Here is a 69,549-nt window from a genome sequence, read left to right on the forward strand (position 1 = left end):
GGTCGGGAGGCGCAGGAAATTAGGATGAAAGCTGTCACATTACTTGTGTCCAAATCTTAAAAGATGTAAAAGCTAGAAGCCTTCTCCTCCTTTGTCTTTTGCATTCCCAAAATAGCTTCATCAAGTGCTGTTTGGCCTTTTCCTGGGCATTGCTCTGTGCTGGAGGTTGTTATGGTCCTGCAGACAGACTCATGGCTTTCTAATGCAAAAAAAAAAAACCCCAGGCTACCTGTATGTGTAAGAAGATGATTTATTGTTCTTGATCATCAATTTGTTACCGTGGTTGTTTCAGGTTAATCACTCTATTCACGTCCTGAAACCTACTGAACTGCAGTTTCATTACACGGAGCCCAAACCCAGCTCCCATGCCTCTGCCCATAACGCAGTCGGGCCGATGACTGCAGCCTCTGCACTAGCAGCTCTGTAACACAGCAAACCAAATGGCCTTGGGCTTGTTCGGTGGCGGCCAGCTGCTGGAGAACTCATCTTGGCAACAGAAGGCTTGATGTTGGGCGAAGCATGAAGCTGATGGATGAGGTGGTGGAAAAATAGATTGATTTTATTTTTCCCTGCAGCTAAGAGCTGTCTGGCAAATCACAATGGAAAAAAAGTGGGATGGAGCAGGGTTTTGATCTGGGGAGAGAAGAGCAGTAAGAGAACAAGGGGGTAATTCAGGTAAACGGGGTAGACTTGATTCTGCAATGAACTGTGCCTTCGATAATTAAGAGTCAAAAATGGGTATACAGTACTGCCAAAGCAGACCACAGCCTTTGGGTCTTGTTTGGCAGAAACATCAGGGCCACGGGAAGGTTGTGATGGCTGTCAGTTTATTTCTGGCCTTTTCCCATAGCCCCGCACGAGTGGATGGGTCCAGTAAGCACAGGGGTATAGAGCTGAGATTTTCAAAGGCATTTAGACTAAATATAGAAATTGGTTATTAAGATTTTTCCATGAATGTTGTAAACAAATTAGTTCCACTAGGTAGCTATCTGCATGCATAGGTGCTTATACCTCTGAAAAAACTTACTTGAGGAGCTATTTGTTGTCTGTCTTCAGGCTCCAAACTCTGCTGAGCTGGGAGTGAGGACAGTTCCCCGCCCTGGGGCAATTTGGAGCATTTGGTTGAACTTCTGCAGCGAAGGGTCTATCGCTCCACTGACTCTTTATGGAGAAAATCTGCTTCATTTAGCAGGCAGGAGTCCTGTAGCTGACTGATGTGAGCAGTCCCGTGAGGAACCTGCACATCAGCAACTCTTGTTATACAGCTCATTGAGCCCCAGAGGCAAGCAGGGTATTTGCTAGAGCCCCGGACGCTGCAACTTGGATGCTTTCCAGCATCACTTTTGTTTGAACGAGTGTTTGGGAAGGGTCCCCCAACACCCACATCATCTTCCCTCACGGCCTAGCAATACACCAGCTCTCCACCACTGCTTGAAGCTGGTTGGCATCACTGCTGCAGTGTTTTGTTATTGTCACGTTTTTCCATTTCTCTAGAGCCTATGATAAGCATGAAAATTAAACTGAGTCCTCAGACTTTTTTGATATTTCCAAGCAATATTGATAATGAGTCTTATACGGCGGTGTATCATTTATTCAAACATCTCTCAAAGCACTAAACAATCTACATAGGCAGGGAGTATTTCATTCATCACTGAAATTCAGCCACCTGAAAGCAGTGACTGTACCATGGTACACGATGACATCACTCAGCGGTTTGGGGCAGAGAAAGCTGAACTGAAAAGCCAAGAGATCTCTTATGGTAGGGAAAACAATACTGAACTGTGTGTTTCCTCCCAGTGGAGCAGGAATAATGCTCTTGTTCTTGCAGAAGCTGATGAAGTACTGTTAGTTGCCTTCAGCAGTCAAAGCTTTGGTGCCACCCATTACAGGAGAAACTACTTATTAGTGTAGAACAGGACCCGCTTTGTTTTGCTGTCATATCTAAGAATCCTGCTCCAGACAGCCCGTACGCTGTTGGATGTGGCTGAGTCGATGACAGCCAGCACAGCTATGCTCCCTGATGCGGGGAGCCCCTGTGAACCCACAGACACTGGACACACCAGCAGCTGGTCACTCGGAGGCAACAGCCCCACGGGGAGCATTCAGTCAGTCATCAAACAATGGATTAAACTTTCCAGACACATCCCTTGCAAAGGACACTTGACCTCTGATTAACAATGGACACCAGTAAATGTCAAGGAAATACGAATGAAGATTTCTTTTGGCACACAAGGAATTAATAAAGTGTACTGACATTTCATCACAACAGAAGAATACTTAAACAGAGTTGCCAGCTGCCCTGACTCTTATGAAAAGATCCTGATTTATGTGAAACGCAGACCTCGGTTTGTTGCTATAGCTGGTGAGGGAAGGGTGGGTTTGTGACAGAGCCCTCCAGGAGAAGGTGCCCTGCAGCAGGGCTGTGCCACAGCCCAGGGGCACTGCTGGGACCTGCTCCTTGGTACCACACTCCAAAAGCAGCTGGTTAGTGCTGGGGGAACATGTCCACCAGTGGGATCTGTCCGTGGGAGCCCCGCAGAAGGGGCTGCAGCACAGCTTGGTGCTATGATGATGTGGCTGTGGGAGAGAGTAACCTGGGGGAGTATTCTGCTCGTGGGGTGCAGCTCAGGGAGCCTCCAGGCTGCCTGGCAAACCATTGAAACAAGCCTAGCGGCACCCCAAAGCAGCATGTTTTTACCAGAGAAAGATAATAAGAGTTGACACTAGAAGTATGGCTTCTTGAACTGCTTTTGAAAAGATCAATTCTTACAATATTAACATAAGTCCATTCTTGTCATGTAATTCCATCACCGCAATCAGGTTACGCCAGGTTCTAAATTGCCAAGGATCATAAAGAAACTCCACAAGAAAAATGAAAGATTCTTTCTTATTTTGAGATATTTGGGCCAAATTCTTGGTGTAAGTCAGGTACAGTCAAGCAGTACTGATGTGTGCAGTTAAAAGTTTTGTTGATTTTTTTCTATGTAAATTTTACTGGTGCGTTGTGCTTAGATTTCCAACACTCAGTTTATAAATTTAAAGTATCCCTTCAAACTATGAATTCTAATTAATTATTATTCATTGGTAGTCTTTTAATGATCAACCAATGATCATTTATCAACAACCAACAGCTGCATCATCTCAATGCCTCAAAGTGATTTGTGTTAATGAATTAAACCTCAGAAGAGAGAAACCAGTTCAGTTCCCAGGCGTTCAACACAAAACCTTTTCAGAAGAATAGACAATTGCACAGCATAACAGTTTAAGTAGGGGAATGGAGAATAATAACGTATCCAATTGAAAGTGCAGGGGAATTTAGAGAGGAAAAATGTAATTACCTGATCTGGAAAGAAGCCAGACACAATGTTTAAAATCTCATTCTTAGGAAATGTGTCACAGAATCCTTAATGACTGCAGGATCATAAGACATGGCACGTGTCTTCTGTGCTTGGAAACTAAAAGAAAAACAAAGGAAATCTGTATTTATTTATTTTTTCTTCCTGATTCCAGAAACATCCTTTGATATTTCAGAAACCAGTGTAACACATGCATGGAGTTATGACCCAGTGTAGAACAAGAGCAGAAAAATAAGACACAACTCCAAAATGAAAATCAGTTTTCAACACTTGCAAGAAAATAAAAAAGCTTTTGGAAAAAGAAAATTAATTAAGAAATGTGTTTAATTTCACTTCCATTAACGTGATCTGTGGAAACAGCCAAAGAAAACTATCAAGCTCTGCAGGATGGTCCTCCCTTTCTAGCAAGGGCCGGCACGTGAGCTGTGAGCCCCTTGGCTCAGTGTGCCTCCCGTACTCCTCGGGCATCCGGACAGTTCAGATCCCGACAGACTCCACATACGGAGATGATATTTCTAAAATACTAAACTCTTCATGTTGCTTAAATATCTTAGTGTGTTTATCTAGCCAAAGAGGTTGGAGCCTCTGCACGGCAGGGTGAGGGGGAAGGCAGAGAGCGGGCAGGGTTCACGTGCTTTGAGTTATCTGCCAGCCCAGCCCAGGCAGAGCAGCACAAGGGGAAGTAGCTTTGTGCCAGAAAGATTTTAGCAATTTATTTTCCCATGCTAGAGTGCAGGACTAGCCCAAGATGTTATTTCTGCAGTCTTCACTGAATGTGAGGTACATGAAATTTAGGATTAGTCAAGTTTACAGTATTAAGAAATTGGCACGGGACAAATAATGGGATGCTAGAATCAGTTTCAGTAATAGCTGCTTACTCTGTAGTAGTGAGTGACAAGCTCATGTACAATGATCTGAGGGAATAAAAGCCAGATTCAGAAGTACTTGTGAAGCTAATTAATTATAAAACCATTGCTGATAGAATCTAAGCTGTACAAGCAGCTCTCTTATGCAAATGCAGGTTCGAGGATGGGAAACATTTTTTGCATCGAGAAGCGATTTTTCAAAATTTTAAGTGAAAAGTTGATCAAAAAGCTTTTAGATTCACATGTGTTTCATGTGACACACCATGAGGTTTTAATTAGCTTTTGAGCAATCAAACTAAAAAGCAACACAACCAAACAAAAGGTTATTTTAAATACAAACTATCATTGCCTCATTTGTTAACCATCAAAATGAAATCGCTGAAAACTCATCAAATGTTTTTGGTCAGCTGTACTTTGGAAGGGATTTTTGTCTGAAAATTTCGTGCAATCATAGCCAGGATATTTCTGGGGGCAGAAAAGGGCACTGTTATCATCATCTTAGAAACAGAAGCAGCGACTCTAAAAACTACAATCACCCTGGAGGAAAATAACACCCTGGTGACCGCTGTGACTTCAGGAGAGATACAGGCCTGTTTTGGCCCCTTCACTGAAAACCTGGCTTGATGTGTTAACATCACCTTCAGAGCATCCTGCTGCGGGCGTAATTTGTGGGTTCAGCTCAAGTGCTTTAATTAGCAGCAGATGAGCATCCCTGAAAAAATGGCAGCAGCTAATGAGGATGGCGAGTTTCTAGATGGGAACGGGATGAAGACATCATCTGAGGGCTGCAGGAATCAGTGGGACAGTTTAATTAATTTGGTGGCATTTGCAGAGATCTGAGGTGGGCGGAGGGCAGGGGGCTCCTCAGATTCAGCGCCAGATTTTTGGGCCATTTCTCATGTAAAACGGCTTGGATGTGGCCCAGCTGAACCCCACCACCTCTCAAGTTGCTGTGGCATGTTTTGAATCGGACCCGCATTTTCTCTCCTTTCCTTTCTGCACTCACCGATAATCAGCACAGCACCCGAGCTGCATCCCCTTGGCCAAACCCGCCCCGTTTGTGACAGATGATTTAGGACCAGATTTGCTGGGTTCTCCTTCTGCCAGCACGGCTCCGTGCTGAGATGGGAGCAGCAGACGCCTGCTCACCCCTTTGCACCCAGCGGCCAGGTCCCAGGCTCCCTTCAAAACCCAGATTTACGATCAAAGCTCTTGTCCCCATCTTTCCTTTTATCTTTCCTTTACTGAAGCAAATACAACACTTGGTGCACAGGCCAGCTAAGCCCGTTTAGTTAATCGCTGGGCCCAGATGAAGGTCACCCTGCCAAACACTCATAATTACTATTCAGCTCTATAAATATGCATTTGATTCATTGTCTTCTGTCCCTTCCATCATGGGGGACGGAAGAGGCATACCAGCAGCCCCCCGTTCCTCCCTGCAGTGATGTGAGTCACTGTCATGGCTCTGATGCTTCGTCAGAGCAGTGTTATTCAGCAATAATTGTAATTTACGCTCTGAAAGTGTCCGGGGAGCTGCGTTCTGGGCTTTAAATCGTCCCTGGGACATGACGGCCGAGGGTTGGGGTGAAGTTGGTGTGTCTGGAGGGGCCCAGCTCCCTGGGAGCCCCTCGAGAAGCTGTTCCCAGATGATTGTAAATCTCTCCGCGCTCAGGGGTGAGACCCCACGTCCCGCTCCCCCCAAAGCCTCCCGCGGGGGAGCCTGGTGCTGCGCCAAGGGGCATTCTGCCTTCAAAATAATTCTGATTAAAAAAACCCTATGAAATAAATAAAAATAAATACCATCCGTTGCCTTCCTGAAGGGTTTTAAGGGGGGGCTCCCTTCGGATTTTCACCCTGTTTTCTGGCCCGGGGGCGCCGAATCCCCCCCCAGAGCCGCGCGCGGGAAGCGGGCCTCGCCCCGCGCCCTGCCGCCGGCCGGGGAAACCCCGTGGGAGGCGGGCGCCAACGCCCGGGGGGCGGGGTCAGGGGCGAAGGGGGCGTGGCCGTGGCGGCGGGGGCGTGGCCGTGGCGCGGAGGCGGGGCCTGGGTGACGCAGTGACGTCGGCGGCGCCAGGGCAGGGAGGGAAGGGAAGGGGAAGGGGCCGCCGCCATGGCCAGCCAGTCGCAGGGCATCCAGCAGCTGCTGCAGGCCGAGAAACGCGCCGCCGAGAAGGTGGCCGAGGCCCGCAAGCGTGAGTACGGCCCGGCAGGCCCAGCCCCGCCGCGGGGGCCTGAGGCGGCGGTGGAAGGGCCCGGTCCGGCCCAGCCTGGCCTGGTGCGGCCGCCTCAGGCCTCTCAAGCCCGGCCGCCGCGGGGGAGGGCGGGAGCGCGGTCGGTGGGAGAAAGGCCGGAGGCCGTGGGGCCGCCGAGGCCGCTGGGCAGCGCAGGGGGCGGGGGAGCGGTGTCTGCGGGCCGCTGTGCCGGCGGGGGTGCCCCGGGGAGCAGGGGGGTGCAGGGTCCCCCTTGCTCGGGGAGCGCGGGGAAGAGTGAGGCCAAAGGCTGCTCGGGGCCTTGCTCTGCCCCTCCGGAAGCCTCTCTCCGGTGCGAGGGTCTCGGAAGCGAAGCCGGGCGCACCCCGGCAGCAGCGGGGAGCCTGCGTGTCAGTGCTGGGAGAGGCCAGCGCGGGTCTGGGAGGGGCTCGGGGGCTCCTGGCCTAGGGGGGCTGCGGCCTGGGAGGAGACCACCGTCAAAAGCCTGTCCTTTGTGGCAGCGGGCTCTTCATTTGGGGGATGCTTGAGCTTAGCTGCATCTTTCCTACTTTTAATTTTTTTTTTTTCTGAATGAAAACAGTGTATTTTCACGTTGGTGATTAGACGTTTTGTAGAGCTGGGGCAGCTACTCTTGGGGAGCCTAGTTTAGCTTTACCTGTTAAGTGAGAGAAATTCTGGTTGCAAGGATTCCCACTTTACAATTTTTTTTTATTTTATTTTAATGAAGCTGCACTGTGTTGCAATTCTACCCCCTGACAGTTTTTTGAGAAGTAGATTGTTGAGGCTCACTCTGACAATGGTAACCTTGGAGGGGAGGGTGTAGTGGAAAGTCCAAGAGGGGAAGCTGATGCAGTAGCCAGTTTTTTGATCAGTTGCACAACTGGCCTGAGACAAAACTAGAACTTAAGTGTTTTTTTTGCTGTGCTCTTTGGGATCACTCTGAGAGGTTGCATGCTCACATGAGCAAGGCCAGACCTGCAGGTTGTCTGATGCATCCACTGGCTCAGAGGACTTCTCCAGCTCTTGCTGGTGGGGGCTCATGGCATGGTGAGCTTGGTGATGGTTTGGTGGCCCACGCGGTGACCTCGTGCTCCCGAGGTTGGCTAACACCGCAGAGCTGGAGGGGCTGTGAGGGTGTGTGGTGCCCTGCTGTTGCCTCCTACAGAAGGAGCTGCTGCGACGCTGTAGTGATTGTTGTGCATCAGGTGGAGAGGTGTGGGGAAATGCACTTCAATGCTTTCTCTCTTTCATTTCATTTGGTATGTTCTTTGGAAACAGGAAAGAATCGGAGGCTGAAGCAGGCAAAAGAAGAGGCCCAGGCAGAGATTGAGCAGTACCGCCTGCAGAGGGAGAAGGAGTTCAAAGCCAAGGAAGCAGCGGTTTGTTTTCTAGATCATTCACTGTTCCCTGCCTTCCCTTAACCTTGTGTTTGGGGTTGCGTGCCCAGAGAGCAGCCCTCGGGGTGGAACGCATTGCTGGAGCAGCACTTCCCTAACTGCCTTCCTCTGATGCACAGCCACGTGTCACGGAAAAACCAGTGGAAGTGAATCAGAACACGGTGTGTTGCATCTCACCAGCCAGAACTATTGACTGGCAGCGAATTAGCGTAATGAGCTGGTGGCCTGACGAGTGGCAGCCTCCCCAGCCCTGCTGTATGCAGCAGTGACAAAAAAAGACCCAAGCTCGTTCCTCCTGTGAGAAGCTGGTTTCTACAATGCTAACGTGGTAGAGACCGCTTGCCTCATAGATGCTGCTCTCTTGCTGGAGCAGTTGTAAGGCTTGTATTCATTCTGCTTAACAGTGGTGCCTGCTGTGTCCCAAACGGTGTGTTTTCCTTTCCTTCTGAGCAAGAGGAGGAATTCCCAAAAGGCACAGAACTGAGGCCCTTCACCAGTCGGGGTTGTTTCCATTGCCCGTGTGCCCCTGTCAGTCCTGAAATCTTCAGAAAATGACCTGGCAACCCTCCCCTCTGTCCATCTTCTGGTTAGCACAACACTGCCTCCACTGTTCTCCTGCATAATAGCCTTCATGTCAGTAGGTCAAGATTAATTTTTTACAGTTGCTTGTTAGCTTGGTTCACTAGGCATATGATACCAGGCAGTTCCACACTAGTAAAGTGGACCTCACTGCCTGTCAGCTGGTTTTGTTTTATTTATCCTTCTCCAGAGCGGGAAGCTCTTCGAGTGCCAGGGTGCTGGTCTCTTTGAGCATTTCTTTTTCTGTGTCTTTTTCCCCCCCCCGCCCCACTCATAATGGGAATTTGCTCTCTGCCCTTGCTTATGGGGCAAGAAGGGCACTGTAAGCTGTGCGAGACTCCTTACTGTGCATATCACGTGGCCCACAGTTCTGTTAGGAAGGCAGAAATTTTTATGAAGATTCTCTAAGGGTAGAAGCAATGGGATGATATGAAGACCGTGCTTGAACTAAATCATGGGTGTTACTTTTCTTACACTACCTACGCTTCTCACACTTACAGTACTGGCCAGGGGTTCCCGGTTCCAGTTGCCAGTACAGCAGGATCTTTGCTTCAGGCATTCTTTAGAAGCTCGTGCTCTATCATCTTTTATTCACTATCTATCAGTTTAGAAGTCATGGGTTGTGGATGAAATACAGACTTAAGCAACCTTAGTGGGAAATCAGAGCAGAGAATCCAACAGTATTTTTTTTTAAGCACAGTTATTCCCTGAGCAAAGATTAATGGTTGAGACGCACTGAGACAGTCCAGAATGACAAAATGCTGAGCTAGGTGTAGCGTTTTCTTTGTCCGACTGCTCACATGTGAGCTTTCTCTTTCCTTTGCTGTTTGTAGGCGCTTGGATCTCACGGCAGCTGCACCACTGAAGTTGAGAAAGAGACCCAGGAAAAGATGAGCGTAATCCAGCAGAACTTCCAGAAGAACCGCGAGGTGGTCCTCTCCCAGCTGTTGTCACTAGTGTGCGACATCAAACCTGAAATCCATGTGAATTACCGCATCAATGGGTAGTAGTGGAGGAAGGAATAAGCATACTGGAAATGCTGGTAGTAATGTCTGAGCTTCAGGTGGAACATACAGCTCTTAGCCATACCTTAACTGTTCTTGTAAATGTGTTAAATTATTTCAGTGAGTTGTAGGTCATCAGTATCTTGTTGGAGTTCTGTTAGTGTCTCTCTTGACACGGATTCAGAGCTTATTCAAACATGAAATGGCCATGTCTCAAATCTATGCTAAGTTATTAAATATATACTCAAGTTGGCACGTTAATGCTCCCTTTTTATCTGGATAGCATTCAGTGAGAGGCTTTCCTCTGCGAAGCAGATAGGGGAGAGAGATGCTGGCCAGGTTTAAATGGAGAGCATATGTAACTGTATTCTTGTTCACCAAAATGCATTTTTCAGTGTGTTGTTAACCTTTGTACAGGGGTTAAACCTCTAAGAAGAATTCTCTGGCTGTACAGTGCTGACTGATAATTTTCAGGTGCTTGAGTTTTCTGTATTGAATATCTGTATATTCTGTTAGCTTGAGTTACGAGTCTGGCACTATGACACTTGAAAGTAAAAACAGTTATTTAATTCCAAAGTCTCTGGTCAGTCCTGTTGTTCCTGCTAACTTGTTCTGAGAGTGCTGGCAGGTCTCACTGTGTTGCATGGGAGTCGACTCTGAAGAATGAGTATCAAGTATTGATAAAAGAAAGGGATACAGCAAATGTCTGAAGGTCGCAGCAGGTAAGTTAAAAGCCCATTACAGAGCTACTCTTGGCTCCAGTCTGATGCCTTACCTGACAGATCATTCCAAAAACCTTCAGGAACTAATGTTCTTGTGGCCATTAGGGGAAATAAAATGTTGCCAGTTCACTAGAATAGTTTGATAGCCAAGTCCTGTGCAGTAATTATCCTTCCTTTAGTCAAGTACTGGTCACTTGTTTATACTAAGGTCGTCCTGTATCCTGCAGCATCCCTCTGTATGCAGGAACAGCGTGAAATAAGTGTGTTGGGGTTGTCTGTGCATCGCTTTCTGGCTCTTTACGCACAAATACATCAAGAGGTTTCATGTGTCAGTGGTTTCTTCCTTTCCCTCTCTCACCAGCAGAATATTAAATGTAGCTTTGCTTTTTTGTTGAGTTCCATTTAAAGCTTTTTTTTGCAGAAAAGAGACCTTGATGAACACGTACCTGATCAGACCCTAGAGTCACACAGTCAGGATCTAGGCAAGAAACCTCACCGATGCTGTTCCTCAGACTGAACATCCTGTATTTCCGCAGACCCTCAGCCTGGCGTTGAACAGCCTCCCAGGCCTGTAGGGTTTAGTTGTGGCTGGGAGGGAGGAAGGCAGGATGGATGAAACTTGTAACAAAGGCACGAATATCTGCCTGTGGTCACGCAGGGCAATTGAAATTCGAGTAGACTACTATGGTGTCGCCTGTTGTAATATTTTATGATACTGTACTGTAGTTCTGAAAGGATCTCATTTAGGAATTCAAGCTATTAAATGGGTTGTAAAATTGAAACAAAAGCCTCCTGCAAAGTCAAAAGTGCCAGGCTGGGGAGAAAGCCAGGTCAGTGCAAAAGAACAGGATCAAAGCAGTTTTAATCAGTCTGGTCTAATGACTGGAGAGGTGCTATGGCCTCATAAAAGGTTGCAGCCATGCTAATTTGAGTCTGTCCTTTGGAGATGAAACATGTCTTCCTGTTGAGAACAGGTGCTCAGACTCTAGCGTGATACTCCTCATAAAAGTCCTCATAGCTCCAGGCTGTAATTAGCAATTTCATCCTGTTTGTTTATCAGTAAAACATTGCTACTCTGTCCAGAAAAAAATACAGCGCGTGCCCCACTTTCTCATGTTGGTTCATAAGTTTCCCTTTGTTAATGAGACTTTCCATCCTTGTTCTACAGAATAGTAAGACGCAGGAGAAAAGGAAAAACCCTTCCCTGATTATTTCCTCTTGGCAAAAGGTGGTGTGAAGATGCTCCCTTTAGAACAATGTGTCGCAAGAATATAAATTTTCTGTAATATTTCCCTGAAACTTAACAGCTCAGAATTACCAGACTCTGTTTGCACAGAAACAAGTATTTCCAATTGCTGCTCTCCAGGAAGGCTGGCTTTGTTTGCGGTGTAGATATTTTGTTTTAAAATGAGATTCTCTCATCTTACACTGATGCTCTGGGAAGGGGAGACCTACTGCTATCTTTGTGCCTCAGCCAGGATGTGCCAGAAAAATGCTCTGCAGGGAACAGTTTTCTACTGGCAGAGTAGGATTTGGACATGCAACTTCTTGCCTCTGAAATCTGATTTTTCTAGACTTTCTGCAGTAAGTTTGATTAGTAAAACCTACCCCAGCTGCTAGTACAAATCTGTCTCTGAATCCTCCCTGCTGCTGCTCTGCCTCCGTGATCCCTCACAGATGTGGCCCCGTGTATATGAGCTGTAGCTTGCTCTTGTACCACAGAAAGGACCAGAAGGTGCTTTGGGCACGTATTTTGCTGTCTGATTCCCTTAATTTGAGTTCTTATCCCTGGAAATACCAGCCGACTGCTGGGTAGTCAGAGTCCTGGCGCTGTATGGAGGCAGGAAGTGCTCAGCACTTGTGTCTTGTTCGTGCGATGTCAAGTGAGCGGCTTCTCCCAGTGAAAGCCGTTTGCAGATAAGCACTTTCTTGGGATCAGCACAGGCACATTAGGATTTACACAGTGCAGTTTGGCTCCCGTCACATCCGTGTTCAGCAACAACAGTTTAGAGTTGATTTTTGTGGAATTTCTTTTCAGACATATTTATAGAGTTAACGCTTGTCACTTTTGAAATACCGTTGAGAAGGCATGTTTGCACAAGCACCAGATGGACAAATGGCTTATTAGCACCAGACTGAGTGTCATCTGGGTGGCTTAACGGGCAGTAGGAGGTACAATCAGGACACGTGTTTGTGCTGATTGAAGCCAGAGTTCAATTTTTAAGGTGCATCTGTGTTGACAGAGCTTGCTCCCTGCTCGGCTCGTGCTGTTTGGCTGAAGGTCGGCGTCTCCTCCTCGCTGCTGCCTGTTTAAGCAAGGAGTTAGAGAGCTCAGCATCCCTCTGGGAGGGGAGGCAGAGGGGAAATCAAAGCCCCCAGTCCTGCTCAGGTCCACCACCTCTGCCCTGTCTAATGATGCTTGGTATTTTTCAGTCAGTTCAGAGCCAGTATGCGTTTGATCCCCTGTGTATTTGTTACAGTTAAATCCAAAAACATGAGAGGAAGGTCTAGTAATGAACAGGAGGGAAGAAATGTGGGTGAGGTGGTGGCAGGGAGGTCCCTTCCCAGCCACTCGCAGCCTGGGTGATCACAGCAGGGGCTGCCGAAAGCAGGCAAAGGGCTGGACGATTCATTCGGGCAGTGAGGAATGGCAGGGGACGTTCATGACCCCTCCTGTGACATAGGAACAATCATCATTTAATTATTTTTATAGGAGCATTTTGGGTGATATTTAACTTGTAATTTTGTTTGTTTGTTTCAGAGAAAGTAATTTTCCCCTCTAAAGATCCCCCTACGCTTTTCCCTTCCTTTCCCAGGTCCAAACAGAAATAAAGGAGGGAAATCGCCCACAACCCCGTATCTGGAGTCCGGGAGTTTGAGAGAGCATTCATTAAGAGGGGAGCAATTTTAGCTGCCAGGGCTTTATCAGATTGATTTGGGCAGATTTCAGAACTATGAGAGAGGACCCTAAATTTCCCCAGTGTTGTGGCTACTGCTGAAGGCCAACGAGCCATTCCTTGCTCTGCCTTTCAGTGACAGGCTGCTGCTAGATGGTAACAAAAATTAATCGTTCAAAGTATTCCAGTAAGTCCAAATTCAACAGCCTCAAATTTCTCATTCTTCTTTGTGAGGTCCCTACACGATTCCTGATGATCTTTAATAAAGTTGGAGGTTTTTTTAATGCTAGATATGAGCCCACCAAGCTGCTGGCACTCCCTCTTCCCCTCCACCTCCCATCCACATCTTTCGGCCCCTGCCTTTTTCTCCTGCACTGGTGCCCATCTGATCCTGGAGCAAGCAGAATTAGCTGGCAGTAAGTGGCCCTACAGAGAAGTTTGCAGTTTCTGGCCTGTGAGGGAGCTCGTGGGAGATGTAGACAGCAAGATGGTGTGTCCCAGCAATAGCTGCACATAAAGTAGCTGGGCTTAGTCTTATAAAAGCACACCCTAATTCTGACTGACCTAAATAACTCCTGTGCTCTCTTGCTGTTCTGGTGAGCCATCACGCAGTGCCTTCTGTAGGTTCCAGATAACTATATAAAAAGAATGCCATTCGTCTTCCTTCTCTCTGCCTGTATGAAATCTCCTCATTTTTCCTCTCTGTCTCTATTTTCCTCATGTGGATTCTCTTTCCCTTTTGTCTGACACCGCTAGTTCTTGCATTAACACATAGTGAGAAGGATGAGCCTAGAACCCACTGAGCCCACCTGAGGTTTTGGCTTCGAAGTATTAAAAGACTATCAAGAAATCTCAAGATCAATGCTTTGTTGAAAAAGTTCCCTAAACTAATCCAAGAAAGTAGGACAGTGTAATCTTTCTTTGAGGTTGAAAGGAGAAAGTACTAATTTCATGCAGAAAAGATTGTATCTTGGACTGGCATAGGAATAGAAAATAAATAGGTATTAAATTACATTCGGCTGTCTCAAAATAATCTAATAAAGCATCTGCTGGATCAATAGCTGAATCATTATCCAAGGCACATAGCTAACTTTCCCTTTTTTAATTTGAGATGCAAGAAAGAGGTTTTTGCATTACCATAATAAAAAGAATAATACTTTAAGTCTTCACAGGAAAAAGGCAGAAGTAGGGAAAAAAACCAAGAACCACACTTTATGCCTTAAGCAAGTGTCATTTTTCATTTGAAACATGTAATTTAGGGATATTGTGAAATAAAGTTTTTGTATTTAATGACTGTCAATCTGTCAGCTTTGCTGAGCTGTTTGACAAAAAAAAACCCAACCCAGAGTCTGTGAAAGAAGACTTTGTGTGCAGGAAGAGAAGAAGGGCAAGACAAGGCTTTCAACAACTTTGTTCTCCTAATTAAGACTTACTGGGGAGAGGAAAAAAAAAAAGATGGAACAGTTATCCACTGAAAATGCAGTTTCATCAAAAGAAGATGAGATCTGCCCGTGTTGGCTGCAGCGTGCACAGCCACAAACAAGACTACCAGGGAGAAACTGCAGTCAGGTGCAGACCATGGCAAATAAGGCAGGAGTAACAGTGAGGTGTTACCAGCCTTTCAAATACTGCAAAAACGTTTATTAAACCATGTAGTAAATATAGAGAGAATGTGGTTTTAGGAGTCAGAATAGGAAAAAACAGACTAAAGACATCTCAGTATTTAAAGCAGTGGGGTTTGAAATAGTGAAGAGTGATCTCAGAAATTATATTAAGAATGTGATAGAGGATGAGGTTATCCCTGAGGACAGGAGCTATCGGTGGTTACTCTCAGTCTGGAAAGCACTTTAAATGGCAGATTGTTTTGTTTTTCCTGGAATCAGGTTCCCTGTAATATATTCATTAATGCAGCATGATGGAATAGGTAGTACAGTTATAATATGTCCAGGGCACCAAGCTGGGAAGAGATACAAACAGTACAGAGGACTGAATTACAATTCAAAATGATCTTGATAAATGGGAGAAATGATCTGAAACCACTAGCATGAGACTCCCCGAAGAGAAGTGTAGTGCTGAACTAAGAAAGGTGAAATCAAATACAGAAAACCCAAGTAATCAATAACCAGCTGTACAGCACTGCAGAAACTGTGAAAATGAGGGTGAACTCCCCCAGATTCAGGAAATGTTTTGGTTTTGAGATGAAGTCACCACAGTACGGCATATTGATACAAGTGTCCTATGTAAGATGGAGGTGAGAAAGAGAGAGTTTTTATGCTCATGGATGTGGTGAGGTCTCTGTGTCCTGTTTGGACACTAAGCTTTGAAAGAGATGAAAATAAATTGCTCTTTGAATAGAGCATCGAATGGCCCGGGGAGGTTTGGGAAATGCGGCTCAGAGCGATGATGGTGGGGAGGTAAGGGATTATTTAGTCTAGAGACTCTACGACAGTGGAGAGTAGAGGTCTTGAAATAAATTAGAGGTTGTTTCAAAGCAGACAGACGTTTAATCTTTCACCAGATTCGCTGAGGCTAGAAGAAGTAATTAGCTTCATTTGAAATGGGAAGGATTTCATCTAGAAGCGCTTTTTAGCAGGTATGTTGAGGGGCTGCGGGGTGGGTGGCTGCGGAGGCTGCTGTCCCTGTGTCCTGGCGTTTTGTCCCCTAATAACTGCTGGCCCTGGCAGCTGGTTTCAGTCACGCTGGAGAGAAGGGTAAGGTCTCATTTGATAGTAGGGTGAAAGCATCCCTTCGTGTCCCATCACTTAATTAGCAGAGTTAAGACCGGGAAGCAGAAAACAAGCAAAGAGCAAGTGAAGTGAGAGAGGGAGACTGCGCCCAGCTCTGCGGTGGGTTAACGTAAGTCAGGACGTGCTGCCTCGCAGCTACCAGCGGGCTTATAGACACAGATACCCCAAGCTGCCTTAACTCTGGTTTGTATAAAACAAATCCCCGAATCCCCTGCCAGCCAGCACAGGCTGAACGTACAGCTGACAGAATGCTTGCTGGAGCGGAGAAGTCTGCATTTTCATTCATTCTTATTTCATTCATTCTCATTTCAGTTTTTGGAAGACTTTTATTTGCAGACCTTCATTTTTAAACAGGGCCAGTTTCAGCTGGACTCTGCGAAACAGAAGCACCTCCAGTTTGTGTTGGGATCCTGCCAGCATCCTCTCTCAGGTTTACAGTCAAATAGTTCCCTGCTTCTTGTGAGCCTTTGCCTGACTCTCTCCAAATTCCTTTCTAGAAAACTGATTGACTTTGTATTTGCTGTTAATTACAGTTCTCCCTCTTGGCTTTGAGAGGTAGATTTCTAATGCTAAAGTTTTGGTAGGGCCATTAATAGGTGGGATAGGAATGTTACATCTTTGCATTTCAAAAGCCCAGATTAAAAGACATATATGCAAATACAATAGCAGCTAGAATCTAAAATGTGTTGTTTATTGGAATATATTAATCTTAGAATATTTTATAGACTATTCTGGGGGACCTGTGGCTACAGGATACCCGCTCGGATTGAGAAGATACCTGGTAGGATCTCATTTGCCTAAGAAAAGCATCAAAATTATGCCCCAAATGAGATCAAAAAACTAACACCTGACAAAGATTTCTGAGCACGCAGCTTGATGACTGCTGAAGTCAGAGTCGGGCCAGGACGCCTTGACTCCTTCTAACCGTCCTGCAGACTCATTATCTCCTTTGAGCCAGAGCTGCAAGCTCAGGGAGGTGGTTGGGTGGAAAACTATCTAGAAAAACAGCTGGAAAACCTTGTCTTCCTTTTAGGTTGGTTTAAGCTGCTGTGGAACTTCCTCCTTGGTTCCTCAGATAGGCATGAAACAAATGCTTTGAAAACCTTCAGAGAGAAAGCCTGTCAGTCTAAAATTTTGTAAAGTTTGAATTGTGTATGGCCTTTTTTGCTGCTTCAGAGCAGCAAAACTGGGATTGCTTTAAACTTGGAATTAGCTTTTTTCTTTTTTTTTTCCTTTGTTTTTTTCTTTTTTGAGTTTTTTCTTTTTTTTTTTTTCTTTTTTTTTTTTTTTCTTTTCTCCAACACCCCTCCCAAATGAGCAGGATTTTTCTGCTTGTGCTGATGGGGTGAGGTGTTGATGCCAAGAACAGCCCATGCACGCACGTCTTGCTAAACAAGAGGTGTACGGTCTGTGCGCTGCAGGTAATTATGAATGTTGCTTTCAAGTTTATTGCCCCCACAGAGTTTTGCCTAGGGCATTTTTTTTGCAGTGAGCTGACAGGGTTCTTTCTAAGCACTTTGGTCGTTATATTCTCCCTGTCAGGATCTTTGCGTGGGCAAGAAGAGGAAGAAATGAAGCCAAAGCTTTTGATGAGGAACATTTGCAAAAGAACCTAAAGCTTTGCATGGCCCTATCTTGGGTGGGGACTTGAGCTGGGCCTTGAGCTAGTGACAACAGCAAGGAGATTTATCTGATTTTTCTCAATACCTGGATGATGTTACTATGCAAGTTGCCAGTTTCCAGTGTAACAAGATCCCATGTGGGTAAGCAGCTTTGAAGTCGGTTCTGTTGCCCATGTAGCCACGTGATGTAATGAACGCATTGCTCAGCAATGTTTGGAGAAAGCAGAGCTGCAGAAATTCACCCCTCTCAGAGTAGAACGGCATTTTCTTCAGGAAGTGTACACAGGCACTGCAATGAAGCTGCTGCTTCTTCTTTTTTTTTTTTTTTTTTAAACCATTCTCTAAGACTAACAGTCACTAAAATACTTGATTTACTCTGTTCCTAACCTCCATGGATCCTCTAGCTTTTGGTGAGCTGTGAAACCAGGATTCCCAGGCTAATGAGTCTTCCTTCCCTGTGTGGTGTCTCTCAGCGTTGCCTCTGCATGAATGCAAGTGACTGCTCCAGCACGTGAAGCTGTTCTGGGGAGTCTCTCTGACCGTGTGTTTGGACCTACTGCTTTTCATCTGAGTCCAGCAGCTGCAGAGGAAATTTGCACCCGCCCTCCGTATCAGCGCAGCCTCCTGTTTTGAGGAGGGCTACAGTTCCCACCCTGCGTGTTATCCCTGTTTCTCTGTGCTTTAACATGACCTTTTGCTAAAGATACAGTGACCCGTTCTCAGCCTTGAGATCTTCATTCACCTCTTCTGATTTCTCCAGCCCTGTCACTGATGCTTGGCTTTGACTAATATATTCACAGCAACTAATCTGATGCAACCTTGACGTTTGTACTTCGTGAGTCCTACCCAGGTGATTGAGGAGGAGGAGGAGGAGGACAGCCTTCTGTCTTTACCATTCTTCAGCTCTTCACAGTCTTTAGGGTTCGGGTCTAGCTCCGGACCCCCACCCTGTAAAAGGTGAGGATAACTCCTGCGGTGGGATCTCCTCCCATGGCTGTGCCTTCGGTGGGGAAGCACTTTTGAGGAACTATAGAGGGTTAAAACCATGTTTCTGAAACCAGCCTAGAGGTGAAGTCACATGCACAAGGGAGATTTTGCAAGTTGGTGCTTGCAGCTTTGGGTAATGAGAGGGAGCGCGGGGGCGAAGGCTTCTTGTCTTGGGTGAGCTGTGTCTGGTTAGTCTGTGGTCCCCGGGAGATGCAGGGAAGAGAGTGACTTTCCCCAATACAGGTTGGGGCTGTGGGACCAGAGACCTCCCCGCTTGGTGGTGGGACTGTGTGGCGCCTGGGCAGTGCAGAGTGGGACAATAGCAGATAAAGGACACCGAGGAGGAGGAGGAGGGAGCTGCACTGTCTCCCCAGGACCAGGAAGTGAGCTGGACCAGGTAAGCCTCTGCCAGCCACTCTGGAAATGAAGCAGGACTTGCTGAATGTTTCTCTGCTCTTTAGCTGGGGCTTGGAGGTGTCTTAAAAAGAAGGTCCATAGCCTGAAGGAGGCAAAGTCACCAGAGAGACGCTGGTGTTGCATAAAGAATAAGAAGAGATGTAGCGAGACGCAGAGCTTGGGGAGTGCAGGAGATGAGAGGATGCCCCTCGTGTTAGCACAGGAGGCAGCAGGGGAAGATCTGGGGGGGGGGACACATTTCCAAAAATAGGCAGTTGTTCTGCAGTAAAAGGCAATGGAGCCAAACGAGGACTGTGCTACACAAAGAGGTAAAAGCAAAGCTGCTTTTGCTGATGGGCTCGTCCTGGCTGGGGAAGGCTGTTTCCCTCCTGCAGCTCCCCGACAGGCTGGGGAAGGCTGAGCTGCCCTCACCCTGCTGCACCATTCGCTGTCGTCTCCTGGGGACTGTCCTCCAGAGACTCAAAATTCTTGACATCTAATCTAGAGAGCCTTGATTCATCTCTATTTTAACGCGACAGCAGCAACAACAGGGTGGTAGGTTTTAATTAGGTTTTCCTTTTGTTTCCTCTGGTTTTTCACTCTTTGCTTTGCTGCTGTTTTGTGTGGGCTTTTCTGTCTCATTTTTCATTTTCCCTTCTGTTTGATGCTAATCTGAAGGGATTGAAGGCAAAAGGGGAAAAGCAGTGAGAAAATTCACTGTCTGAATCCACTTTTTGGTGCTGGGAGATGTGCTCTGTAACACATGGCTACCCACGCTCTGCAAGGAAATCTCACTGGGGAGCTGCACTCAACGTATGGCAGAATTGCTCCTCACCTGTGCTGGTGAAGAGTGGGTGCTGTGCCCACCCCGTATACACACACAGACACTGCACACCTCTTGTGCGACATCTACCATGGCTTGATTCCTTTAAGTGTGGATTTCCAGCCCTCTGCAGGTTTTTTCTGGAATCAGAAGAACCTTTTGTGTTGTTTCTCCTGCTTTAATTTCCTTTCTGACAGCCCTTCAACCAGTGACTACCCTGGCTTTGTGCAAGGGGGTAGTTGCAGCAACAACCATCAGTCAAAAATAAAGCAATCCTCTTTGGAAGGAGAGCGGATGAGCTCTGTGAGGGACCCCTCGTGTTCCTGGTGCAAAAGTAGGACCAAGCAGAGGTTAAAAAGTAAATGATAGTTTTGGAGAGCCAGAGTGAAAGGAGCTGAGTCACTTGAGTGGAAGATAATTGAAAAGTAATCTTCAGTCTTCCAAGCATTTGCTTTAATAACCACCCACAGGTCCTGGCAGTAGGTTAGAGACCTACGTCAGCAGCATTTGCCTGGAAAATCTGTGGGCATGGTGCCTGCTGTGGAGAAGTGCCCTATCGGCTTCTGGCACTGCCCATGGCAGAGAGGAGAGGGGAAAGGAAAGCAGAGACCGTCAAAGGCTTCGCTGCTGCTGGGTGAGAGCTCCTGCTTGCCTCTGCCTTCAGTGGATGCTTTTTATCTTCCTTATCTGCACTGCTTCCTTCGTGTGGTGAGGGGTTATCCACCACGTCAGTGAGCGGGGTGCATTGCTTCCAGAGAGGGACATTCACACTGGCTCCACTTTCTTCTGAAAGTGCCAACTGAAAGCAATACCAAAAAGCCTCTTGGCTTCACAAGGAGAAATCCTGCCTATTCCTTGACTAATTGTTCACAAAATACGAATGTTTAAGGATGTCAGGATAATTTAAGGAATATTTAAGGATATTTTTTCCACCTATTAACAAGAAAAAAGGTAATTGCAGCAAAAGGTGAGGCTGGGTGTACTGCACTCATGGCTGGCTAATGCCTACCTGGTGATAACATCCACAGGGAGCGGGGTCCAAAGAGCAGAGTACACCCAAGTGATCTGTGCTGTTACCCTTTATTTGCCATCTCTGCAAGATCTGGGATTCTCTTTTCCTCTTTTCAGGGCTAGAAAATGCCTCCTTGCTCATGGAAAGCAGGATCTTGAGGAAGTCATCAGTGGGAATGTGAATGGGGATTTCACAATCTGCTCCCTAACGAGGAGAACAAGCCAGCTGCCTTGGGGCTGAGTTGGTGTTTCTTAGCAGTGAAAGATAAGGCAGATCTACAAAGGGCTGAATTTCTGACAATACGACATAGAGTCCCTCAAGGAGAGGCACCTTCAGCATGGCCCATAAAAGCCAAGCTGGTGGAATTGAGAAAAATGGGTCGCTCTCCCCTGTCCTCTACTCTAAGAGTGACTTAAAGGAAGGATCCCTGCAGTGGGTGAAAGGTAAGTGAGCAACTTGCTATTGATAAGGAGAGAGGCAGTATTGAGTACAGTGCCCTTAAAATAACAGAAGACAGATTTCTCAAAGATGCTCATTAACAGCATCTCATTTGTAACTAAACATTATGGATGCTTCAGCATTTTGGGGAGGGGATAGAGACACTTTGACTTTTTTGGAAATCCTGGTATATAGGGATGAATGGACATCCACCTACTGAAAACCAGGACCCTGGAAGTCTTCTCTTGGCCTTCAAAAGTCAAGAAATCTTTGTGAAATTTGATCTGTGCTTTCCAAGTGACTCCCTTCCCTGGTAACAATTTGCTCCCTCTCTGCAGCACTACTTCCAAAACCACCTGAGGTGCTGTGCAGAGACGGAAGGCAGTGCCATGGATGGCTGTTCTCCCGGAGACCTCCATGAACCATTCAGCAGGGCACCCTTTTTGCTTGCTTAGTTCATGGCACCTCCTCAGTGCTCAGTTTTTGCAGGGGCAAAGCAGCTCTTGTCACTCCAGCAGGCTCCCACAGAGGTCAAGGAGCTGAGCCCCTCTGCAGACCTCAGGTATCTCAGCTTGGCACCCAGACTGTGCTGAGCAACTTGACCAAAGTCATGGAGAACAGGAGAGCTGAGCCCAAGGCTGAGGCCATTTTATTTTTTTTATTGCTTTATACTCACCATCTCCACTGCTCTGTGTCAGGAGGAGGTAAACCTCATCAAACCAACAGGACGTTGTTATCCTGAAGGTTTCAGACGCATCCACTCTTCCCTTTTTGACTTGATGCAGTCGTGCCCTATTGTAATGTAATTGCCTTGTTTCACTTGGCATCTCCTGTTCCTGAGCAGTGAAGAGGTGATGAGGATGGAGGATGTAAGTGGGAGAGAAGGGAAAGGTGAGTGCGCGCTGCATGTCAGCGGGCACAGCAGTCTGGGAGAGCACTAAGTGGCAGAGTCAGCAGGAGCAGCCCCAGGGGACACCTGGCTGACCCCGGATCTGCAAAGGGGAAGGAAAGCTGGGTGAAACAGTTCAGCGAAACAGGATCTCCTCCGAACAAGTCACTTCCTTAGACCCAATCTCTTCCTCTTGACGTAGCACAGCTTGTGTAAACTCTAGATAAATGCCAGATGGGATGCCTGGAGATCACAGCTCTCCTGTGTCACTCCAAGGCTGCTCTGTCTCAGCTCTGAGCAGCCTGCTCCTCAAATCTAGGACAGACTGTCCTCACACTTCCCAGGCTCCTGACTGCAACCTGGGTCTCTAGATTACATCTCTGATCCTAGCCCTAGCTGAAACTGGGAAGCTGAGAGCCTTGAGCAGAGCCGTGCTGCCCAGCAGCACTGCTGAAGCAGGGACCTGGGTGCTGGAGGACGTATGGGCCTCATGCTCCAGGGCAGCCCTGCCACATCTCAAACAATGTGATTATTGGAAAGCACTTTAATTTGATTGATCAAGTTTTTTCTTGTGGTGGGTGGGGTGGGCAGACAATGGGGGATCTCTCTAAGAGGTAGATAGCCTTAGCAACACCAAGCAGCTTGAGTCCATCGTCCTTTCAGTTTGGGATCAGTGAGGCAAGACATAATCCTGCTGAAGATCAGAGCATCATGTTATCTCTGACTGCTCACTCCTGGAATGTGTTTGGGTTTTCCTCCCTTTTTGTAGGTTTTTTTCTTACAGGGGATATCAGGCTGCTTCCAAAGCGCCTTGTGATGCTCTTAGAAATGTCCAAGGGGGGATTCTGGATCCATTTAAAACACGTCAGGGTGATCTGTGTTCCTCGGCCTTTGTCACATGCTCCTTAGCTGCTGGGAGAAAAACCCGTGCTCATGACTCCCTTGGGCTCTTGCAGAACCCCTCAATGGCCAGGTGCTCATGGTGCTCAGCATGGACAACAACTGCTCGGCCACCTCCTTTGACATGGAGCTTTGTGCAGAGAAACTGAAGTCCTTTGGGGTTCAGGTAAGCTCCTCATGTGTTATCTCCCCTGGGGGCCCTGTAGGAGTGAATGCTAGCTGGATTAGCATAATTTGCATTTTCATCCACTTAACAGACAGCTTTTTTTTTTTTTTTTTGCTTTGAGAGTTGCCTATTTTAGTTCAACTTCAGTCTATTCCCTATGGACTACAAGTCAACTTTAATGATCTTGACTTAAACCTCCATGAAGAAAACCATTCAACATTGGTTCTAGTGAGTTGCTTGAAAATCACTCTGATGGGATGGAGCATCCCTGGGACAATCTGTTTTGTCTTGCCCTTCATCATAAAAAGGTGGTTGTGACTTTCCCTGCACTTTTCAGAGGGATATTACTCACTGCAAAGGAGGCAAAGACACAAGTTTTTGGTCTGTGACAGTGGTATGGGTGAGACTGGAGGTGTGCTCTGTGGCACAGTGCTCTGGAACACAGCTTTCAGTTGCAGCGCCAGCCTGGCCCCATGATGGCTGCCCAAGCTGGTTCTGATGGGACTAGGAGCCTGAAACAGGAGCATGGCTCTAGTTTTTTGTTTGCTCCCTGAGCAGGTGGCAGCGGATCAGTGGAGAAGGTTAATCCAGGATGCTGTCCTGAAGCCTGAAGTGAGGCGGTACATGTTCTACAACTCCAGGGCATTCCAAATAGCCATTGCCGTGGTAAGGACAGTGGGGTCTCTCGCAGGCTTGCCATAGGCATGCTGAGATGCATCAAGACCTACACCCGGGGTTCGTGTGCCCAGGGAGGGACAGGTTTGGTTGGGGAGGAGATACTGGTTTTCACACATTCTAGTGGGCTCCTTTGGAGATCCCAGTTCACAGAATTTCTGTAGATGGAAGGCTAGGCACCTTCTCCAACCCCTTGCTGGTACTGCCACTGAAGCAAGCTGTCCATGGCTGGATAACCAGCATATGCTGAGGTAGTAGTACTTATATCAGGCTTATTTTTAAACTTGATTTCAAAAATCTGTAGATATTCTGGTCCTGATGTTAATTTAGATCAATGGACCAGTCAACTTTGGTTACTGAGGTGATTGTCTAGTCTTTCGTGTTGTCTTCTGGTGAGAGAAGCTCCTCCAGAGACCCCAACCATTAACTTCTACTGTCAAGCTGATACTTTGCAATGTGCTGACGATGTGATAAAATCTGACTCCTTCATTTTAGTTGCATTTATTTTTTTGGATATCCATTATACATGTCTTCTCCTCCTTACAATATTGTAGGAATTTTTGTTCAGTGTTTTGAGGGTTTTGGTGCCTGTTTAGCGTGAATGAGTTGTATTATTGTGAGATGATGCTGTGACACACTGTGCTGTACGTGTCATATTTGCTTCTAGGTAACCTCCTGCCTAAATGCATGCTATCTGAAGTAAAGGCCAAACAAATTCAGTTTTGCCTGTCTATACAAAAGCCAAGTTTGTCAGTCCTTAACATAGTCCTTGAGCCCAGTGTCAGTGTCTACTATTTGAGCATTATTGTAATTGAGTAGTCTCTGCATCACCTTGAGTGCTTTGACATAGGAGCTTTCTAAATACAGGGACTTTTAGAAGTATTATCAATATGCCTCAGTGAGTGCATTTCTTATCTAAATGGAAGAACTCAGTTGAAATCCTTCCTAGGTATGAATCATCATTAATAATTCACTCTCTGTCTTTGATGACTGGTCATTTTTTATAATAAACTAGGGCTCACGCAGTCCTTCTAGTCCTTTCTTTCCCCTGTTTATTATTGGAAAGAACTTTTGTCCTTTCTCACCCTCTGAAAATTTTGTGTGACTTGATTTATGGTAAGGTATTACCCTGGGAGAAGGGATCAGTAGTTTTCTTCCTCCCTTGACTTTTCTCACTTTCATAGTTTTGTGAGTATCATCAGCCTCTCTGGGTTTTTATAGGTTTTCTACATGTCTCTCTGGACAAACATTTACTCCACAGTCCAGCTGTGTTCGTTTGGACGCTACTGGGAGGCCAGCGTGCTGGTGACCCTGGCTGCCGTAGTAGTCACTGTCATTGTGATACTGGTTATGGATCGCCGCCAGAGGAAGGTAAGAGGAGGCTGCTTGTGTGGAGGCTGGAGATAAAGCCACCGCTGCAGAGCGTGGTTCACACTCCCACGGCTGGTGGGAAGCCGCGGGGACTCACCGGTAGAGCCGGCTCCTGCCCTGCGTCTGACGACGGTCCTTGCAGTCTCGGCTGTGTGCAGCCATGTAATGATATTGTTTACTTGTGTCACTGTGGTGCTCTGGAACTTGCAAGAGGTACAGAACAAAAAGGCAGCTCCTAACCCATAGAATTTACAATAAAATTATAAAACTGAGGTAGACTGGGCAGTAGAAGGAAACAGGAGGATGATGTTACCATGAGAGGCAAGCAGCTAGCAGCATCCACTGCTTGGTTGTTGTCAACTTTTGTTTGCAGGAATCACAGAAGTATGGAAATTTCTAAGGAGTGATCTGAAAAATAATATTGCAGAGGCTTGATTGAAAATCCAGAGGGGTCTTTGCACTGATTTTAATGGATTTTGGAGCAAGCCTCTAATGACACCCGTGCAATGATTCTTCCAAAGGGAAACCTGGCAAATGTGTGGGTACACAGAGGTTCAGGAAAGGAGTCCTTCACCCAGGGACTGCTGGGGATGGAAGAGAGAACATGATACTGGAGGTGAATGCCACTTCAGACATCTTGTCTGAAAAATAAATAATCCTCAGTGGGATTTCTGGCTGCACAGACATCTGCTAGTGGTGGTTAGGCCAATACTGATGGCTGGTGACAGTCCTGTCTGACTGAGGACTGCTCTTGTCACTGTTTTCCTTTCAGGGACGCAGGGTTTGGGATTATCCAGCTGCAGTTTGTAGCTGGAAGATGGCCCAACTTTTGTTGTAGAGTGTGTTAACTTTTCCTGCATTCCTTAATAGATAAATATGAATACAGATGTGAGGCTGGCAGCTGTCAATGAAATCTTTATCAAGCATGGTTTAATACTGGGGATTACAGATGCCCTGGATGGGCCACACAACATCCTACAAGTATCCTTTCTGTAGGGAGTCATTTGTACCCCTCCTGGGTGGTTAATGATGTGGAGGTATTTACTGATATCATGATCCATGAGGATTTCCAGTGGGTGGAATTCCTAGGATTTGTTTTTTCTCCTATTGGATGGCATGAGGGATTGGGTATTTCTATTTCTCCTGTAAGTGGGGATTGCGATATGCCCAAAGGCAATTGGAAATAATGAGTCTAAAAGATTGAAGTGGGATTAGTCCTTTGGGCAGACAATTATTCCTGAAAGTGTATTATACTTACATGACTGTGATGATTCTAATTATGAGCTGAGTGACAGCAATGTGCCTATGGCAATAAAAGCACCAACACAGAGAAAAACAGAGTCCCTGTCCCTGGGAGCTCATGTTCTGCCTTGCAGAGACAAACTAAGCCAACAATTTCCAAGTGCCTCTGCTCTCAGGGTGATGTGTAGCCCTGGGTTCCCTCCTCCAGGCACATTAGAGAACCTGATTTCATGGGGCGTGTGCCTGGCAGCCAGGTCTGTAGCTGCCAAGTGCTTCTGACCTTCATGGCCTTTTAAAAATGCAGGTTGAAGAAGCCAGGTAGGGGGACGCTCATTTGCTGCTTTTTAGAGATATCTTTTCTGGACTAGACAAAGATTTAGGGGGAAGAAGAGAGTTTTAAGACAACATGAAAGTCTTAAAGGAAGGTGAGAGAGATGGATTTGCTGGTGGATGTGTGTATCCCCGCACCCCCACCCCATATATGCAGAGAGGTATGAAATAGAAATGGAGAGGGAACGAAGGCTGAAACCCAGGGTCAGAGAAGGGGCCAGGGGTGAAGTCATGCAGAATGAGGGGAAAACACTTAAGAACCTTAATTACACATTGGTCAGACCAGCATAGTTTTGCACCTTAGTAAGTGAGGACTAATCCAAGGAACCTTCACCTCTACCTGCATGTCCCAGAACTGCCTGAGAGCAGAAAACAACCCAAGGATTTACAATTTCTCAGTGTGCTCTAGTGTCAGATCTGGTTCGACCCTCTAGCTTTTACACCACTCCTGAATCCCCTTGATGATGGCAGCTTGAGCAGATATACAAAGGCAGACCTTTGGCTGCCTTCTGGGGACTGCTGCTCTCGAAGCTAACAGGACTCACATCGCCAACACGCTGCTCTTGGTAGTCTCTTTGCAAACAGTGCCTCTGTCCTGCACACAAGCACCAAGTACAGTAAATATTGTAAAAAATATATGGAAAAAATCCTTAGAAACAAAGGAAAGAAAGCAGGAAGAGGTTTAGGGAAGCTAAGTCAATGTGACCCACCAGTTTATTTAGATGTAAGGCCACTAAGATGAATGATGGTCAATGGCCCTGGGTTATCCCGGTTGTCACCCTCCCAGGGTGCAGGAGGTGTGCAAGGAGAACTGGCTGCCCTCTGGGGCAATGTCCTCCTTCCCTGCCACTCCTCTTCTCTTGCCCTTTACCTTGAGGTTTTGCCTTAGCCCAGACCCTCTTGGCTTAAAATTAGCCATGCAATGTGTTATTCGAGTCCTGTGTTCTGAAGACCCTGTGGGCATCCCCTGCCTGTGCTCTGCTTCCTGTGGGGTCCATACCACGATCTGCACAGAGGCAGAGGGCTGAGGAGGGGGAAACCTGGAAAGACCCCTTCCTTAACCCTGCCCGTCCCAGCTGTGGTTTGTGCGCTTCAGCCCAGAGCGCTGCCTCCAGTCCTTGTCAGCCCACATCACGGACATGCAGAGGACACGAGAGGTAAGTGCCTGTGGGCACAGCCCATGTTCAGGTCCACCCCTGCACCCTGGCTTTGGTGGGATGGAGGTGGGCAAGGAGAACCGAGTGTTTGAGTGTCCTCCTGGGCATCCCCTGCTGTGAACTGAGAGTGGGACAGACTGGGAGGTGGATAAACTGCATCTGTTAGTGCCCAATTCAGCAGGAATTTGTTTAGGCCCTCTGGTATGTGCATGTCTAGATAATTAACTGTACAGCTTTAATAAAGGAAAGACATCAAGAATCAAGGGCAAATTTTGAAAGCACGTGTCACAACTTGAAATAGCTGACACCTTGAGCTGTCCTCCTGTAATAAATGGGATAGCCTGAGGAATAAGTAAACACTGCACTGGGTTAACTGTATAAAAATTGTGTCCTCTTGGCCTTCAGAAAATGTTTTCCTCCACACTGGTGTATAAATACACAAACACCGTGCTCTCCTGCGCTGAATTGCCCTGTGGGATGAGAGGTGGGGGGGTACAACCCTCTGAAAATCTCAAGGCTGTTCATCTCCCTGGATGAACTGACAGATGCAGGTCGGGGCATGGACAGTAACACAGCAGTTCACGTATTAGCTGATATACAGTTTTTAAAGACAAGATTCTCTGTGCTAGGCTGTGACCATCGTGCGGGGAGCGGTTATGGGCACAAGAGGCAGCTGATGGCAGCAGGGCTGTGGGATGAAGACACTCAGCTCCAAGTGCTGGGCGTGGCTCTGGGCCAGTGCTGGTTTTCACTCTTGGGGTGATAACTCCCAGCAGTGAAAAGTGTGCAGGAGGAAATTGTGCCCTTCAAAGACTGTCCTCAGGACACTGCTGCTGCCTGCCTTTGGAGACCCCCAAAATCTCTTTCTCTTCCAGTCGGGCTTGCGGCACAGCCTGGACCAGCTCTGTGTGGTTATGGAGGCGGTGGTTCAGCCCGACCCGGGGAGGGAGGAGGAGGCGTTGTGTGAAGAGTCCCCTCTTTTATCCAGTGGAGTGAACCTAAATAAAGAGCCTGTGACATGCAACGAGCTGCTCCACCTTGTTCCTGAGGGCCCACCGGAGGTAATGAGAAATATCCCTCCTGATGGACAGAGGTGCTGAATGACCTCCCCAGGCACCTCAACTCCAAAACTCGTCCCAGCCATGGGGACACCTCCTTTTTCACCAGTAGGAGCACCTGAAAGCCTGGAGGTCCACACACCTTCTCCAGCCCTGACGCTGCTGAGCAGTCAATGCTTACTGAGCAGCTAGTGCTTAATCATTGAGGAATTCATGGATTTGGCTTTTCCTTGCTGGTGGTCAGGGGTCCCAGTTTGGAAAACAACCTCTCCCAGGGTCCATGCAGGGACCCAGTGCCTGTGTCCAGGCTGCGGATGAGGCAAGGCCGTGCTCAGCCTTTGTCTCCTCCTTGGAGCATACCTTCAAAGACTTGTGCCGTGCTGAGCAACAAATGTGTCCTCATTCCTGCTCAGCAAGAAGCTTCAAAAGGGATGATTTTGATTTATTTTACAGTTTTCCACTTGCTGTTACTAAGCAAATTTGGTGCAGGTGACATCCCTGCAGATTGAAGCTCTCTGGCTGTCTACAGGCGAAAACAAGAACCCGGAGGCAGTGACAGAGCAGGCAGGTCCCTGAGCAACCTGGCTCCTCGGACACCCACCACTGAGTGGTCATTTCATGTCACTCCCCCATGGGGACAGTGTGCCAGCACTGCTGACCAGAAGGGGATCTGGGACAGTTATATATGCCATTGGCTCCTGTCCTGTTTCTTTCAGACAAGGACAGTCCTTGAACGAGGGAGAAAATGGTATTTAATGCGTCATCCACTCTTCCTGCAGGTAGTTGCTCTGCTCTGACACCTCTTGTGCTCTTTCCAGGTGATGGCCCAGCAGCTCCTGGTGATCTTCAGTGGGTGCTACGTCCGGCTCCTGGTCACCGGCCAGCTCCCTCGGGCCCCGGCAGGGGGGCATCTGGAGCACAGCAGTGTGCCCTGTCTCTGCCAGTTCATCGAGATCACCGCACTCAACACACATCAGAGCTGGTTCGTGGGCAGGTGACCCCAGGGGGCTGGAAAACACTGAACTAAAAGTTGTCCATGCACAACAGTGTGAAGAAGCCGTGGGGCAGAGGAGAGGGCTGTAATCGCTCATCCTGGACTTATCTGGATGAACGAGTGGAAATATGACTCTAATAAAACATGCAAGACACTCACCAGAAAGATGCTTACCTTTGAGACTTTCTGCCTGCCCACTGGCTTGGTGTGAAGGAGCTGCTCTGGGGGTCAGAAACAATCCAGGGACAACCCAGAGTTCCCTTGGAAAATTTCCCACTGCTCTTACTTGGGGGCCTTGGAAAGTGATGGGGAATACTTGCAGGCACCAGCCCCATGTCTTCAAAATTAAGTACGTGGGTTTTATTTAGTACAAGGTAGGGAAAATCTGTGCGTAGCAGCCTTGCAAATGTGATGTTTGCTCTGGATTATGTTTGTGTCACGTAGTTGTCAGTGATAGTGAGCTTTATCTTGTGACAGACATGGACATGTTTCAGCTGATGACTGGGCAAACTTTCCACTTAAGAGCTACCTTGGGATGGTGCTTGGTACCTGCTGCTTCTGCTGCTCCCTTGGGGGGACGTGATGGACAGCTTCATGATCCATGGGATTAAGCCTTAAAGAAGGCACTAGGTAGGGCATCCTGGAGCACAGCTCGTTTCAGACTCCGCTTTCTGCTCCATTTTGGGACAGGCTAATTTCCTTTGTTTTTCCTTTCCTCCTTTCTCCCCACTGTGGTTGCACACAGCATGTAAGAGGAGCCAGTGATGAGCAGGAGACTTCAGCATTTGCATGGAGTCCATGAGGGAATGGGACACAAAGCACTGTAAGCCTACAAGAGGTTGTGTGCTCAGGTGGTGCCCATAAATGGAGAAGTGCTGTATGGCCCAGGAGATGTTGGTGTCCTCCTCTGTCCCTAGAGCCAGGCATTTCCATGAAATTCAAGTGATTGCATGCACTGATGTCTACCTGACCACCTAGCCACATGCTTTGGTGGTGATAGCTGTCCTAGGAAGTGGCAACGGTCAGAATAAAGAGTCCTAAGGTCTGTGTTTTCTAGCCTTGATGTGACTGAGTGTGCATGGGAGGTTTGGGTCTGTTCTGTAGCTTTTAGGAAGTATTTCTTTGCAGAAGGGGTTGTTGGGCGTTGGAATGGGCTGCCCAGGGCAGGGGGGGAGTCCCCATCCCTGGAGGGGTTGAAGAGTCGGATTGACCCAGCGCTGAGGGATCTGGTGGAGTTGGGAACGGTCAGTGTGAGGTTCATGGTTGGACTGGAGGATCTTCAAGGGCTTTTCCATCCTAGATGATTCTGTGATTCTGTGATTCCAGCCTGCCTGTCCTCCCTCCCTCCCTATCTTCTGCAGAGCCCTGCAGCTCCCTGGGGAGGCTTGTGCCTCTCCTGCCTTAACAAAGTTCAGCATGGGACTCCTGCCCCACACAAAGCCAGGAGGGTTTTTAAATTAAGGCCACTAGTTTGTGCACAGCCCTTCACTGTGTACATCCCATCCTGCCACTGAGCATCTCCCCCTTGTGCCATATTGTACCAGAAAATTTTTGGTGCTGAAGGCCAAACCCATCACTCGGTAGCAGCAAGAAGCTGAGCCCTGGTGACCCAGGAGCTTCCAGCCAGCTGTCCCCAGGGGTGCAGGATGACTCTGCTCCCTCCCCTGTTGTTTCTATCACAAGCAACAGTTAGATAAGATCCATCTCTTCCTACACGAGCAGCAAGGCTAGCCTCAGCAGCGAGCCCCAGTGCTGCCAATGTATGAACCAAACCATCAGTCTCTTCAAACACCATAATGACAGCAAACCCCTTCCAGGAGAAAAACCACCACGCTCCCAACCAGCCTCTTTTCATCCATCTTTATTTCTGGTTCAGCTTGGGCTGTCACAGGAAGGGGTCGGGCAGATTCCTCCCCGCACGCGCGGAGTTTGCGATTCTGCTGTCATTGCTCTCTGTGACGGTCGGGGTTTGCTGGAGGGGGGACCCAACTGCGGGCCCTGCAGCCCTCTGCTCTGTGGGTGCTGCACATCACACCGGCGTGCTGTCTGCCCGGTAAGGACAGCTTCACCAGTTAGTGGGCGCAGGGAGGAGGGTTGTACAAAACATGATGGGATTTCCACAGACCTAAGCTCTAAGAATCCTTACTCCAGCTCAGGAACTAATTTTACTCATGGAAATTGTCTGAATGTATTCCAAAATCTTTGGGAGCACAGTTTGGTTTCACAGTACAAAAATCCGATTTGCTGCTAGGATGCAATGGCTCATGCTCTTCCCCTGACTCTCCATGGCCCAAAAATGCCAGGAGCATCTGATACACATTGACAGTCTTTTTTTTTTTTTCTGCCAGCTAGAAAATTCTAGTAACAAGAGACTGACCGGCACATTTTCTATCCTTCTTCTGTGTTGAGAGCAGATACAGGAGGGATTTGCTGATATTTTCCAGTCCTTGGGCTGCAGGATTCCCAGCAAATGGATTCCCTGGGGAAACTGCTGTGAAGAAAGCTCGTGGCCTTCAGGGGAGGACCACGAGGGCTTTTACTCTCAGGACCGGCAGGGCTGGTCTTGGATGGCATTTTTGTTCCTGGGAAGGGAGGCTCTGGCTTGGGGGGCTGCCGGTACCTCTGCCTTTACATCTGCAAATACATGTTGGAGAAAAAAGGGGATTAGCCAAGGGGAAGGATTATTGCTGAAGGGACAAGGCTGGGATGTGAACTGGCAAGGTGCTCAGAAAACCTCCTGAGGGGAACCATAAGCAGCCTTAGGTAAGCCGAGGGAGTTGGGGCATGTTTACAACACAGAGTGCTCTCCAGCAGAGCCCACCTTGCCGCAAGGAGGGCACAAAGCTCTGCAGTTTCTAAGCTGTGAGCTGGACATCACCGGTGCCTCCAGATCATCCACATTTCCCAGACGGATCTGTCCTCCGGTGAGCTGCACAGTCCTTGCGCCCTGCCCTGGGCCAGCTTTCCCTGGGAAAGCAGAGCTCACAGCTGCGGGCTGCTCCGTGCTAGAGAGGTGCAGCCCACCCCTGCATCCTCAGCAGCCGAGGGGCTGGTGTGCCCAACCTGCCAGAAAGGCACAGGGCTCTGCTAGTGCCAACTGCGCAGCTCCCCTGATTGCAATCAAACACACAGCAATTAGCTGCTGAGAAGGAGCTTAACTTCTTTGCTCAAAGGAGGAGTTTGATTCCTCTCACTAAGACACCCAGGTGCCTGCCCTGATCTTCCCGTTCAGGGCCCCTGCAAAGCCCTGGCTCCTATTGCAGGCCAGATGACTAATGCTCTGCTTTTCCTTCATACACACTTAATGAAGGCATTAGTGAAAGAAGATGTCCCCTTTCCCTCACCTCGTGCCCCTATTAAGGATCCAGCTGTTATTTAGGGGAAAGGTGATATTCTGGAGATTTTATAGGACCCCCTAGGCACGCAGTTCCATTTCCTCCCCCTGCACACAGCATGTGGGAGCAGCAGAAAGGCTCAGCCCTGCATCTTCGCTTCGAGTCTCCTGTGCCAACCCTAAGCTCCTGGCAGAGATAGGAGACCACGGGGCAGGACCTGACCGCCGTGGCAGCTGCCTGGGAACGTGCTGGTGCCAGGGTGCAGCTCTGGGCATGTTTGCACAACAGCAACCAGGAGTGACTCAGCTGAACCAGTGAAACTGGTATTGGTGGGGGCAGATCTTTCCCATGCTGAGATTCCTCTGTCTGCTGTTCTTTTGACAGTGAGCTTTAATGCCTGAGCAGCATGGCTGGGTGATGCAGGAGCAGCTCCCTGGTGAGCCCTCCTCCCCAGGAGCAGCCCTCGTGGCTGGGGCAGGGACAGGGAGCCAGGAAGGTCCTCACCATACCTGCTGTGCTGAATCGGGGGTGGCCAGGAGGAGCAGCTGCTCTCGGGGGCATCGCATGAGTGATCTGCAAAGTCATAGTGATTTGTGTGTTTCAAATGGGCCAGGAAGGGGCTGGGGAAGGTTGGCCGCAAGGACAGAAATCTCTCACTGCCAGCTGGGGTGTGTGGTGATGCATTTTGGTATTTAGCAGGGTGCCTGAAATAACAAAGATTGCCCCAGGGAGACGTAGCTCTGGGGAGCGGTGCTTCAGCAGGTTACGTCCACTCACCTCTCTGATTGCCCCCCAAGTAAGTCTGTCCTCCCTTCCAAAGGCTGCTATTTGCTCATCCTCTCTGTCAGGGGCTGGGTTGCAGCCATGACATTTAAAGGCAAAACTCAACGAGGGAAGATAAAGCAGGAAAAATAATAAACTTTTGCAACTTCTACCTGTTATGGTTCTTCCTCAGACGACCCAGCGCATCTCCCCTGCGGGCAGGGCAGCAGCTGGCCCAAGACTGCTGGCAACCAGCCTGTAAGCCCAGGCAAGCCCTGGCCCCTCCATCCCGGGTGTGGTTGGGGATGAGTGTGTGGATGTCCCCATCCCCAGCGAGCTGCAGACTTACTTTGGTGGTGGCTGCGGGGGGCTGCCTGCGCCAGGCGGGGTGGTGGCTCCTGGTGCTCCCGGCTGCACAGGGTCCCCATCTTCCTGGCCACATAGCGGCAGGCTGGCAGGAAAAGGGGAGATCTGTCTGCTCTCTGCAGCAATGAAAAACACCAGCCACCCTGAAACCGCCCCCCCCCCCCCCCCCCCCGAGAGCCCAGAGCAGGACCTGTTTATGAGCTGGGGATCCTCGCAGAGGAGGATCGGCTGGGGGCTGCGCTGGACCGTGTTGGGTTATGGCCAAAAGTAACAGAGGAAACGGAGGGGACTGGATTTAATGGGCTAAAAGGGAGTTACTGTGTCTGGTGTCCTGGCTGTGTTTCAAACCACTCCAGCACCAGCCTTTCTCCCCCCACAAGCCAAGGCCATAAAATACGCAGAGTATTTACCGTGCAGAAATCCCTCCAAGCTCTCTCGCCTCAAACGAGAGGTTTCCTTACCGTTGATAATTACTCAAACCATTTTCTCCTGGGCTCAGCAAAGCTGTCCTTTCCAGCCAGCCTGTCTCCTCCTCTCGCAGTCAGCTCTGCAGTGGTTTTATTTCTTTACAGCCTGGCTTCCTCCTGCCTTCCCTCCCGCAGGGACGTTGCTCCAGTAGCACCGGGTCAGGGCGGTAGGCAGGCTCAGCCTGGCGCTGCCTCCAGGCAGGGCTCTACGTGCCGGGCGTGGGATCCCTGCACCTCCCGGAAAAGGGGAAAGCACTCGAGCAGCGGCACTGAGGTTTGAGCCAACCCTGTTGGAAAGGTGGCTTGGCCTTGGCTGCACGAGCTGCTGCTGGTGCTTTGTGGCTGATGGAGGACGCGGGTTTGAGCTGTGGGGAGGTGAACCTTGTGCTGGGATCTCTGAGCGGAGCTGGAGAGGATTGCTGCAGCGTGCACTTCGCTTGTGTGGAGCAGGGGTGAAGAAGGGGACATTTCTTCTCCTTTCCTGCTGCTGTCTGAACACTGCAGGGATGAGAATGTCCTTCCCTCCCCCAGCCAGACCTTCAAACCCTCTTATACCACGTCCTGTTGTATGCAGGGGAAGGTAAGGGTGACATGCCTTGCAGACAAGATGTAGACAGCATTGGCCTTGGTTTCTCCAGGGTCTTTCCCTCATACCACCTCCAGAGCACTGCTTGATTTTTGTCCTTGGGGTCACTGCAGTCAGTTACTAAAGAAATGCAGGTTCTGTGTATCCTTTGCAAAACCTTGCTGTTGTTTTTGTTTGGTATGTATTCCATAATCTCTAAGCCAGGTGAACTCTGAAAGCTTCTGCTTTGCCCATTGACCAGGGCAATGTGCTTCCTGTCTCCAAACCAAGCGCTCACGGGCTCAGGCAGATCGGACTTTGGTTTCAGTGGCCTTGCCTTAGGATTATATAAGGTTGGCCAGAGACGTGGTTGATGGAGTGCAGGAATTGCACCTCACTGCAAGTCAGCAGCTTGGGCTGCTGTAGAAGAAAGTGCAAGATCAGTGTGTGAGAGAGAGGAGCTAATGTCGCTCCACCCTGCCCTTGGTCTTGTTCTGGTGTTCCAAGCTGGGAGATTTGAGTAAGCTCTGATGCCCTGGGCTGAAAACTGTAAAATGCAGCATAGGAACCTTTAGTTCAGCTGGTTCCTGTCGTGCTGCTGTGTGACGTTAGTGAAAGGCAAAGGCTTGAACAGACGTGAAGAATGACCTCTGCTCTAAACCATAGAGGACTCCCTATCACATCATCATATGTCGTTGAAGCCTGCAGGAGTATGTGATGCAAGATTTGTAGCTGTTTCAAAAAAAAAAAAAAAATCAAGATAACCCAAACCCTGAGCATTTCCCTCTAGTCCTCTCTCCCCAGTCCTCTCTGGAGGACCCATCTTTCCATTTCAGAGAAAACCTCACCAGGACAAGGGGAATGATTGCACCACCGCCTTGTGCTTTAACCAGTAGTGAAGGCGGCTGGAGGAGGAAACTGCTCTTTTGAGGCTTTGCTTTCAATTGTTTGGTTTCCCCCGTGTTTCAGGTGGGTGTTACCCTTTGCCAAACGTGCACCGCAGAGCTGCCGCCTCGGGTTTGCAGATGCATCCCTCTAGATGGTGCTAAGCTAAAGAGAAAAGGCGGGTGGCGAGAGGCCTTGGAGGAGAGGTTGTCCTGCAGTGAACTGCCTCGGAACATCTGGCGCTGGCCGAGGTCTCCTGGGCCAGGAGAACATCTCCCTGCTCCCAGCCAGGCACCCATGCCTTCGTACAGGCGCTCGTTGTGTCTACTTGGCAGCAAACACTTCTCAGGCCCTTCTTCCACTTCATAGTTCCCCTGCTGATGTGTGAGACTCCACAAATGCATCATGATTTTAATCAGCACATCTGCTCCTACCCATGCACTAAATCAGACAAGTTGATTTTTAATGGCAAAAATCCATCTTAGCTATTTTTTTCACTTCAACCAGTTTTACTGAGCAGCACAACTAAGACTGAGTCCTCTGCTATCCCATGCATCATTAGCCACAATCTTAACCAAATTCAAGCATAGATAATGTATGATTTACTGATGTGGGCGATCCAGAGAGAATTCAGCCTGACTGCCAGAGAACAGAAAGGATCATTGAGGATTAGCAGTGAAGGGGAAGTCTTTTAGATCAACAGCTGAACAGATTTTACCTTGGAGTCACAGATGGGCAGTAAATAAGCTATTGAAAGAGAGCTATTGTTAGAAGAGACTTTTAAAAAAGAATATCCACATTGAGGTCTGCTTTTCTTCCCACTAAGTACAAACGGGGGGAGAGCAACTCTATTAACCCCAGCAGCAGAACAGCACCGTACTGATGCAGTGCTGCTGGGGGAGGAGAACTGAGCTTCTCTCCCCATGCCTTGCTCTGCAGAGGAAAAAGATGTTTGTATGCACTGATGGTATCAAGGCACAAGCTGCTGGTTTTGGTAGGGCTGCACAAGGCAGCTCTTTGGCACAGACAGGCTTAGCTTGACTGGAGCCGAGGAGCGTTCAGCTCCCACCCAGGTGCGTGATCTGGAGAGCAACACGAGAAGTGAGTCTTGGTGTCGGCGCTGTTCCTGTGCAATTAGCTCTGGCTGCGGCCCCAATATCCCCGCTTCTCTCAGTCATGGAGAGAGGCTGTTACAGGTTTTATTTACTCCCCAATCTAGATTTGTTGGCCTGAGCTTTGAATGTGTTTCTACTGATACAGCGGAGAAAGACTGCTTTTGCCAAGTTTTTCTTCCAAGAATGGCTCAGCTCCATTCGTGATGAGCCCATAAACTGGATTAAGAGCTCAGGGACAGATTTTCTAGTATTTGAAACCCATAATCTGAGCTGGGCTTTCAGAACAGCTCATTCCCCTTGTAAACAGCAAATTACGATCATAAGTGCTCAGCACTTTGCAGTTTATATCAGGCTACTTGAGGCCATGTTTTCTGTAAAGCACAGCACCCAGTGCTCCAGGATCTTGGTGAAAGCAGAGCAGTTATCTGAGTGCTGAGGTGAGACCTGAGCTTTTCTGAAGATGAGACTGCTCAGCCTTGTGATTCTCCTCAAGAAGTGCAAGCACCTCTAAAAAATTAGTCGTCAAATTAATCCATGGGCTGCAGACAACCTATCATCCATTAAAACCATGACCACAGAGCATTAACTTGTGAAGTTAATAAGGGACCTCATCTCCAGCCATCAGTCTGACTCAGTTTCAGAGCATCTCTGCTGTAGCCACCTCCATGACCTAGTTCTGTAGATAGACCTGAAGACACCTCTAGTGAGAATGAAACTAGAGCTGTCACAAGGAGTGATGTGGCCATAGGCAAATGCCCACTATTTTCCCAGTTTTGTTGGTGGATTTTGCCCTCAGCCCTGCTACAGTTGTCCTTCTCCCAGTACTTCAGCTTAGCTCCACAGTTGCACCTTTCTTTGAACACCTTGTTTAGGAGGAAACAAGCTGGGCAAGATGGGCTTAGGGGTCTGGTCCAATTCAGAAGAAAGGAAGGGTGACATTTGGTACCCAGGGGGCTGGGTCACTGCAAACTGGATGAGCATCATGGCCGCTGCTCTGGAGCAGCTCAGCAGGCTGCAGGGCAGCAAGGAGGCAAAATGCGCTTCTGTAAACATGGTTCTGCTGCTGTTTACTTAAGTGCTGAAAAACAACCACAGGCAGACTGATGCACTGTGTTGGAAAACCTCATTGGCGTCAGGAGGAGTCAAGGCGTAAGCAAAATGCCAGTAAGTCCAAACAAAGCTTTCCTCCAGAGGGGACGGAGGGGTCTTGGTGCACAGGAGCCGGTGAGACTCTTGCGATGGCAATTATTCGTGACTATGGATAACAAGAAAGGGAAAAGCTTTTTTGGAGCCAAAGTTGGCATTGTGTTTTTCCAAATGCTTTGGTCTTGGCATTGATGGTGGGGAATTCCTGTTGAATCAAGCATTCCTCAGGTGGGACTGGCTCTTGTCACCTCAGTGACCTCGTTGCTGTGGCATGATGCTCATTTCTGCTGGCGGGCCCATGCCACTGGCCCAGCCCAGGTCTTCCTCTCTGACCTGGATGCAACCATTGCAAAAAGCATATTTCTGAATAATTAGTCCTGACATTTGCAAGTCTGAGGAGCGATGAAGGTGACTGCAAGCCTTTCATGGCAAAACACCCCCAAAATTGTTTAACTGTGGCTTTCCCAGCCCTTGGCAAGGTGACATCCTTGCTGAGAGGGAAGAGCGACACCAATGCAACTCAGAAATTGATAACCATGACATAGAAAGTGCTCAGTCATCGTGGGGAGGGTTTCAGGAGTATGGGGGGCTCGTAAGAGCCCCAGGGAGACACAGTGCATTGGTTTGTCCCCCATGGAGCAAGGGCAGATGGGTGACAGCAATGCCAGCCCAGCTTGGCTCATCCCCAGGCACTCTGAGCAAATACCTGCAGCAGAGCCAAGGAAGGAGAACCCTCAGGGTGTATTTAATCTCCTGTTGTTTGCTAATCATTTCAATGGCATGGGAGCCATCACCTGGCCTGGCCTTGCTGCGGTTATCATTCTTGACTGGGCATTTCTAGCAATTATTGGCAACCTCTGAAGAAAAAGTATTTTGAGATAATTTGCCTACAAAGCACAGAATAAAGATCACTGTCCTCTGCATCTTCTCTGGATGCACATAAATGAGTGAACATGCAAGTCAGAGCTGCAAGGACTCATGCACATCTTCAGGAGCCTGCTGCCATGTAGGGCAGCCTTAAAATCCCATATTAAAACAGGCACACATGTAAACCAGTGCCCTGCTGAAACTGGATATATCCGCTTCCTTCTTAGCCACACAGCCAGATGTCAGAAAGGCTGTTATGTTACCCAATTTGCTCTTGAGAAATGCTATTTGGTTGTCTCTTTCCATTGCAGTGTCCTCAGAGGGTTCACGCAGAGGCTGTTCAGCCTTTTGATGTTGCATCTTCCTGACCATCCATGCGCCACTTCGCTTTACTGGATGATCAGCTCATCTCTCCCTTTCCTCTGACCCCCAGGTCACCACTGTCTTCAAGGAGATTTTGGGATGGCTGTTAGTGCTTCAGAGTCTTTCACCCATTCAGTACCAGAGTGTTCAATACTGCCAAATATTTGATGCGTTTTTGTTTTTTTTTTTTTTTTTAAATGTATACAATCTCTATTTTGTGCTGTATTCCTGCCTCACTGCTGGGCAGCTGCTGAGAATTAAGCTTGTTTTTTTTCTCTGAAGACTGAAACAATAAAGATATCTAATACTGTAGCTTTCCCTGTGGCTCTCGGTGTTTCCTTTCCTTCTTCTCTTAGTTCTTATGAATGTAGAAAACTCTTTTTTTCCTCTCTTAACCCTTTTTATCTACATCTCAGTTTGCATCTCAGCATTTGAGTTTATCACTAAATACCCGTGCCACTCTTAGACGGTATTTACCCATATATCCTCATTTCTAGGTGCTGTTTTGCTCACTCTGATTTTCTGAAAGACTTCTTGTTGCAACTATGCTGGTTCTTCATGACACTTTCTATTTTTCTGCATGGGGAGGATTTGCTATTGTGCCTTTATTTTTCTTTTACAAGCTGCCCACTCTTCTGTTCCTCTTTGATTACTTTCTGGTTTCAGATTTTCAGTCAGTTCATGTTATGAACTGAAACTAAAACTGACTGCTCACATGATCTGAAACAAATAAGAAGTGTAAGTTTGCCTCATTTCTAAAAGCTGTGGTTGTATTCTTCACTCAGTGTGGGCATCAGTGCAACTACACTGGTATGCACCAGTCCCCAGGCTGGATTTAGTGGGATTTGGGAGAGCGAGGGAGCGTCTGTTCCTCTGTAGCTGGGTTGGCAGGCGCTGCCTGGGGCACGCCATGGCAGGGTGTGATGCAGACGCTCTTCCTCCCTCCCTGCTGTCATCCAGGTTCACCTATCACAAGGAATGAGAGCTCCTGACTTCAAGAGATGAACTATTTTTGACTGAAGCCAAAAGTAGTATCAGGATCCTTAAATATTCAGGCAGAAAGTATTTATGCACAATCCTTGGATATTGCCGCTACGTTTGCAGAGGGTCTCACGTGATGCAGTTTTTTATTAGGAAAGAATCACATCTGCGGTTAAATCATACTACAGTGCTCTAGGGCAGCCAAATGAGAAAAGAATGTTTGGCTCACGACTGTATTCTGACTTTTGGTTTTTTTGTGACCCGAGATTCATTTCCAATGATAAACCATGGCTCATAATGCACAGCAGAGCTTCCAGTAATATAAGAGAGACTACAGAAGCAGGATGGAAAGGGAAGTGTCTCGCCTGACAACAGTCTGTGTTGTTATGTGGTTGGACCACAGATTTTAAAATTTTTTTTCGGGCTGAAACAATTGAGAAAGCCGCATCAAGAGCCATCAGTGATAGCAATAATGAATGGCTGCACTCTTCCTTTGAGTATTTGAAGCTCCTGGTTTTTCTTTATGCCCAGGGCCATGCAGTCTGGTGGTTAGGGCATAGGTCAGGTGAGACAGGAGACATCTGGGCTGCAAATAAGAAACGCTGGGCTATTCTTGCTGAGACAAGGAATTCCCTCTGGGTCGGGCTGTTGTGTTTAAATAACCAGTTATTATTTACATGAAACGGTATTTAAATCCTTCTTCTCACCTGAGTGAAACCATTGCTTTGGTTATTAGTCAGGTTTAGGACATGTTTACTCAGGGACCAGAGAAAGTTTAATCAGTGTGGGGTGAACTGTGCTTTGCTGAGCCCTGCTTCACCGTCACAAGGAGCTGCGAGGAAATTGGTGCCGAAGGATTTATTAGGTGCAGGATGGACCAAAGCAGTGTTTGGCTGTTGGCTCAGTTCCTGCTTTTAGGTTAGGAAAAAAAAAGCCACTTTCCTCCTATTAATAAGCTCCATCATTTGGTCAGTATTGCCCAGCATACCTCATGTGCCGGGCATAATGCAAGAACTGATGCATCAGCTTCAGGGTGCATTTTACTTAACACTCTTTGTTGTGGTGGGAGAATACTAGAAAGCCTCAAAAGTCATTTCTTGAAGGAGAAAATAACCCACTAGAATCCCCATTCATGAGGAATTTTCCACTAGGTGATCTTGCTATGAAAAATTGGGGGAGAAGTTGTAGCACTGAGGTCTTTGGTGGTTTCTGATCAGATTTTGTCCAGTACCTTGAAAGGGGATGGTACAAAAACTTGGTCACTAACTAGGGTGCTAAACTATACCCCTGCTAGTGACAGTAATAAATGTGACTGACTTCAAGGGAACTACATCAGCTTGCAACCACTGATGGTGTGGTCTGTCAGCTTTGGGAGCAAATTAAGTAAGAACGGTTGCCACTAACTTAGAGAGGGGTGAGGTTTTTAGAGCAGGCCAGGGATTTAGCAGTTAATGTTAATGGAACATTTATAGAAAAATTTCTCTGGGCTGCTTTACAAATCAGCCCAGGGTGGCTGTAGGCCAGGCTGTTGACTGCATAGACCTGATGTGACTTTTACTCATAGTAGTTTTAAGTCTCCAGCGTCAGCTCCCTTGACTTTAATATGGTCAGCCTGGATTTACAGCACTGTTAGCAGGGCTGAAATCAAGTTTTCTGTGCCTATTAGAGGGTGAAATTGATGTCTTTGCAAAGAGCCCAGCCAGCCAAAGCTTCTGCAATACTGAAATCTCTGAGTGGATGGAGAGAGGGATTTTCAGAACTGCCTAACAGACTTCCAGTGGGACTTATGTTGTGTGTTGTGAGGCTTTGAAAATCCTAAACAAAGGCCTGACTAACCCCTCTAAGGCAAGCTGCTTTCAAGTGACTCATTAGCCTTAGTGTAGGGAGGTTAAGTTGACTAAAGCACTTTCTAAATTCGGTTGGGTAAATCAGCATCCCTTTTCACCCGGGGAAGTGGCAGTAGGAGACGGGTCCTTGAGCAAAGCAGTGGGGCAGAAGCTGCTCCCACTCGGGTGCACGTTCAGCATGTGGCATCACAGAGGGGACCCGGGGCAAGGGAGAACTCTCAGCCAAGTTGTCCTCATCACTGGGAATCCCGCAGTGCCTGAAACCAAAAGGCTGACTGCAGGAAAGCTGTTTCTTGTCAGATGTTCTGCTTAACCAGAATTGGGAAGTACTGAAAATTTGCTTGAAAAGTCACAACTCAGAGGCTCTGCAGAGATTTCGGATGGAACGCAGATAAGCAGCGACAAGACTGAGTATGACCATGGAGATGAGACCTGATGCTTGCCTGCTCCCTGCTGTGCGCAGTCTTTGCAAAAGTTGAGTGCAATGCTGTGCATGGAGGTGGCGATGGGTCTTGCAAAAGGGGTGGCCAAAATGGCTTGTGATGCTTGTCTCAGCTGAAGCTTTGTGGTGTGAGGCCGACCCCAGTCAGAGAAAACAGGACCTCTTGTTGCTACATGAGAAAGGTTGGACTGAGCAAGAGTCATGCTTTGCTTGTCTGAGCCAGGGCAGGAAATCTGGATTAATTGAGACCCCAAGGCATGCATCGGTCCTGGCTGGTCACGAGAACAGGGAACACAGCGCTGCTGCTCCAGATCACTGAGGAGCAGCTGGTGAGTCAAAGCCAGCTCGACTCTGCGCTTGCTCTCCCCGTTGCACGGCAGAAGTTCCTTTGCAGGTAACAGCAGCCGATGGTGCCCGTACTACCTCTGCAGCAGTTTCTGGGATGGGGTGATAGAGCCAGGACGTTCTGCCTGATCCTGAAATCTACTCCTCATGTCCCTGAGTAAAGTGTTCCTAAGAAAAATGGATTAATAATTATTGAGGGGTAATGAGAAGAAATCAAGCAGAGATTTTCACGCTGCACAGCAGATGCTGTCTCTGTAGGTCCAACCCAGCGAACAGTCTAACGGACACAGCTGAAATCTCACCGCTAATTGTGGCAAGATGAGTGAAAAGACTGAGATGTGTGCTGTGAGATGTCCTGTCCTATTTGGGGCTGGGCTGCACTTGGTCTGTCCCAGGTCTGTGATTTATCATCACAGGATAATTCCTCTTGCACATTCAAACATCCCAAGCAAAATTTTTCATCCAGCCTCTCTGCTATCTGATTTCCATGTCAAAGAATTTCTTCAAAACCAGCTTCCCCAGACAGGGGTAAGGGAATACAGGGGTAAAAGATCTTCAGGAGTCACCCCTATAAGGGCTAGATGATGTCTCCTGGGGTAAAGAAATGCCAGAAGGCCTCTTCCACCTGGCACAGTCTGGCGATGCACAAGTCGGTGCAGGACCGGTGCTCTGTAGGTAACCTGAGGCTGTCCTGCCAACCGTGCTCAGCGCTTCTCGTGGAGCCACACAGCACCCCTGCAGAGCCAACCCTCCTTTTTAATCCTTGCTCTTCTCCTTCACCATGAGACAAGCCAGACATGGAGGACGTGACAAATCATGTGGGAGGTTTCCTAAACAGGCACAACAGTTGGGTGCCCGGGGTAGGGCAGGAGATACCAGCTCCACTCCTGGCTCTGCTCTCGTTGTGCTCTTACGCAAGTGGCTTCATTTCTCCATTTCCTTCACATCTGATTAGCTAAGGCATTTTTCTGGGCAGGGACTGCTCTTTGTTTTGTTTGGGCTAAGCACTCCCCGTGAGAGAGGCTGGAGGAAGCTGATGGGATGAAAAAATGCCACACGTCGCAGCTCTGGGTGCTAGCAAGAGAAAATGGATAACACAGGACTCAGGAGAGGGAAAGAGGGCACAGATGGGAGTTAAATAGCTGATGTGGCCTGGGCTGTTATAGGTTTTGTCAAAAGAGAGTCTCAAGAAATTATTAATTTTTTTTTTTTAACGTACTAGTAAAGATGCATCGATACCAGGAAAATGTTATTTCCTCCTTGGTATAAATCATAATAAATAATTTCCTACAAAGGCGATTAATCATCTCCTTCCAGACTTTGGATTATTAAATATATATCTATTAAGGATTACAGTCTCATCTTCTTTCATGGTATGTTCAAGCCCATTACTATGGTTGTTCATAGAAATAACTCCAGTTAGCTTGTATTTTCACTTGGCCACCTTATACTATTATTGTACTTATTCTTCTTTTGTAGAACCCAACAAAAAAAAAAAAAAGAGAAATGGGATAAAAAAATGACAAAGTGCCAAGGAGATTAAATGTTGTTCTGATGAATTTTGCCAACACTGTAGTTTCCTGGAGGATGCTTTAAAATTCATTTCCTATGATAGGCTGCTAGATAGAGGGGTTTTATAAATTTGCATTCATCCATATCTCTGTTGGTGAAAAGCTCTGTACCTAATCCATTCCAGCAGCTCTGCTTTATCATGTCCATTGGCACTAGAGACAGGGTTGCATTAACTCCTAGATAGTATTGAAAACCTGTATTACAAATTACTGTGGCAAGAAGCTCCTGCAACATGCTTGAAAGGCAAAGAAAATTCATCAGTGTGGTTCCCCTCTGCAGATCTGGAGCCACCGGTGTCTGGGAGTGCAGAGTCCTTGGCTACAGGGGTTTGGGCAATTAGGGCCCCATCCAGGCTTTATCGCAGGCTTTCTCCGTGACTGGGAGCCAGTTCCTCTCAAAACCCTCCCTGTGTTTTAGGACTGTGTGGGAGCTGGGGGCTTTAGTATTCTGTTCATAGTGATTGCAGGGACACGGCTACAATTTCTTCTTCTCCATTTGCTGTTTCTGAAATGGAAGCATGCACGCTGCCTTCCCCACTGTATCCCACCCACAAAGCATTTAAGGCAGTCACCCCTTTTTTAATTACTTCTCTGTGCAACCCCTTGCCAAAAGCTAATCATGGCTGGGCTGGGAGATGTCAGTTCAAAGAAGGAGCAGGGAGAAGCTGGTCCTTGGGAAGGGCAAATAATTTTTTCCAGAAGGAGTAAAACCAAACCAGGAATAGATGCTGTGTGCCTTCTGCAGAGAGCAGAGCCACTTTCATCTCCTGGAGCTCTGCAGGCTGGCAAAGCAGGAGGAGGTGACCCAGGAGCACCCGTCTGCTGTTGATACAAACCCACCCCAAAGCGCCTTTGTGGGAAGCGCAGGCAAGGGCTGGTGCAGATGTGCTTGCCAGCTGCCACTGAGACGTGCCCAGAGCATGCATGACACGGTGGTTTCCTATGATGTGCTCCAGAAAACAGCTTTTTGGAGGATGCTGCTGTGTGGATGTATCCCCATGGAAACTTTTCCCTGGTTGCCAGCTGGCAGCATCCTTGTTTACTCTAATTTTGGAAAAGGGAAACAAATCCTCTGAGCAGTCACGCTTGCTGAAAGAGCCAGACCTTTTGGGAAGCTGACGATTCAATGATTCTCTTGTAGCCCTTGGCCCCATGCTCATATAATATTTTCTTCCCTATGCCTGGTATTAGCTTTTGTGGTTTTTTTTTTCCTCCCATGATCCTTTTCTCTGTGTACCCCTGTCCTGGGGGGGCAGGGAGTTTTTGCACCCAGAAGTGCAAAATTTTGGGATATTGGGAAACCAGAGAAGTTTGCAGCAGAAATGGATCAGACTTTGGTGTAAGCATGGGCCTTTTCTTCCCAAAGAGGGTGCCAAGCTGTGTGGGGGATGAGTTTCCAAGACTCTTTTTGATCTGTGTAGGACATTTTTCCTTATAAACAGGTGACCTCGTCATAGCCAGTTTGCTTACGGTGAGCAAAGCCAAGCGCAGAGCGGATGGTCACGTTAGCCATGACATTTGGGTCCTTCCTCACAACTGGCTGCTTGTCCAGGTGCCAAGAGCGAGGGCTGTAGCCAGATAGCTGGAACCAGGCATCTCAAACTGGTTTATTTTTGCAGGCTGTTAGACTAATTTCTATTCATATCCTGGATCCAGCCCTGAGTTCCTGGGCTACCATGAAAATTTATCTGCATTAAATAAAACAGACTTAAAAATAGCCTGGGCTACCGGATCTGAGCTCACTGCTCTGCAATAGCTTAGTCAAGAGCTTTACGTTTTCAGATAAGCACCTTACTGTTCAAACAGCAGCTTCCAGTTGGCTAATCAAAACAGCAATCTGGGAAATGAGGTTTATTTATTAAGTTGAAAAGCAAACAAGCTGGATTTCATATAGCTCTTGTGCTTTAGTGGAAATCCCAGGTTAGTGACGCAGCCAGGGGAGAGGGCTGAAGGCAAAACAAGTGCTGTGGGAGCAGAGGTCTGTTCCAGATCTGCTCGTGTAAGCAGGCTGCATGCCCTGCATCAGAGATGAGGCACCCATCTTTCAGCATGCGAAGGGCAAGACCATCCTTTTAAACACTTTTTTCCTCAGGCTTTGGCTCTGAGGGATAACTGGAAAAGAAATGTGCCTCCAGGGATCGGTGATGCTTCACTGGGCATAATGCTCAGGGATGCTCTCAGCGAGTCACACAGATGCTTTTAAAAAAAGTAAAGGTCTCCACGTGGAGACAAAGCAAACCTGTGTTGGTGGGTGATGCATGAGGGGCTTCCAGCACACGCCAGGTTTATCTGTGTTTCAGGTCCTTATCTGTAGGAAAGGGGTGATAAACGCATCCCTGTATGTTTAGCCCATGAGGTATCTATTATTAGCCTTATCGCTAGTGCACTGAGCATTGCTGACGCATTCGGGTCCGGGTGTATTATACAGGTCAGGACTACTGTAGGACGGCGCTGATAAGGCTGCACTATCAGGAGGCTGGAGCAGGGAAACAGCCCTTCTTTGCACAGATCTATAGTGCTTGTCCAGAGGAGCTGTGTATGCAGAAAATCAGCCTCTTTAGGAAAAGGTGGGAGGTGGGGGGATTCAGGAAAATGAAAGTGCTGTTGGTGCAGTGGGAGAATGGCGTGTCAGCTCTGTGCAAAGGTGTCACACAGTATACCACCAGTACGGGGTTCCAGCGGATCCTATCAAACCTTTGCAAGTCACCTTACAAATGCTGCTGAAAAACACTCTTGGCAAAGTGGTGAGATGTATATCTGCAAGGGTACAGCTAAGAGCGGAGACTTGCCTCCATTCCAGAGCTTCAAATTTTAGCACAAGGGCTGCCTGTTTGTGTTGGTGATATTTATTTCATGACTGAGAGCAAAGGTGAGGAGAGAGACCAGCAATTCCAAAAAGACCCTTTGACACCTTTAAAATCCAAAAGGAGGATGTGCAGTTTCTTCTTTTTGCTATGTACACCTGTGGGGCTGTACTCCAAGCACAGAAAAATATTTTTGGCTGGAGACACTGCCACATCTCCAGGTCTTCTGGGAGTACCTGGTGCGCCCAACCAGGGTCCTGGTCCTGCTGCTCTGGGCACTGTGGGTACTCTATCTCACATGAGCTGGTTTGGTGATGCTGACTCAAGTTAAAACTCAGCCTGCCTTCTCCTCAGTGCTCACAAGTCAATCAACTTCAGTTAGCCACCCTATGCTGTTAACAGGGTCTTTCCTTTGGGCTGATTGCCTTCCCATTTCTGTGGCCCTGAACTCTTAGCACTAATGGGGAAGTGGAAAGCAGGACCGTAGCCCTCCTGGGGTGTAGGGCACAGCGAGGGGTTAGTCGGGTCCTCTGCAACTCCATCCACGTGCCGGAGGTGGCGAGAGTCCCTGTGAGTCAGGAGGGAGTGTGGATGACCGTGATCCCCACCGCAGGCATGCAGGTCCCAGGCTGGGTTGGATGAGTCCACGGTGCCCTGTCAGTGAGCAGAGGTCACTGCCCCAAGAGCATCCATCACATGGGAATCACCAAAGCCAGAAAAACACGTCACCTCATTCTCACAGCTGTGTGTAAAGCAAGACGTACCAAGAGCGAGTGACTGGTTTATGTTCACGGAGGAAATCGGTGATAAAAGCAGGAGTTCAGTCCTGCTCATCAGTGAGATATAATATTTTAGACCAACCGTGCTTTTCAAATAGAAAGTTTCCTGGAGCAAACAAGCGGTGGAATTATCAGGGAATTATCCCAGATTTATACCAGCTAAAGGTTAAAAATCAGGTTTAAGAACTCTACCCAAATTTACACTGGATGAATGGTCTTGCACATCAGCATGTTAGACAACTCACATTCACACCAATACCGAATTATAATAAACAGGAAAGTTATTTATGAGCATTATTAGCATAATTGATCTGTTGATGAATAGAGTTGCCACTATCAGGTAACAAAGCACACAGGCGTGATTTATATCTTGCAGTTGAGATTAGTAATTGTTTGTGTATCAACCTGTCAGGTATCTCATGTGCAAACATTCAGACACTGCTGGCTCATGTTAAAGCAGGTGGTTGATTAGAGAATCTGAGCCAGCACCCAGAGCCAAACAAAAAAGTATACCAACTTTCTTGGGGTGATTCCAAATCTCAGCAAAATTAGGAAAATCTTGTGGCTCATGAGGTAAACTGACTAGATCATCCTGATGAGCCCTTTCTACTTGCAGATCTGTATTACTTTAAAAGAGGGAAGAAAGCACAAGGTTTCTGTGACCGTTGCTGAGTTTGAACAGGCAGATTTTGTGCAGGTCCCTCCCTGCAGCCTTGGCTGTGAGAGACGCTTGAGGAAAGTCAAGGTTCAAGGTAGATTTAATCTGTTTGGTGCGAGCCAATAGGGTTTCTGTGTGATATTAGTGCCAGCATGGTGATAGCATGGACTAGGGCTGGAGCTGAAGTACCTGTTAGGAAATAGGTATTCCGCCCAGGGGGGTCTGAGCCTGGGTATGGGGCAGGAGCCTCCTCCAGGCAGCCCTGCGTAGGCAGGGGAGGGCGAGGGCTGGTGGAGAGGTCTCTGCAGAGCTCTTCAGGGGATGCATTCCCCCAGAGATGCTATTTTGAGAGACAGGACTGTTGGGCTCAGCACTGCATTCAGACAATTCCTTTAAGAACTTAGAACTTGAGGGAGAGGAAAATTGAGGGCTGCAGGACTCTCACTGCAGTGCTGGCTCAAGAGCAGCGTAAATTAATTACGAGTTTGAAAATAATGTTGCCAAGAGGTTACTATGGGGCACTGCAGGAACACAGCTTTTTGGATACATCTCCAAAAATGCTTTTCAACCTTTCTGAAACCCTTCCAGCAGGAGGCTCAGTCATGGCAGGGCAGCGACAGGAGAGAAAACAGGAACCCAAAGAAAAGGTTCAGGCCTGCCGTTTTTGAAGGGATAAGAATCACTCAATGAAGCTGTCACGGTTGGTTGATTGTAAAGTATTTCTCACCTTCCTGGAACAAAGGTGTTTGCTGGAGGCATCCTGGGACTGAATGGTGGCCATGTGGAAGGGAGGTGTCAGGAGAAGCGCAAGGGCTCTAGGGATGAGCCAATGGAGCACTGAATGTACCAGAGCAAGGGACAGCACTGGGGGCTCCCACACTGAGGGAGCTCGGTGGCAGGAGGCTTCTTTGTTCTTGTCAAGCAGATGTCCATGGCCTGAAGCTCTGGGGCTCCCAGTGGCACAAGAGCAACATCCATGTCAAAATCCATATGTGCCCAACAGCTGGGAGCTCACTTCAGGCTGCGGCATCAGAGCGTCCCCACAGTGTCCTGGTGGGTCCCAGGTGAGATCCATGAAGAGGTTTTGGGTCAATGCTACCGATGGGTTGGGTCAGATGTCTGGTAAAAGGCTCATTTCTGCTCTTTGACCTCACTACCCTGCCACTAAACCCTGGTCTTCCTTTTCCATGACAGAGAGATTCACACGTTACAGAGGTCTAGAAGAGACAAATTTATTAGCAATTATTGCAAAGCCTGTGAGTATTTCTCTGATCAGGTGGATTTCTGGGAAAGGACATATTGTAAGAGTTGCTAAGGATAGCCAGGAAAATAAAGCATATTTACAGAAATCCCCCATATGAGCAAACACAGACTGGGATGCACAAAACCGTCCTGCAGAGTCTTGGGCTTAATCCTTTCTGTACCCAAGTGACTAATGTGCCCTTTGAGCAGAGAGCAGCACGATGGTGATGAAGATATGGCAGGGTCTGACCCAGAGTTGCCTTCCAGTGTCATGCTGCAGAGAGAACGAGAAGACAAAGAAACCAGAATGAGTGACAAAGTGAGTAATTTGCCCAGGAGGATGCTGCCTGAGTAAGCCGAGTCAGTCATTTCAGGATTCAGAGTGCTGAAAAGCCCTTTCTCGTGTGGTTATTTTGAAGGTCACAATGGCACAATGTGCTGGGAAGTGGTCCCAAGGCTCGGCAATGAACCTAACCTCAGAACAACAATCGTGCATTGTTTGTTGAATTTCCCTTCTACCTAATTTTTTATTTCCTGATTAAGCTTTGGCCCTTTTACCTGTTCTCTGTGAACTTGCAACCGAGAGAGCTGAAGAAGGGATGGGGACTTTTACCGGGACCGCAAAGGTACAAATGACATTTAAACTCGTTGTTTGCATTTTTCCAGCCAAAAATATGTTTATATATGTATATCTGACTGAATAGAAAGATGGGGTGGAATTTTTTTGTTGCTTAATATTTCCATGCGTTTTCTGAAATGATTTAATGGGTGGCTGCTGAAGTCATTTGCGGTAAACAAGTAAGAGGCGTCAGACTCGGAAACTATCCAATTATGTGACTCTCCCAGGGTCCCGATGCTATTGTTTTGGATGCATAAATTAGGTGTCCTTGCACTGATACCCCAGGTGCCACCTAGAAAGCTTTGCCCAGTGTATATGCACAGAGCTGGGAAGTGGGTACGAGACCAAATGTGAGAAATTCTGGGCCTGACACAAACTCTCTGCTGCTGGTGTCAGCAAGTCTCAAAGCAGCAACGACATCGCCGCAGAAAGCAGCAGCGCAACTGTTTCAGCTGGGGGAAGGATGGAGACCCCAGCCCTGCGGCCAGCTGGCTGGCAGAGGTACTTCCCAAAGGGCTGAAAAACCATCCCGGCAGCAGAACACTCTCAGTAAAGAGTAGGCAGAAGCCTAACTTGAGCTGCTTTGATTTTGGAAGCTTTCCAGCCCAGTGATCCAAATGATTGATTTTTTTATTTATTTTCCCCCTCCCCAGGCCAGAACTGGTTAGAAAAATAAGTAAAAGTTGGGGAAATTTCAGCACCTGCACGTCATTCTAACCTTACCTGATATTTTCTCTATTGGTGACCTGCATGTCCTGTCCCAGGAGAATGCACAGCTCTATATTCACCCTGTCAGAGACACCGTAAGATACTGGAGAATCTTTTCTATTCATCCAAGGTGTGAAATATAATTACTGCTGCTAGACACTGCAAGGATTTAAAATCAGCAATTCACATGAAATCTCTGCAGTGGGAGCTGAGCCTTATCTCCTTCCAGTGTGGTGACAACACAGCTCATATAGACTTGTTCCCATTTATTTGTTAGGAATTTGCTTGTCACTTAATTGACTCAGTTCTCAGTCTCCTGTCACGCAGTGCAGAGCAATAACCTCTCAGGAAAATGCTTGTTCAAGAGTGAGGTCCAATCCTGTTTAGACACATCTCTCGTTTGGTCTAAACTTAGAGCAGAAAGTTTACACCCAAAATAGAAACTACGGTATGCTCAGTGTGGTGGGACTACTCTTATTTCTGAGCTTGACTGTGGCTTTGGGACCAGACAACCATTAAACTTCTTGGCCCCAATACCAGAATATTGGTGGTTTCACCTTATTTTAAAAGCAGAGGGAAGGTAGGTGCCTCCGCCAAGCCCGATAAGATTTAAGTTGCAGTTATTTAATGTTTACAGCAATAGGTTGCCACTGGGTTAGAAACTGTGAACAGCTGATTTCTTCTGGACCAAGTTACATCAGACATTTGCCCTTGGCCCCGGGAAAGGCTCAGCACGTAACCTTCAGGAACGCAACGAGGTCCAGAGGCAATTGCCTGAGTGGCCCCATCAGCGGGCCCTGGGCAGAGCCGTGCTGGGAAAGGGAGACTCAAACCCTCTCCACTTGGCTGAACTCAACTCTCACCTGGTGGTGTGGGGAGAGGATTGGGTACAAAACAGGCCAAAACAAGGCTGGAGGGATGTGATGCTGGTAGAGGTTTCTCTGTTGCAGTGCTCAGAGATGTTTCTGTGAGCATGGTGGTGGCTGTGGAGGTGTGCTGTGGATGTTAAATGGTGCTGGAGTGGAGTGGCTTCTCCATGGGAGCATCTTCTGCTGCACGCAGCAAGAGCATGAGGGCTCCCAAAGGTCTGTTTTGAAGTAACTCTAAGGTTCTGTGTGTATGAATGTGTGCATTTGAACTGGGTCTTGCCTCAGGTCTTTCAAACACGCATTGCTAATAGCTGCCTTGCAGACAACCTTGGCGTTGATGCTGAGCAGGAAGAGATGGGGCAAGTTTTGGGGACACGGAGACCTGCCAGTGAGGAGCACAGAGGAGTGGTGCTGGGGCCAGCTGGCTCACTACTGGTTTCCATTTCCCTGTTCTGGCTGTGACTGGAAGTTGCGCTGCTGAAAAACAACATGGTAAAGGCCCGTGCTCGCCCGCATTTAACTCTGCTGAGTGTGGTTGCAGCAGAAGTGAGCCTGGCACAAGGCTTTATTTTGTTTTATTTTTAGCATAACTGGAAGTAGAAAGCAATAGAAATTTCATAATTCAGCAATTTCTGGGCTCGTTTTGCAAACTCTAGAAGATTCTGCAGCTCAGGTAAATATGTAAAGTACCCCAAACTTTGCACGTCTTCGTCATTTCCCATCACCTCTGTCTACCTTTAGCCACAGCAAATAGAGATGAAAGGGTAAGGCGATCATTTGGGATTTAGGTGGCTGGCATGGAGATAAATAATTTGCCACTGTCTGGGTAAGCGGCCAAGTCTGAGCCCTTGTGTCCCTCCATCTATCAGCTGCATCTCTGATGGAGGATGCAGGAACACCCTCAAATTGGGAAGTTCTCAGGGACTGTGGGAGTGGCAGCTGTGTAAATGCCAGCTATAAATAACTGTCATGTTTATGGCGTAAGCAAGACAAGTTTGAGCCTTTAGAGTGAGCATGCGCCTGTGGCTTGACAGTAAAGCTGACACATTGAGAAATAATTCTTCCAATTACGTCAGAGCCAGGAAACTCTCTCAATTAGAGAAATATCCTTTCCATTACAAGATGTACCCACCATTCACTTGAGTCAGAACTCTCTTAACATAAGTGTTTGTGTCCCACTTCGCAAACGTCCACTGGGGAAGGTTTAATTTTGGAGCTGAGATGCCCAGAGGCTGCGGGCAGTGAAATGTCAGCTGGGAGGCTGTTTGTAGGCAGGAACAAGGCTGCTTTGGTCTTCTCCTGACTTTGGTGGTTTGCAACTAGATCTGGCAGTGACTAGCTTGGGGGGTTGCTGCTTCAGTGACCTTCCCTGTCAACCACTGCCTCTTTTGCTGTGGTGATCCAGGTGGTACCATGTTACGGGATGCAAAGAAAATCCCCTCCTGATAAGTCTCAAAACTTATTAAGTTGTTGATTTTTTTTTTTTTTTTGAGATCTCCACCATGATTTAGAGCTTGTTGGTCTTCTGCTGCTCTTGCACCATGGTCCTGCACCTGATTTACACCAATACCAACAGAAGCAGAATAAACCCCATAGTTCTCTTGTTTGCTTCCCCCCACCTGCTCCTTCAGCTATATCTCTGCAAGAGTAACAGCTTCTGCCATCCTCTGTGCTAGACTGTCCTGGGGACACCCTCCTCCACATGCTGGTGGACCTGCTGCTTTCTTGCTCTACAGCTCCAAATTCAGCAGTTATGTTCCTGCGCTGCCTCCATGGTGGCCATCTGAAAGGGAACTGGGGTTGTGCTGGGATGAAGCTCCCAGCCCAACATTCATCTTCATTATTCTGAACTTTGGCTAAACTTTTTCTGACTGTTCCCCTTTTCACCCTCCCCTTCAGCTGTAAAGCCCAGTGTTTTTGGCTTCAGCCAACCAGCCCTACCTGCATTTTCTCCCCATTTCTGAGGGAAATCATTTCTGCTTCCCCATCTTCTTTAAGCCCTGCTGTTAACTGATCTCTGCAGAGCCTGGGCAGAAGGCGCTGAGGCCAGAGCCTCTCCCAGACCGGAGGACAAGACTGAGGTTGTTTGCTGATATCAGCCTTGGTCTCACCATGGTGGGACCAGCCCAGTCCTGGTGAGAGCTGTGCATTGCTGGTGCTGTCCTCTCTGCTGGCTTTGGGTTGGCATCCCACATTGTCACATCTCACTGTGCCTGTTCCTGGTGAAGCTGGCTTGTTTTTTCTTTTCTTTGTAAAACCACCGTCAAAGTACAGTTGGTGGTAACCTCTCTGCAGTCCCAGGAACTGAAAGCAAAGTTGCTGGTGTGGCTGCTCTGGGCAGGCAGTTCTCGTGCACACAGAGGTTGATAACTTCAAAGGAGCAGGTGTGGGTGCCCCAGCGAAGCTTTCCCTGCCTGTCTCAGAATGCTTCTGGTGAGGTTTCATGTCAAGGATTTGTTATCCTACCCTTCAGCTGGCACATGGAAAGCCATTGAGGTCAAACCCCAATAGATCCAAGCATCTCAGATGGGCAAAGGAGATCTTAGTTATTGAGTGGAAACAGACATCCGGAAATGCAATTTGCAGTGTAAGCAAAGTATAAATCTGCAAAGCCCTAGGCTGCATTGTCCAGCTTTCACAAGATTCCCTATTCTTACTCTTTCCATTTACTGGAATATACCTACATATCTCCAAGGAAAGACAACTCTGTTTCCACTTACTGGGTGCTCTGTTTCTCTAGAACATATAGAAATATATCTTCCAATTTTCTTCTGAAGGAAAGACAACTCCTTCAAATAAGTCACACCTAATGGCTCACACTTTGCAAACCCCAAGCTGTAGAACAAGAGGGTGGAGGGAAGGTTTGCTAATGCCTTCCCTTGAAACACACTTTTCTGCACAGAATACCACAAAGTGAATTTATTGGGTCCCACACCAGTCTCCTTTCCATGCTTAGAAAGAACATGCAATAATCTTGCACTGCACAAACTCTACCTGCCTTGTCAGAAATGAAAACACCAGTTTCCTGTGATAGGGCATATGGATTCCTGCAGACTGGAAACATTTTACAAATATTAGCACAAGTAACTATTCTCTCATCTATTTCAGTGTAGCTTTCTTACATGGTTTCAGGGAGCAGAAACACTTATTCACACAGCCATCCACACCACACAAATAGCAGGTCTTTGTTGGGAACAGGCTAGCTGAGATCTAGACAGATTTGGAGGTGACTTACTGATCCCAAAGTGAAACTGAAGCCTGACTTCAACACTTTGCCCATCTGCCATGAATTGCACTGGGAGAAAGTGAATGCAAAACTCCCACCAGTGAAAGTGGAAAGCTCTGATTTGGTACTGTTTCACACTTGTTTTGCACAGATGTATTTCTTCCAAAAGGTATGCAGTGGTGCAAAACCAACCTCAGCTCTTGACAGTAAAAAGTTTAGCCAGCCCTGCTTCCATAAAACCCATTAGTTAAATGAGAACAGAAACAGTCTCCTTACACAGTTTCCCCTGGTGCCGTGTAGACAGAGTGAAGCTCTTCAGGACTGGATCTGTTTCTGTAATCAACACTTCAGCATCCTGCCTTCCTTTCTGAAGATGTTTCTTCAGAGGTTATCTCCATGTCTCCCTCCAGGCTTGTAAACGAGCAGAGCTGACTTCTCAAAGAGTCGTCCCACCACCTTCTCACTCACTCAGCGGTGAATGAAGCGATGGCAGGAAACCCAACGAGGCTCTCAGTCGGGCTCAGGAGATCTTTGCACGGTTGTTTCTTGCTTTGTGGTGAGGATGGGTGCAGACGTGGAGACTCTTTGCGCGGCAGCAGGCACTAGAACACGACCTCCTAAGGTCACTGCATGCTCGGTAGGTTTGAATGTTTTTTTTTCGCTTCTCACCCTCAGAAACTATTGTGAGTACCGATTCTTTCACTTTTAAGCTCAGTGACTGGGTTTGTCAACATGAGCAAGAACAAGGTGTGAAGCAGATTATCCCAGGTGTTCAGTGTTTGCACCCTAAATTCTGGCTTCTTTTTACATTTCTACTGTTTAAAAAGGACCATGAGCCAGACTGTTTTGATTGTCTGAGCAGAAGCAGAAAGGGTTTTCTTCTACCAGGGAACTGGACAGCTGAGCAAATAATGGATTATTTTTTTTAAAAAAAAGACTTTTTAAAGTGAGCTTGTGAGAGGTGTCTGCCCACCTTGCTGTCATGCTGGAAAGCTAATGTTAGTGCTAGGACTGTCAAGACTAGAGATACCATTACTAATAACAATATGATCAGCAAGGAAAAGGATTTACTCTCACACAAGTAGGTGGCAGTTAGCTGAGGTTTTTCTCCTCCTTTATGACATTATATTACATATTTAATTTGTATTATAAATAAATATAAAATCTAAAGCTAAGTTCCCCAAAGGGTCATTCAGGGAAACACTTTGAAAAATTCAAACTGAGTATTTTGTGAATGGTTGGCAAGGAGCACTGGGGGTTTCCTTCATGCAACACATTACCCTGCACCGGAACACGCCTGGCCAAACAGTTGCCTGTGGCGTGTTCGCAGAGAGTAAAACTGATATAAATTCAGGTATATTTCACCTGAACACGTTCCTCATGTCTGCACACATCTCCTCAACAGTCTGTAATGTGGATGGGATGGGTTCATGCATTTTCCGGCATTTGAGGAATGAACCTAAATGTTTCCAGGGCTGCATGCGATTCACCTCTTTCACTCCCAGCCATCCCCACAGCTCTTCCCTGGAGGAAATCCAAACTGGTTCATTGCCTATCTGTTCCCAGATGTCCTGGTGATAAGGATCAGTCTTTGATCTAAGATCATCCTCTCCTTTGGAGGCTGAGCAGATGCAAAAGTTGGAGGGCTCCTATTGCTGTCTTGTCTTGAGCAACTGCAGGAGGGCTTGGCAATAGCTTGGGAGAAACACAGAGGGACTTTTGGGACTGGCACAGGTCTGATCTAAATAACTTCATCTCACATAAGCCAGGAGCAAGCACCAGGTACACCAGTACTAAGTACTGTGGGAAATATGTAGCTACCATAGTGTATTTGTGTCCAGATTAATTCAGAGAGAGGATGGAAACTGGAGAGCTTCCCTTTGGTGAGGAACATCTCCTTGCCCCTCAGGACCATCCTGTGGTTGTCCTGCCCGTCTAGCATGGGATTTCTCTCAGGAGTTGGTACTGCCTTCTCATGATGCCCCACTCAGCGTGTCCCTCCTGGACTTGCATTTGTTTTCTTTAGACGAGTTTGGTAACCAGCCCCTACAGCCACCTTTACAGGTGCTCTGATTATTTCCAGACATCTGAAGTTTCCAGCTGCTTCAATGGAGTCTGTTCCCCCTCCTGTTTCAAACTGGCATATGGTTGCTTGGGTTTGATTAATTTAGTTGAGGTTTAATTAAATTTACTTAAACTAAAGCAGTGTAAGTCTGATTAAAGATAGCATCCACACTAGCTCTTGTCACTACTTTTCAGCTGACAACCAACCTCAAAGTGAGAGCAGTGCAACCCCTTCTACCGTGGCAAGCCCCGGGACTCTGTGGCCAGGGCCTTTCTTTCCGCCTGCATCCTGCTCCCATCCCCTTCCCTGGGTGAAACAGCTTGTGGTACCCAGGCAGGCACTGACGGGCACAGCGTGTGTGGAACCACGGTGCAGAGACCTTGCCTAGGCAGGTAGCCTGAATCTGCAGCAGGGACAGTTCACCCAGGTAAGCTGTGACACTTCCACTCGTACTGTCTTCTGTAAGATCTACACAGGATTGCATGTGCATATGTAAGCAATTTGTTAAAATGCTGGGCTTTTCCTTTAAGTTTTTTATTGTTCGTTGGTGGTTTTCTAATTCTATCAGCACTTCTAAGGACGTTAAAAAAACAACACAAGGGAAAGCCTGAGGACTTGTTCCCTTTCTTGCTTCTTTACCAGGTCTGAAAGGGCTTTTAAAAAATTGTGTTCTCCTTGCCTGTTGTAGCAGCCTTCTCTTTCACTCTGGGAATGTGAAAAATGATGCAAAATTAATGAAACTGTGACATCCTGGCAAGGAGACTTCTGTCAGATTGTTTAACGTTGTTTGCATTAGTGGTTATTTCACTTTTGCGTTTGGTTCAAAGCTCAAGACTGCAGTTATTTCACCCAACTGATGGTAACACTTAGTGCTAATTAGAACTGTGCAAGATTTATTTATGAATAGCTTATCCGTTGAAATTTAAATTTAGGTCAAACAAAACAATCTGTCAAATTCTGCATTGATTTTCTTTCTTTGAAGCCAAAGTGCTACCTTTCAGCATTTTTCAGTATAAAATGTTTCAATGTTACATTTCAAAATGAGGCTTCAATGTTAAATTTAGATACTTTTTGATAAAAAAAATATAAAAAGTTTAATTCCCATGATAACATTTAATTTGGCCCCTCCCTCAAATTTTCTATTCTGTGTTTAGGAAGAAAAAAAGTTTATAATGGGTTTGACCTTAATTTTACAACACCTGGAAAAAATAAATTAACTGAGTCACAAATGCAGTTGTTTGCCTGCACCACAATGTAAACTGGATTCCTACACCTGCAAATTAGAGTCCAGGCAGGTGCAAAATGAGAGATTTCTCTTGGATTCTTGTAGTTCTGGCTAAACCTCCAGCGCTGGCTCATGGAAGGGCAGGGAAAGGAGGGGATCTCGGCATGGCGCAACCACCCTGTCCAGGCGCAGTCCGGCTACTGCTGCAGGGACAGGGGTGACCCGATGCTCCTGCTGCCATCGGGGATGGGAGGGAAAGAGCTGTTTGCTGGAGGGGGTGGAGTGGATCCAGTTTGGAGCTGGAGGCTGCGAGGCGTTGGTGTCCCTCCAAGCCTGCATCCAGTGTCAACCTTGCAAAGCAGGGAGTGGAGAGGTGTTCAGGTCACCAAAGCAGCTTTGTCAGGGAGGAAAATAGGGAAGAGCAAATGGATCCTCTTTTCCTTGGTACAATTAGATCTGAGAAACCATCTTAGTTACTTCTCAGTAACAAGCATGTACACACAACCTTCAGTCCAGCTTCAAACAAAACTCTCCCAAGTTTTGCTACAGTCTCTGCTACTTTTTTCAAAATTTTTGCACTTTTGTGCTGTGAAATCACTGTGTATCTGCACTATATTTGTAAGAAAAACCATGCACTGGAATTCTCAAAACCTAATTTGTCTAAAATTCTTAATGGTGCTCATTCCACTGCCAACAGACCAGGGAAAACCCAACCATCTCTGCAGGCTAATGCAGCAGAACCAGGAGGAACTTGGAAAAGAGGTGTTTGTTAGTGACTAGACAGAAATAGAGACCCAGGGTTGTCTCCATTATAGGTCATCTTCACGAACTCACCTGCATTTGTCAAGGGCCTTCAGAAAGAAACCATCCACCTCCCAGTGAGTTACAGGATTTGAATGCACCATGCAAAGGGCCACAGAGCATCAAACCACACTGCCCTTGCCCATTCTGGTCTTCTGGCAAGCAGAAGCACAGCTTCTAGATACCCCCAGGTGGATCCTGCTGGTAAGGTTTTCCTGGGGGAGCCAGTGATGAAGTGTTTATGAGAAGTATTTCCACTTCCCCATCATGTACCTGCTGTCTCCAGTCTGGTTTTGGAGTCTGCCTAGGAAGAGCTTCTCTGCAAGAGAAAGCAGACTTGGACTCTCCCCAACCCCTTCCTCTAGCAAGGGTAAGAGACAAGGTACAGTCTGCCTGGACCGAGGCGCTCAGAAACAACCCTCAGAGGATCACAAAATGGATCTGGAAATGCAGCTACCCCTTCTCCAGGCAGGTTCAACAAACCAATGTATTCCCGAAAGAAGCTTGTAAATCCTGGTCTCAAAGCCTGCCCAGAGGAGACTCCACCCTGCCCAAACAATCAGTACCAGCACGTCCCTGTTCTTACAACCAGGATATTTTCTATTTCCCAGTTCATATCTCTTTTTTGTTACAGTTTAACCCTGTTGCTTTCTGGCACATCCCAAGAAGATATGATGAACAAGGACCATGTGTCATGGGGCAGGTTGTTGCTTGGTATTAACTGGCAAAACTCCCAAGAGCAACAGCAAAAAATATCCAGTGAGGAACCAGACCAGGGGAATCACACCATAAGAGTGATGGTCTGACATGCCAGAGGAGTGAGATCTGAAGTCATCTCCTGTGCTCACTGTTGTGAGCTGCATTAAGTTAGGAGTGAACTGAGATTACACAGCTTGGCTTTATTGTCTTTCCCAAAGGGCAGTAACATCTCTGAGTCCGGGCTCCAGCATGGTACCATCCTACTGCTGCTGCTGCTAGTTACCTGGCCCTAGAGCCTTCAATGAAAGAACGAGCCTTTGTATGCCAATTAGTGACCCAAAGAGGGGCTGATTTTCAAGCTCTGACAGCTGCTTTTTATTAACTCAGTTCCTTTTCGGGTGCCTGATCCTTAGAGGAGTGCTCTAGTAAATGCTTTCCTTGAACACACTTTCCCTTTCTCTTCTTCCCTTTTCTTTTGGTTTCTTCTACAGACCTATGGAGCTTCTCTTCCAGCCTCTCCACCTCCATCCTTCCCTGCTCCTGAATGCACCTTTCCTTCATGAATCTGGTAGTCCATATTTCTATTGGTATTAACGGCCTTGGGGTCCTTTTTCTCAGGCCTGGAACTTTGCTTTTACCAACAAAATTTATCTTCATCAGAAATATTGACAGATCAGGAGATTCATCCAGGCATCTCTTATAATTGCTTTTTCCTTTTTTGCTCAGTGTCAGGCAGTAGGTTTGTTGCTCAGCAAAATAGTACTGAGATAAATGGCAAAGCTATAATTTCATTTTTTATAACTAAAATATTATTGCAGTCAATTTATAAGCTGAGATAAGCAGAGGCAGAAAAAAGAGTTGCAGCAGCCCCCTGCTTTTCTTTGGCCACCTGTGTTGTTTCAAAGATACGTGCTGGTGTTAAATCAGTGAAGAAATGAAATAAAGTATTACACCAGCCGAGAGGGATGTGCCCTGTGCTGAGCTGTGAGGTTGACTGGAGCATCACAAATGACTGTGAAGAGGGAGGGATAGATAAAGGGCTCCAGGACTTATAGGGTCCGGAGTAGTTCAGTGTGGTTCTCCCTGTAGTGTTTGACTGGAAACTAGGGGCAGGTTGCTGAAGCCAGATGGTGCCTGGACCAAGGGAGGTGAAGGTGATCGCAGCAGCAGTGGGTACAGCTGTGGCAGGTAGGGTGATGTATGTCCTCTTCTGCCCCCTTCTAAAAGGAGAAACAGGTGATTGTTCATCAAAATCTGATTTTATGAGCCTATGAGGAGCCAAAGAAGGGCTGATTGATAGCTTCTTGTCTCACTGTTTCCAGCCTCCCTCAGCCCCTAAAACTCCCTCTCTCTACCAGGGCTGTGCTGTCAGTGCTGCTTCAGCTGCTCTGCTTGGCCTCTCATTGCTCTTCCCTTTTGCAGTCCTTTGAGCTGTGAGGGTCTCCCTTGAGTGTGTACCTTTGTTCTGGGGGAGGTGTCAGGGAGGGAGAGCTGCTGCTGTTCAATTCCTTTGTGCCATAAAGAAGCCCTGAAGGAAAAGGCTGTAATGTGATTTCAGATAAAAGTGACTCAATCAATACAGTATAATTCAACCCCCAAGAAGCAACCACAGCATTCACTTTTTGCTCCTTTCCTTCCCACAGAAGGCATCTGTTTGTCTAGAGGGACCCACACATGAGTGAAAACCAGGATGTTTGTAACTTTATCCCCATGCATAGTGTTCTGCCTGGATATTATCAGGTCACTGTGGAAAACCGATAGGATTTGCATTGCTAGTTACTACAAAGTTTACTTTTCTATTTTATTTTCACCTACGCAGAGGGGGCTTCTTTGACACAGTGTCTGAGGATGGTCTGCTCGCCCTCTGGGATGTGCCCTCAGGAAGAGGGTCTCTGTGCTCCGTCACCTGCCTGCAGGCAAGTGGCTCTGACTAGGTATGACAAATAGAGAGAGTGTTGAGCAACACCCTCACCATTAACATTTCAAACATTTCATAGCTCAGCTGGAAAGCCACTGCCTTAAAATGCCTGCTTGACCTGTGGTTTAGCTGTGGGGATGGTTTTACTCAGCCTTTTCCTAGCAGTTTCCTCTTGCTAGCAACTCCTCTTGGTTCAAACCAAAGCTGCTTTGACATCCAGCCTGTCCTGCAGGGCTGAGGAAGTCATTTCATGTGTAACAAAATGACTTAATTTAATTTTCCTTAGTCTGCAGAGCACCTGTCTCCATCTCTTAGCCCTAGAGATGGTGGATGTACCTCTTCCTCTATAACAACTCCTGTCCCTTTGCCATGGGTAGCTGTGAGGGCACCGCGTTTCCCACATTTCAATTACATGTTGGACCAGTCCAGCAAAACTCAGATGAATCCTGGCCAGGCTACCTCACTCCTTGACTGCAGAGTCTTTCAGGCTATGTTGTTCTTCGTCACCTAAGCCCCTAGTAGCATGCAGAGACAATTACAGTAAGGATGGCTGTGGTTCAGCTTCACCTCTTCCCCCTCTTGGCAGCATTTCTGAGTTTGCCAGGTCTCTGCTCTGCATCCAGGTTCCCCTTTCCGTGCTGAACGCCTGGCAGATTCATTCGGGAAGTGAGCAGTTCTGCTTCAGAGGTTTTGCAATTCTGGCTCCTTACAGCTGTTGCAGTTACTTCTCGTCTTTCCTTCCTGCAGACTGGGACAAGGTACAGCTGCTGTGAGAGCACTGGCCACAAGCGTGGTTGGCACCCATCCTTGTCTGTAAGCCTTTATGCATAATATAGCTCTTGTTCACAAATCATTCCTGGCTCTGAGCTCAGGAAATGTCTCTGTACAAGGGACCACTCTCTTCAGTTACACGAAGTTGTAGGTATTGCTAAAAGGTGTCCTCCATTTCCATCTTCATTTTGATACAAACATTTATCAAAACCAAAATGAAATCTTGAAGCTCCAGCAGCTGCTGGATTTTTGGTGTCAGGGAACAGGAGCTTTGAGCAAGTTCTGCCCTGCCTGCTCTGAATCCCAGCGTCAGTTAACCAAACTCCAGTCTTTCTCCTATAATTATTCCAGAGCTGAAGACACAGGAAGCTGTACCTGGGACTCTATAAGCCATGTCATACCTTTGTGATAACAGGTACTAATACTTGCCATGCTACCCCAGACTGCCATCCCAGGTGTACAGCTCAGTTCCCAACACCCTGCCTGGTGTTTCCTTCCAGCCACCAGGTACCAACCACTCCTCTGCAATGTTCTTGCTGTTACCACAAGAGTAACATGGTGTGAATATGTGACTTATGCCTTGGCAGTCTGTAAAATCACCAGGTCAGCTGTGCACGGAGCATGGACCTGCTTGGGAGGACAGCTTATTCCCCAGGAGTTGTCCTGGTGCTGCGAGCTGGCGGTCTATTTATTGAGAGCAGGATGGTGCAGCAAAGGTTAAGTTGGAAACTGTGCTTGGAATTTTCAAGGGAGACAGAAAGGAAAGTTAAGCATTCAGGTTCCCTAAGCACTTTAAAAATGTTATTCTGAAAACACCATTTTTTTCATTATTTAGTCACACGCAGCATGTCAGAGTCTTGGCCTTAAAATGCCAGGGCTTTTCTTTAGCTCTTGCAGTGGGAACCCTCTCTTCGTCTTCAGCACTAGAAAAGCAGAAAATGTTACATGCTACTTTTCTTTGGTTTGTTCTGATCTCCGGGGAGATGTTGCAATTGAGTTCAGCTAAGCAGGGAATATTTTTTCCAGCAGTCATGGCTTAACATTCTTCAATTTCCTTGAAACTCTGCAGACATTTGTGGCTAAATGTTGGGAGAAGTCAATGCTTCAAAGGGCTAATAACAGTGGAAATATCAGAGATGATGTTGACATCTCAGAGAGAACTATGTAAACATGGCTGAATAATGACTCGCGAGGTTCAGATCAAAGTTAACTGAAATTCAGAAGAAGGGGGACAAAGCATCCCCTTGAAATTGTTGAAAGGGACCTGAACCCCTCAGTGCATGTCCTGCCAACGCTGCTGCCAGTGACTCTCAGAGATGGCTGTGTCGAGGTCAGTGCTGCTGTCGCGGTGTTCCCCTGGAGCCCGGGTGGTGACGGAGCACCTCTTCACTTGCATGCTGTCTGTCAAGCCTAAGCAGGCCTGGGAAATTCACCCCCTTGTCAATCCATGGACCAGGTCCAATATCAGTTATTTTACAAGTCAGGGTGTCTGCTAAACACACTCAAGCTTTTTACATGTCTGAGGCGACTCACTAACATGGCTGTGGCTGCCTGGGTTTGCCACATATGCAAAAACAACACCTGGAAAGTTCAGGATACTTCTGAGTCTTTTGATTTGGTGATTCCAAGGCAAGGCAAGGTGATGTCTCCATTCTGGGAATGAATCACAACAAAGGTTGGGGACCTATCTAGTCTCCTCATGTTTCCATCCCCATAAAGAAGAAGGTGACAGCTGCCTGCTGCTGGCAAGTGAGCGCTGTGTCAAGCATTAGCAATTCACCCTCCTCTTACCCCGGGCTGTGCTGTGAGATGGATACCAGCCTGGGAACCCTTGTACGGGGGAGAATGGACCATGGCCAGCCCTGCATCTTCTGGCACGTCTCTTCCCAGATGGTAGGGCCTTAGCACAAACCCAGAACATGCACGGCTGTAGGCAAACGTCATGGTCTGTCTTCCTCCTTCAGCTAGGATTAAAGGTTAAGAGCCAGATGGGTTCTTTTGTAATCTTGTTACAGTAATGACCCCATTACAAGAATTATAACTTCTATCGTACTGTGCTTCCTCCTTTCCTATGATTCTTCAGAGAAATCTCTGTTGTGTCCAGATGCTCTGTCTGGGACATGTAAAATTGCAGCTTTTATTACTCAGAGACATTGCAGCAGCTGGATGCCTGTTAAAGTCTTCCCACCTCAAATCCAAAATGAGCCCATGGCAGGAAGGGTTAACAGGAGAGCAGATAAGATCATGTCATGACCTAGATCTGTATCACAGATTCCCAGCTGTCCAACTTTTCTTTGCTATGTGGTCAGCATGGATAGATGACCTTCCTGTGTCAGAGGCACTGCTGCATGTTCCAGGATTGTGTTTCCCTCAGGGTTGTTCATGGGAAACCTGAGGGGTCTTTGACCCACAGCTCATGCATATATTTTTCTGCTACCAGTTGTTAATTTAAAAGGCCAGAGACCATGCGGTTATTTTAAGTGAAGAGGAAAGAAAACTGGTGATTTTGCTGGGAAATGCTGATTCATTAGTTTACTGGAAGGTCTTTGATGGCGTTTCCTTCAAGGACAACATGATACTTCATTCACTGGTCTGGTGGACAGCTCAGGAGCCTGGACTTCATTAGCTGTAGAGGGCACATCTGATATTTTGTCATACATCTTAGGGAAAGGACCAGCTCACATCCCGCTGCCTGGGGACTCCAGAGACCAGCAGGCATGTGGCCACGGTGCCTGCAAACCCTGGCTTCCCGGGATCTGTGTAGTGGTGGATATTTGATCATACTGTGATGCAAGCTGTTGTCAGGTATCCAACATCAGCGCAGATATCAGTACCTAGAGGGACACTTGTTTGAGGATTAAGGCACTAGATGGGTCTCAAAAGCTCAGTCTTGCTGAGAGATCTGTGTTACAAGTATCCTTGATCTCCCCTGTTCTTTTCCCTCGGTATACTCATCTTTTGCACCAAAGGTGTGGTGCTTGTTCTGTGGAGATACAGAAGGAGGGGCAGGAGAGGCTGGCTCTGGTTGAGGGGGGTCACACTCAGCCAGATCTTCCCACCCTACACAGAAATCTGGAGTTCTTAACTCCAAAGGGTGGAAAGGGGTTATTCCAGAGAGATGGGCTGTGGCTCTGGCCCAGTGCCACACTGTCTTTAAAGATTGTGGCTTGGAAGGCACCGATTCTGCATCCTCTTGGTGTTTTCTGCATCACCTCTGCATCTCTGCATCACCTTTGATAATGGACACTGATTCCACATGGCAAAAAACAGAGGCTGAGACCCTGACATATACTGTTGCTCCATAGTTTCTCTGTGGCAGATGGCTCAAAAAATTTCTGACATCGTGTCATTTCAGGGAATATCACTTCAGTGCATTATATATCATGTGAAAATAATTTCAATGGCACACTAGAAAGCCTCCTCATTTTAAATGTAGCATTTTCCTTCAGATTTTCCTCTGTTTTTCCTGTTTGAGAAGCTCAAAATATTTGTCTCTGCATATTCTTTTTATCACTCATTGCTTCGGGCATGATTATCTAGTTCCCACTCTCCTTCCCTAAACAAGTCTGTTTTTTTATTTATGGGCAAGAACCTAACATTTTCTGTGAGCTTTCTCCTGCAAACTCAAACTGTGGGATCTAAGGCACTGTTTGATTTGAAAGAAACATGGAAATTACGCCACTGGGTACGGCTATCACTGGGTCAAGGTAAGGGGCAAGGCAGATTTGTGATTACGACATAGTCAGCTCATTCACCAGTGCAGGCTTTTCCATTCACCCTTTACATCTCTCTTTCCTCCCTGACCTGTCTCCCTGTTTCCTCTTCTCCCTTATGTCCCTCTGTGGAAAACGTTTTGGGGAAGGTGGACCTGGCTTCCTATCAGCCCAAAGGCACGTGTCCCTCCTTCCTTCCTACCTCTCTCTGCTGGGGAAGAGCCACTGGGCTTCATCTGACACGGGGATTCCCAGCACTGCTGATCTCATGTCTGAATTACTCCCAGAAGCTGTTTTCAAAGGGGACCCCAAGGAAGGATCTGTAAAGCTTATCGTTGACATCTGTTGGTATTTGTAAAGCATTTAGAGAACAATAACTGAGCAGAGCTTGGCTTCCTTTTTACTACAGGACTGAAACAGGAACAGCTGTCTTAATGACAAAAGAAAGGATGCAAGACACTTACTTGGTTATTTGGTGTTTCTTTTCATTTAATTACAGAAAAGTTCCCTAAGGAGTACAAGAAATGTGATTTTCCACTTTTATGTCAAAGCAGAACTGAGCTCAAGCCCATAATGAGCACAGGGAGGAATAGCCACAGGGCAATGCCCCAAGGAATCCTGTTCACGAGACAGGGGACCTCTGCCTGCGCCGTCCCGGGGTGGGTGTTAGACTCCCTTTGAGTGAATTGCACTTACTACATGCGGAATTTTCCTAGTTAAAGAAAACCCACTGGCTATATGCAAATTTCCACAAAAGAAAAGCAGATTTCTTTGAAAATCCAGTAGATTAAGTGCTGATTTAGAATTGTTTTCTTTATTCAATTTTTGTGACTTTTAAATCTTGCAACTATTAATTCCATCCCGCTGGACAATTTCAAAGTCCAATAAGTTTTTAAGAGTATAGAACTGTTTCAATTCTTCCATCTGCCATTGGAAATCTTTACCTCTTTAAAAGCACAGTACAGGTCTTCAATAATGTTGGAAAAACTAAGGCTGTAACACACAATGCTATGTGTTTTAATTGCTCAATTGTTGTAGTCCACCATTATATCAATGTAGGATATTTTAAATCTACGCAATAGCAATGAATATCTTTATGACAATAAAGTGTGCCTTTGGCACTGAATTTAAAATTAAATGTATGCCGCAGAGTATCTGATGTTAGACCCAAAGGCATATAAAGGGTAGAAGTCCTCTGCTCCCATAAACTTTCTGGTTACTACATGTGTGAAAACCCCCTGTTATTTGTGATATAGTTAACATTAAAGAAACCACAAAACCTCTCAGTTTGGGATTGGATAACTGCATGTACTGGTCTTCTGAGACATCCACACCCTAAAACGTGAGAAACTCAAACAGTGCTGCAGAGCTCTGCTAGAATTGCAGAGTCAAGCAAACAATGGGACCTCGTGTGCAAGAATGGATGGAAACCCTGATGAGATCATGTATACAGCTGAACTGGAGGCTTGTGCTCTAAAAGAAAAGTATTACTTCAGAATGGTGAACTTTATCTGGAGTGCGACACAAGCATTTTTACACGCTGAGTAGAAACATATTCAAGTTAATCAAAATTTTCTTCTACCCATCTCTCTCCCTTCCCTAAGTTTCAGTAAAGAACTTCAGGTCCCTGCAGGTATAATAAAAATTAAATCCTTTGCTTCTGTGTTGGTGGAAATTTCATTATACACAGCTTTCTGTAATTTCATCTGGAAGTGATTCAAGCTCTTGTCTCATGCATAATAGCAGTAATGCAAGAACTAGACCAAGCCAAGGGAAACAACTTAATGTGAGTGAACACTAGGGATGAGTAGACACAAACTTGTTTTGAGAAATTCTTGCTTGTACAATGTAGTTTTTAAAATTACCACTTCTCTTGGAAATTAAAAATGCCACCAGTGAGAGCTTTGTTTATGATAGATCCTGATTTAGGTCATGGGCGTGAGCAGAACTTGCCTTTGGGTCCTTGACCTGAATCCCTATTTCTGGTCTTTGTGCCTTTGACTCCCTTCCATAGGTGAATCATTGATAGAGCTTCACTGAGAACAGCATTCAAATTTATATTCTCACCTCAACTTCATGTTCATAGATGCTCTGGATCTAATTTCAACTGTGCAGTTGTTTTTACTTGATCCTGATGGAAAAGTCCCATGTGTTTTGTTTCAGTACAATTGATCTGGGGACTTGTAAGGGCATTTATCTTGCTGCAAGAGGCTGTTGGGAATATCTAGCTTGTGTAAGGCTGGGGTATAAGTTACTGGGCATCCATCTGGTACATCCATCCATACATCCATACTGGTACATCCATCTGCCCCTCCATCCTTATTTTTTGAACAGGACATACAGAACTGTGTGATATTTGGGTTTAGACTTGGTTTAGATCTCAGTTCCTGGTCTGATTCTGCTCAGGAGAGTCTTTTTAGCAATCAGGTGTTTAAGGTCAGGTGGCTTAATGCACTGCTGAAACACTATTTCATTCTCTTATTCCTCCCTTTCGTTTGACGATGGTTTCCTTTCTTTTACACAAAGCCAAATCTCGATAAGATGCAAGTAAAAGCAC

The 69,549-nt window shown here is 47.1% G+C and overlaps 2 protein-coding genes and 3 long non-coding RNA genes across 16 annotated transcripts; 3 read left to right on the top strand and 2 right to left on the bottom strand.

Annotated features, from left to right (window-relative positions):
• Positions 1 to 232: 232 nt before the first annotated feature.
• On the bottom strand, positions 233 to 6,163 carry LOC141953018 (uncharacterized). Its single transcript, XR_012631833.1, has 3 exons — positions 6,023 to 6,163; positions 3,339 to 3,455; positions 233 to 633 (listed from the first exon to the last, which is right to left on the bottom strand). It is a non-coding gene; the product is annotated as an uncharacterized LOC141953018 (long non-coding RNA).
• Positions 6,164 to 6,288: 125 nt separating this feature from the next.
• On the top strand, positions 6,289 to 9,988 carry ATP6V1G1 (ATPase H+ transporting V1 subunit G1). The gene is made up of 3 exons (XM_074891698.1): positions 6,289 to 6,414; positions 7,711 to 7,811; positions 9,242 to 9,988. The coding sequence occupies exons 1-3, from the start codon at positions 6,333 to 6,335 to the stop codon at positions 9,413 to 9,415; spliced, it is 357 nt and encodes a 118-aa protein (XP_074747799.1). The 5' UTR covers positions 6,289 to 6,332; the 3' UTR covers positions 9,416 to 9,988.
• Positions 9,989 to 10,059: 71 nt separating this feature from the next.
• On the top strand, positions 10,060 to 30,870 carry TMEM268 (transmembrane protein 268). 12 transcript variants are annotated; one of them, XM_074891688.1, is made up of 10 exons: positions 10,060 to 10,134; positions 15,550 to 18,784; positions 20,735 to 21,061; positions 22,902 to 23,011; positions 23,570 to 23,677; positions 24,908 to 25,057; positions 25,928 to 26,038; positions 27,706 to 27,786; positions 28,662 to 28,847; positions 29,663 to 30,870. In XM_074891688.1, exons 3-10 carry the CDS (start codon positions 20,956 to 20,958, stop codon positions 29,840 to 29,842), a joined length of 1,032 nt encoding a protein of 343 aa, XP_074747789.1. In that variant the 5' UTR covers positions 10,060 to 10,134; positions 15,550 to 18,784; positions 20,735 to 20,955; the 3' UTR covers positions 29,843 to 30,870. The 12 variants fall into 12 exon arrangements, with proteins under 12 accessions (XP_074747789.1, XP_074747794.1, XP_074747785.1 ...); XM_074891693.1 differs by having other exon boundaries at positions 10,061 to 10,134; positions 16,091 to 18,784; XM_074891684.1 differs by having other exon boundaries at positions 10,087 to 18,357; positions 18,631 to 18,784.
• An 813-nt stretch (positions 30,871 to 31,683) lies between these two features.
• Positions 31,684 to 34,957, bottom strand: LOC141952973 (uncharacterized). Its single transcript, XR_012631825.1, has 3 exons — positions 34,763 to 34,957; positions 34,285 to 34,386; positions 31,684 to 32,472 (listed from the first exon to the last, which is right to left on the bottom strand). It is a non-coding gene; the product is annotated as an uncharacterized LOC141952973 (long non-coding RNA).
• Positions 34,958 to 35,038: 81 nt separating this feature from the next.
• Positions 35,039 to 40,019, top strand: LOC141953135 (uncharacterized). The gene is made up of 2 exons (XR_012631859.1): positions 35,039 to 35,348; positions 39,658 to 40,019. It is a non-coding gene; the product is annotated as an uncharacterized LOC141953135 (long non-coding RNA).
• Positions 40,020 to 69,549: the final 29,530 nt, after the last annotated feature.

The sequence above is a fragment of the Strix uralensis genome, chromosome 21, assembly GCF_047716275.1.
Source record: "Strix uralensis isolate ZFMK-TIS-50842 chromosome 21, bStrUra1, whole genome shotgun sequence".
Classification (NCBI taxonomy): Eukaryota; Metazoa; Chordata; class Aves; order Strigiformes; family Strigidae; genus Strix; species Strix uralensis.

Bases quoted from the DNA above. Each gene is read 5' to 3' on its own strand.
- TMEM268 (XM_074891688.1), top strand. From the start codon at position 20,956: ATGGCCCATAAAAGCCAAGCTGGTGGAATTGAGAAAAATGGGTCGCTC. The intron at 26,039-27,705 runs GTATCCTTTCTG...TGCCCGTCCCAG, and splicing joins GGCCACACAACATCCTACAA to CTGTGGTTTGTGCGCTTCAG. The intron at 27,787-28,661 runs GTAAGTGCCTGT...TTTCTCTTCCAG, and splicing joins ACATGCAGAGGACACGAGAG to TCGGGCTTGCGGCACAGCCT.
- ATP6V1G1 (XM_074891698.1), top strand. From the start codon at position 6,333: ATGGCCAGCCAGTCGCAGGGCATCCAGCAGCTGCTGCAGGCCGAGAAA. The intron at 6,415-7,710 runs GTGAGTACGGCC...CTTTGGAAACAG, and splicing joins GGTGGCCGAGGCCCGCAAGC to GAAAGAATCGGAGGCTGAAG. The intron at 7,812-9,241 runs GTTTGTTTTCTA...TGCTGTTTGTAG, and splicing joins TCAAAGCCAAGGAAGCAGCG to GCGCTTGGATCTCACGGCAG.